Source organism: Lactuca sativa, chromosome 8 (assembly GCF_002870075.4).
Source record: "Lactuca sativa cultivar Salinas chromosome 8, Lsat_Salinas_v11, whole genome shotgun sequence".
Taxonomy (NCBI): domain Eukaryota; kingdom Viridiplantae; phylum Streptophyta; class Magnoliopsida; order Asterales; family Asteraceae; genus Lactuca; species Lactuca sativa.
The window spans coordinates 138,282,337-138,354,425 of record NC_056630.2 but is presented as its reverse complement, the minus strand read 5'-3'; the positions used below and the strand labels follow the sequence as shown (position 1 = coordinate 138,354,425).

At 37.0% G+C, this 72,089-nt stretch overlaps 3 protein-coding genes across 6 annotated transcripts; 2 read left to right on the top strand and 1 right to left on the bottom strand.

Moving 5' to 3' along the window:
• Window positions 1-14,234: 14,234 nt before the first annotated feature.
• Window positions 14,235-18,114, top strand: LOC111907684 (uncharacterized). 4 transcript variants are annotated; one of them, XM_023903499.3, is made up of 17 exons: window positions 14,235-14,363; window positions 14,507-14,584; window positions 14,865-14,967; window positions 15,169-15,237; window positions 15,325-15,477; window positions 15,583-15,656; window positions 15,733-15,832; window positions 15,907-15,949; window positions 16,025-16,087; window positions 16,171-16,400; window positions 16,518-16,638; window positions 16,714-16,817; window positions 16,907-17,020; window positions 17,120-17,290; window positions 17,370-17,510; window positions 17,603-17,748; window positions 17,837-18,114. In XM_023903499.3, exons 2-17 carry the CDS (start codon window positions 14,521-14,523, stop codon window positions 17,983-17,985), a joined length of 1,845 nt encoding a protein of 614 aa, XP_023759267.1. In that variant the 5' UTR covers window positions 14,235-14,363; window positions 14,507-14,520; the 3' UTR covers window positions 17,986-18,114. The 4 variants fall into 4 exon arrangements, with proteins under 4 accessions (XP_023759267.1, XP_023759266.1, XP_023759269.1 ...); XM_023903498.2 differs by having other exon boundaries at window positions 14,251-14,584; XM_023903501.2 differs by lacking the exon at window positions 14,865-14,967 and having other exon boundaries at window positions 14,251-14,584; window positions 15,597-15,656.
• An 18,385-nt stretch (window positions 18,115-36,499) lies between these two features.
• LOC111907683 (CLIP-associated protein) lies at window positions 36,500-44,142 on the top strand. The gene is made up of 20 exons (XM_023903497.3): window positions 36,500-37,084; window positions 38,455-38,610; window positions 38,723-38,854; window positions 38,938-39,100; window positions 39,193-39,354; window positions 39,461-39,558; window positions 39,648-39,722; window positions 39,811-39,879; window positions 39,949-40,034; window positions 40,124-40,241; window positions 40,321-40,419; window positions 40,490-40,829; window positions 40,948-42,644; window positions 42,721-42,822; window positions 42,903-43,007; window positions 43,106-43,180; window positions 43,261-43,329; window positions 43,420-43,488; window positions 43,576-43,677; window positions 43,763-44,142. Exons 1-20 carry the CDS (start codon window positions 36,752-36,754, stop codon window positions 43,913-43,915), a joined length of 4,203 nt encoding a protein of 1,400 aa, XP_023759265.1. The 5' UTR covers window positions 36,500-36,751; the 3' UTR covers window positions 43,916-44,142.
• A 24,870-nt stretch (window positions 44,143-69,012) lies between these two features.
• Window positions 69,013-69,689, bottom strand: LOC111907682 (glycine-rich protein 5-like). The gene has a single exon (XM_023903496.3). It carries the CDS (start codon window positions 69,618-69,620, stop codon window positions 69,195-69,197), a length of 426 nt encoding a protein of 141 aa, XP_023759264.1. The 5' UTR covers window positions 69,621-69,689; the 3' UTR covers window positions 69,013-69,194.
• Window positions 69,690-72,089: the final 2,400 nt, after the last annotated feature.

Here is a 72,089-nt window from a genome sequence, read left to right as displayed (position 1 = left end):
GAGTAAGCCGTAGCATTCCCTAGCAGCTTAGTTAGCGGAGAGTGGGTGGAGGCCCGTATCTCCTAGATAGCGGAGTTTGGGCAAGGCCCTTACCTCCTAGTGATCAAGGTAGGGATCAGGAATGGGTAGTTGATGAGAATAGTATGGAGCTAGCCTGCATGGCTCTAGAAAGGTGAGACCTTGGGAGAGGCCTCTCCAGGATGTAGTTGGGTGAGACCCGTGGGCGAGGCCCGTAGGTGAGTAGCAGTATAGGTGAGACCTGAGAGCAGGGTTGCTCGGTAGTATAGTCGAGTGAGACCCGTGGGCGAGGCCCGTGAGTTTTCGTAGCACAGGTGGGACCTGGTAAGGACCTTAGGGTCAAGTTAGGGGATCGAGGATCCCAGGACTTGTAGCGCCAGAGTGGCAGGGTAGATGGAGCAGTATTAGGTGGCCGAAGTTTCTTCGGAAGTCGCTGGGAGCGACTGAGAGATTATGATGGGACTAGCGACTGGTAGGAGACCGGTAATATAGATATTGATAGATTAGTAGGGACCAGGGTGGTCTCGGTTCGTCCGGGAGGCGGATAAGGGGCAGCACAAATTTTCAGTCAGTGGCAGTGATGGTAAGAAGGCTATGGTGCAAGACAACTATTTGATCGGGGAGTGCTATGCATCTCATAGCAGGGTTGGATAATCTCATAGGGAAGGGTTTGACCCTATTGCGCAGCTCTCGTTTGATTCTAACCGTTGCAGGGATGAATCTTTTACTCGAAGGATTATCTGAACCATTCGTTGTGATGGGTGCTCAGCGCTAAGCTATAGTAGTAAGAAGTATCCGGTGGGTACTGGCAGTAATGACCGCACTGGAAGTTGTAGGAGTAATGGATTCGGTGAAGGATGAGTCCTTCACATCAATAAGGGAGGTAGTTGGTTATGGAACGTTGCCTTGGGGAGGTCGGAAAACGCGCAAGGAAAAGGGGGTGAACCCCTAGGATGTCCAGCATAAGTACTCGGGGAGTACCAGAAGGATTGTCAGTTGAGTAAGTGTGTTTCCAGGATGGTCAGGGTTAGGGTTAACCAAAGAATATTATCCGCAAGGATTAATGTTAGTCAGAATGATCGAGCGAAAGGCCAGCGAAGGTAGTCAGCGGGTGTTAGGTCTATCAAGCAGAGTGTTGAAAGTAGATTGCAGGGCAATTGCCCGTAGAGAAACTTCAAGGACGAAGTTTAGTTTAAGTGGGGGAGAGTTGTAACACCCAGAATCAGAAAGACTAAGAAAGGAAAGGAAAACCCTAAGTCAAGGGGTCAACTCGTCGAGTCCATAGGTGAACTCGACGAGTCAGAGCGGGATCCGGGTTATGGAATAAGTGACCGACTCAGCGAGTCGGCAAGTGGACTCGGCGACTCTGGTCTGAACGAGGAAATCCCTAATCCGAGGGTTTTCACCCTATTTAAAGGACCGTATGTCCTCTCCTTAGTCCCCCTTGTCGGCCAGAAGCTACTATACACGATTCTAAACCCTAAGTTGAGTGAGAGAAGGAAGAAAGTGAGTTTGGGGCTTTTGCAAGAGGAAGATTTGGAGGATTTGACCACTAAGGAGTTGGAGGATCCAACCCTTTTGTTGTGAGAATCAGTTTGAAGGTCACAATCTATCATCTTGCCTTGTTGCTTCTAGATCTTCTCATGGATGATGTTTTGGGGCCATTTTGGTATGATAAGGAGCCTTTTCGAGTTAGAAGTCCAGATCTGAGGTTGCTACTTCAGTTCTAGGTGTGTCTTGGCCCAAAGACCCATAAAGTATCAGTTTTTGGTGTGTTGGTAAAGCATGTTTGCCCCAAACCCTAGCCCTAGAGTGTTTTAAGCCTATAGCTCCTTGGTTTCACATAAAGTTTGCAACGTTACGTGAGGAATAGACTTTGGAAGAGTGGATCTACAAGATGAAGCCCCTGCATGGCTCGAAAAGCCACTGTATGGATTAAGAACTGAAGCTACTCGGCGAGCCACATGGGTGGACTCGATGAGTTGTATGAAGATAGGCAGGAACTCGACGAGTTGGAAGAACAACTCGGCGAGTCTATTGAAGATTGACATGGACTCGGCGAGTCTGTTCTTGGAATCGACGAGTTGGATCGCAGAACCTCAACCGCTTTCTGGTTAAGACTTAGATCGGTGAGTTGAGTGGTGATTCAGTGAGTTGGGCAGGATGGGACTCATAGATTGTTGAACTCGATGAGCCGGCGGAGTGACTCGGCGAGTTGAGGTGTATTATGAGAGTTTCAGAGCATAAGGACTCGAAGAATCAACGGGTTGACTCGGCTAGTGGAGTCAGTCAAGAAGTTTGACTTTGACCAGGACTTTGACTTTGACAAGAGTAGACTTAGTTGGCTTTTAGAGTTCTGTTTTGATCTAATTGATATGTATATTGATATTTGTAGCTCGGGGAGCTAGTGGAGCAGCGGTTCAGAGAATTGTCGGATAGCAGACAGAGGGTTATCAGCAAAAGTTCACCAGTGCAGGTGAGTTTCCCTTTGTGTGAATGGGTCTACGGCCACAATGTCGGCCCATGTAGTCATGAGTAGGAATACCCGGGGGTTAGCCCTAGGCACTATTTTCTTGTATGATATTCAGGACCAAGGTCCAATGTCGGGCGAGTGCCCAAGGAATGGTTTGCATGATAGAGTATACTTGTTGTCTGTGTGATGCATGTATGTGCCTGGTAGGGAGGTGAGTGTGGGCGAGGTCCTGTATCTCACCAATAGCAGAGTATGGACGGTGTTCCATATCTCATTAGTAGCAGAGCAAGGGCAAGGCCCGAGATAGGTACGGAGTGAGTATGGGCGGGGGCCCGTATCTCACTTACAGTAGGAGCTTGGACGGGGTTCCATGACTCGCTAGTAATAGGTTAGGGGCGAGGCCCAAGACAGGCGAGGCCTTAGGACAGGAATACAACAGGGTATGTTCAATTATGTGTTATATGCTATTTTGTATTATGTGGTTAGTGGGCGGGGCCCAGAGACAGGTGGGGCCTAAAAGAAACAGATTTGTATCCGAGCGGGGCTCAAAGCCAGGCGGGGCCTGGAGCGGCAGGGCCGTTGTAGCGGGCGAGGCTTGAAGTAGCGGGCGAGGCCCGGAATAGCGGGCGTGGCCCAGTATGTGCAGTATGTGTTTATGCAGGGTATGTGGTAGGTTGGGGGAACTCACTAAGCTTCGTGCTTATGGTTTTTAGTTTTGGTTTCAGGTACTTCCGATAGCGGAGGGAAGAGCTCGGGGTGATCGCATGGCACACACCATTGATTAGACAGCCTGGGATGTTTTACTCTGATAATGAAAATATGCTTTGGAAATGATACTCTGAATTTATGTTATGAATTGTGATATGGTTTTTGTAAATATGGTTTTAGTAATGTTTTAAAGGAAATTTTTAGTCGCGATTTTTGGGTCGTTACAAGAGAAGTGAGACTTATGAGCCTCCTCCATAACCATCTGCCTAACCCCACCAGATATTGGAACCCAAACCCGACCACATCGGGTCAGTAATCCCCGACTATCCTACACGAACCTGGTGTTTTCACCCTTGATCCTCTCCATCTTCAAGTTCTCTGGTCGTATGCCCTCTATCTAGGCATCTCTGATCAAACTCACAAGTGGGGAATCCACTGCTATCCTCATACATATCGCGGGGGTGGAAGACCCAGCCGACTTGCGGCTCAAAGCATCCGCAACCACATTTGCTTTACCAGGGTGGTAAAGGATCTTGCAATCGTAGTCCTTGACTACATCCAACCACCTACGCTGCCTCATGTTCAGGTTCGGCTGATCCATGATGTGTTACAAGCTCTTGTGATCCGTGTAAATGGTACAACGTACCCCATAAAGGTAATGTCTCCATATCTTGAGAGCGAACACCACCGCCCCTAGCTCCAGGTCATGCGTAGGGTATCGTGCCTCATGCGGATTCAGTTGTCATGATGCGTAGGCTATCACTCGTCCTCTCTGCATGAGGACCGCCCCTAACCCTGTGATGGATGCATCACATAACACCACAAAATCCTCAACTCCCTGTGGGAGTGTCAAGACTGGCGCCTCACACAAACGTTGATGGAGGGTCTCAAACGCCCTCTGCTGCTCGGGACCCCACCGAAAATCCACCCTTTTCCTCGTCAGACGAGTGAGGGGTACTGCAATCTTGGAGAAATCCCGTATGAATCTTCGGTAGTATCCTGCCAGTCCCAGAAAGCTCATAATATATGAGGGAGATTTCAGGACCTCCCACTGCATAACCACCTCGATTTTGGCCGGATCGACCAAAATCCCCTTTTGGTTGACGAGATGTCCGAGGAATTGGACCTCTCGTAACCAAAACTCACACTTCGAGAACTTTGCGTACAACCGTTCTCGTGTCAGGACTCCTAACAGATCTCGCAGATGCTCCCCATGCTGCTCCTGGGTCTTGGAATACACCAAGATATCATCTATAAACACTATAACTGAGCAGTCAAGCATCGGTCTGCAGACCCGATTCATCAGGTCCATAAATATTGTTGGCACGTTGGTGAGCCCAAACAGCATCACCACGAACTCGTAATGTCCATAACGAGTCCGAAACGCGGTCTTCTCCACGTCCTCCGCTATAAACCTGACCTGATGATACCCAGGCCTTAAATCTATCTTGGAAAACCAAGATATGCCCTGCAACTGATCGAAAAGGTCGTCTATCCTCGGGAGTGGGTAACGGTTCTTCACCGTCAGCTTGTTCAACTCCCAGTAATCAATGCACATCCGGTGCGAACCGTCCTTCTTTCAGACAAAAAGGATCGGGGCTCCCCATAGAGAACTTCTAGGCCAATGAACTGCTTGCCCAACAGTTCCTGTAGCTGCGACGACAGCTCCTGCATCTGAGGTGACGCCAATCAGTACGAAACCTTAGTGATAAGGGTCGCACCTGGTACTAGGTCGATCATGAACTCGACCTACCTCTCCGGAGGTATCCCTAGCAACTCCTCTGGAAACACATCTGCAAATTCCCTGACCACTGGTACATTGGAAACTGAAATCTGGTCCCTGACTCGCATATCTACCACGTACGCTAGATAACCAATGCACCCATGCTGAATGTACTGTCGACGCCGGCTGCGACTGTGTCGGGGCCGACCGCTGCTCCCTCAGTTGCAGCTCAATCTCTAACTCCCGCCGCCTGGCGGCCTCCTGCAACTCCAGTATAGTATCACATCGTTGGGTAGATACAAACTGTCGGGTATCAGTCTTGAGCATACTCAGATAACGGGTCATCTGAGACTGCTTGGAAGCAAACTCTAGGCAGAAAATCGCCCGCTCAGTGAACATACGGGTGATCTCCGTCACCGACTCTCCATCCTGTCTCAAACTCAGAAACTCATGTGCCAAACGCTCCCGCTCAACCCGCGGAATGTAACGAGCGCGGAATATATCCCTGAACTGCTCCCAAGTAACGGCAGCTCCCTGATCATCAGTGTATGCCCCAGTCGCAAGTCTCCACCAATCCTTGGCCTCGGACCTAAGCAGGTTCAGAGCACACCTGAACTTCTGGTCAGCAGGACACGAGCACGTGAAGAAACACCCCTCCACATCTGAAATCCATCTCATAGCCTTGATGGGTTCCTGTGTCCCATCAAAAGTAGGGGGCTTCGTGTTATCGAAGTCCCGGTACTGAAAACCCCTACCAACTCCTCCTCCTGCCACAGATACAGTTGATGCAGCTGTTGCGACGACTGTCTCTGCAAGGGATGCGTAGCGCTCATCAAAATACTCCACCATGGCGGTCTTAATCGACCCGAACATCTCCGTCAACTCGGCCCGGAACAACGCAGCAACCTCATCGTACATGATCGCTCAGATCCTGTCATCCATCTCATCTGGACTCATCTGGCCGATCGTCTCGGGTGCTGTCAGCTCCCCTTGTCCGCCCTCTCCTGATCCTGATCCTGATCCCGAACCAGATCCAGTCACAAAGCGCCTGGTCATCACCATTCTGAAACATAACCCAAGGTATCAGATAAATCATACAAATAACTGGGGACCAACCCCCGATAAAACCCTAGGGGTTGTGACTTCCTTGTTACATGTATGGGTCTTGTGCTTTCAGTAGTACGGGCCCATACTACCTTCCACACCTACCCATATTTGTCCCAAGTATCATCACAAGGCCCTAACAATACACCTAATCATATCGAGCACTCAAGCCTCACTCCTAAAGGAAGGCTAAATGCCTCGAAGTCGGCGGACTCCTCCCAAACAACCTATCCACCCACAAAACTTCCACCAACCCTGCAGCACTAGAGTATACTAGCCATACATAACTATGGACCCTATATACTTTCGAATAGTCAATCCTACCCTAAGCTCCCAATCAAACAAGAACAGAACATAAGGCTAAATCAAACATTCTCAGGCTATAAGATCTTAATTATGTATAACCATGATGCCTACACTAGATAACTACAGTAATGATGTCAATTTCATATAAGGGAAACCCTAGGCTAGCAGGCATCATGTATCAGGCAATCCTATCATGCAATTCCCGAAGATCCCTAGCCTAGTACTAGCATGTTGTTCTTAACATATCACATATTCAAACAACTGTATGGTCTTTTGGGGTCTACTTACTGGCTCTGGCTGATCGTACACCCTGCATCCTGCGTTACTTATTTTGAAAACCATTTAAAGTTATTTTGAAATCTCTCCTTGATTTGAGACTGGATTCACACGTATGTTCCTCCAATCCACTCAAACCAAGGCTCTAATACAAACTTGTAACATCCAAAATTTCAAACCAACTTAAACTTTTTAAAACATGTCAAGTTCATCAAAACATTACAAATTTGTTTTCAAAATATTAATTATCAGAGTATTTCCCAGAAACATAACATAACATAACAGGAGGAGCTGTGTGATCATGCCTTTGCCTTGTCGCGATCCCCTGGTGTACCTGAAACAATAAACTAAAACTGTAAGCCCGAAAGCTTTGTGAGTTACCCCTAAAATACCGATACACATATAGTCCACATAATCATGTCAACAATAACATATCATCACAACTGAACAGAACAACACATAACGAGTCCACAGCCCTACAAATTGTAATGCCCACGAGCCCGCAGTACGAGTCTCCCTCAGCCCGTAACTGGAATGCTCCCGATCCCACAGTACGAGTCTCCCTTAGCCCGTAACTGGAATGCTCCTAGGGTTTGTTGGCTACCGCACGAAGCAGTACAACCTCAACCCATCCCATATAACAAACACATAACATACCATTGAGCATGCAATAATCATATAACATCACAGGTAGTCCTACATGTCTACCTAACTAGAATAACCACTATCATGAAACACTAACTCATACTCAACATCTAACACTGCTAGGATAACATATCCAATGGGCCGGCCTTGGTGCCTTAGACCCCTTAGTATAGTGAGGATAACTCACCTCGTAGATGTCAGCTCGGTAAATAAATCACAGCTCTCCAATCACTCGTCAAAGACTCCACCACCTATTACCATAATACAAACATGCTCATAAGTCTTCATCCTCACATAGTACTTCATAACCCAACTAGTTAACCCTGGTCAGAGTCAAAGTCCTTAGTCAAGGTCAACAGTCCATGTTGACCTTAACTCGTCGAGTACCCTCGGCTACTCGCCGAGTTCCTTGAAATCCTTACCCACTCGCCAAGTCACCGAGGTAACTCGTCGAGTTCCCACGATTCTCGATTGAGGCCCTAAGGCCACTTGTTGAGTTTCCTTCTAGTAACACGTCGATACACATGCATTCTTAACTTGGGGAAAACTCATCTGACTCGCCAAGTTGTTCATGCAACTCGTCGAGTCCATGGCAATCTTCATCGGACTCGCCGAGTTGTTCATCCAACTCGTCGAGTTCATGGCTATCTTCATATGACTCGCCGAGTCGCCCTTGCGACTTGCCGAGTTCCTTCAGTCCTTAAGCCATACATACCCATTTTAAGCCATGCAATGGCTCCAAATTACAGATCCAAGCTCCCAGGGCATGACTTTCACGTAAAGTTGCAAACTTTACGTGCATGCATGGCTAAAAAGGTTCTTAATGCCAAAACTAAGCTCCTAATGGGTTTCATGCACAAGGGGGGCCTCATTCACGACCAAGACAGGAACTTTATGAATCTAGAACTTGGGAAAGGTCCAGATCTGAAGTTACAACTTCAGATCTAGCCCATGTCTTGCAATATCACCTTACTCAAACCATAAAAACCCTAGATTTCCACCATATGAGATCTAGAAGAGAAAAGAGATAAAGATGTCAACTTGATACCTTCAATGGGTGCTAACTGAGGTGGATTCCACTCCTTCCTTGCTCCTATCCCCTTGTTCTCCAAGTTCTTCCTCCCACAAAGCCCTCCTTCCAAGCTTATAATGCATAAGAATGATACAATACACGGTTAGAGTTTTCTATGAGCTCTTATTGACTGCAAGGAGGCCAAATGAGGCTTATGCCTACTTAAAAAGAGTACAGAACCTGGGACTTAGGGTTTCTTCTGCCAGCTCCTACTCGTCGAGTCCCTTCATGGACTCGGCGAGTATATCACTAATTTCGCGATCCCACATCGACGCTACTCGACGAGTAGGGCATCCTTTACTCGTCGAGTAGGGCTTAAAAACTAAAGAAATTCTTAATTAATTTAGTACCTAGGAATCGGGGCGTTACAGAGATGTAAATAGTGAATTTACAATAGATGACTTTTTAGCCTTAGTAATCTAAACAAAAGTCGTAGAATATGTTAAACTGAGAGCTTCCATAAAAAGAATGCCCAAATCTGACTTCGTATGAGGAAGTTATGATTTTTCTAAGATTTAGCACAACAGTGCACAGCCCGGAAATTCAAATTTTAGATCGGTCGACTTTAGCCAAAATAATCTAAACGAGAAATGAAGATATCATTAATAGGAGTTAAACATAAAAAGACTGTTGAAAATGGAGCTCGTATGCGAAATATATGGACGAAGCTTAGTCCCTACTCTTCGAGCGCGACGAATTCAATACAGTTTTGTAAATCCGAGATAGAATGAGAATTAGAGGGTGTTTGGGATTTCATTTTGACGTTTAAAAGGACTTTTATGCAAAAGCACTTATTGACTTATGAATGTGGGAAAAGTAGTTTTTAAAAAAGTGTTTGGAATAGTTTTTTAGTGGCAAAAGTCAATAAGTCAATAAGTTAAAAAGTGTTTGGCTAACTTATTGACTTTTGCTTGTTTTTATTCTAATAAGTCATAAGTCATTTCAAGAAGTCACAAATTGTAACTTCTTCAAAACTCCTTTTCAAAGGCTAAAAGAAAAGTCATTTTAAAAAGTCCTTATTAATTATCCAAACACTTTTTTTAGCTTATTAACTTTTCAAAAAGTCAATAAGTTAAAAAGGAGTTTTTAGATGAAATCCCAAACACCCTCTTAGCCAACGGGGTCTAAATGAAAGTTGTAGTACTCATAAATACCAACGCGTGGATATAAATAATGCCGAGAATAGAGCTCATATGAGAAAGATATGGACGAAACTTAGTCTCTACTCTTCATGCGCGGCGAATTCGATACATATTTGTAAATCTGAGATAGAATAAGAATTGGTCGACGAGGTCTAAATGAAAGTTGTAGTACTCGTAAATACCAACGCATGGATATAGAGAACGTAGAAAATGGAGCTCGTACGTGGAAGATACGGACAAAGCTTAGAGACTACTATACGATAAAACCCATATAAATAAAGGGTGAATCCTTCATATTTCTCACACCTTTCACCCTCTCTTTCTCTCTCTAACTTCTCTCTAGCCTCCTTAAACCCCTCCCAAATCTAGGGAACCTCCCTAGCACGAGAAGGAAGCCCCGGAGCGCCCGAAGGCTCCGAGAAGAAAAGCTTTCGGCTCGGAAACGCTGCTCCAGCGAATCCCAAATTTTTAATAAAAACTCGTTGTAACTTCGCTACGCCTACACTATTTCTAATATAACTTTTATTAAAATATAGTAATGTTATTAGGACCTTATAACAATTATTTGGGTTATTATTATGTGTTATATAAATGTCGTTATAATATCTTTTTAACCACTCACGGTATGAGGAATCTGGTTTAAAGGGTCGCATAGGGTTGTTGGATTTCAGAAGTGCTATATGCCAGAATGGTCATGCCCTCCGGTGTTTTATGTCTATCCCCTGTCTATACATAGTGGGTGAATAGTATTGGTTAACGCTTATATAATAGTAATAATAGCTAGACTATTAATTAGTCTCGATGAATATTATACTAAAATCTAGTGGTAATAATACTAGGTTTCGTCGAAGGAAATTATATTTTTAAGAAGCGAAGCGTTGTCCGAGTTTGGAATCATCACTTTAACAAGTGAGTGCATAGTTACTTTCATCTTACACATAGATATGAAGTATTTTATATAAATTACGTGCTATGTGTGTATACTGTCTGAATACTTGTTGTTTATGTTGGATAAACTTTTTATACATGTTTTAAATGATCTAAACTGTATATGTATTTTATATCTACAAAATGTGTTGGGTAAAACATGGTTAGATTAGAGGTGAGATAAATTATGAGCGATGAAAGATGAGATAAATGACGAGCGATGAAAGATGAGATAAACAATGAGCGATGATATATGAGTGATAAAACATGGTGCGAAGCGATGACCTAAGCGATGAGACAAAGCGATGAGCCAAAACGATGATCCAAAACGATGAGCCAAACGATGACCCAAGCGATGGCCCCATCATCTGGCAGAGTATGGATGACAACCACGGACTATTCTAGACAGTCTAGTGGAACACTAGCAGGCTCACAACCTGTAGGTGTTGTGAACGATGTGTTCACTCGGTGCACTCTAAAAACCAATTGATAGGTATTACGAGTGGACTCTCGAAAACGATACTGTCAATAAACGAGATAAACCCTGGCGACTATGCAAACTTAGTGCCGATTCCTTAGGATACTCCTTAGGAATGAATGAACGAGGAATAACTGAATCTTAGGGTAGATCCTTAAGAGTAAAGAAGATAATGGGGATGGGTAATCGGGTTGATTGTTTGATGTTTAACATAATAATTATATTATTGTGGGTTGAAAACCCTATGTACTCACCAAGTTTCCCAACCTGACCCACTCAGTTTATTTATATCACAAGTGTTGATATGAAGTCACATTACACCGAGAGATTAAGGAGATATAAATCACTAGTAATAATGAATGTAAGTTATGTTTATGCTTATGTTTTTGTATTGACGATGACACCCCAAATGTTTTAAAATGAATAAAAATATTTTTCTTCATAAATGCTTTGATAACGTATTTATCATGTTTTTCTTGGAACAAATTCCACAATATTTTTATTAAAAGAGGTATTCTGATTTTTTTATAAAGCATAAACAAAATCGGTATTTTTTTGCCGTAAAAAATGGGGATGTCACAATTTATCACTTTATCTATTCACAAAATATTCATTGGGGTTTTTAAGTGGAACTGAAATTTATATTTAAGTTAACACTATAACGTTATATTTAAATAAAAAATTTAAGTATTTTGTCCAAACTGTTCCAAAGTTGTAGGTTTACATTGATAATGGTTTACATACAACAACATATTAAATCTAATAAATGAAGTATAATATATTAAAGGTTAAAGACATAACTTTATAAGTTGAAGTAAATTTATTATTTTAATATTGAAATTTATTTTATTTATGATTACACTTTAGCTTTGATATTTATTTAACCTTATTAACCAAATTATAACCATTATTAGAAACACACTACAATTCATCAATTTTAACTATTTACAAAATATTATTTGGGTTGTTTAAGTTAAAACTAAAATTTATATTTAAGTTGGTCATGTAATGTTATATTTAAGTTTATAATTTAAATATTTTATACAAATTGTTCAAAAGTTGTAACTTTAAAATGATAATGGTTTACATCCAACAATATATTAAAACTAATAAATTAAGTATAATATGTAAAAATTAATATAAAAAAACATAACTTTATAAGTAAAAGTAAATATATTCTTTTAATATTGAAATTTAGTTTATATATGATTACACTTTAGGTTTGATATTTATTTAATCTTATTAACCAACTTATAATTATTATTAGAAAGAAACTGAAAAGTCATGGGAGTTTCAAATGAATGTGGTGAAAGAAAAATTGTTTCCTTTATAATATAGTATGATATATATATATATATATATATATATATATATATATATATATATATATATATATAGAGAGAGAGAGAGAGAGAGTGAGTGAGAGAGAGTGAGAGTTAGGTTCATATATAAACCTTAATTATTGTGTGAATGTGTGAACCAATGAGAATTTAGAAAAATAATAAATGATTACTAAAACAAATAACAGTTAATTTTGGAAGTTTACATATGATTATTTTACTAACCAAAAAATGAAGTCGTGTATTTTCCTTAAATAATGGTTTTGGTTACAAACTTTGTATCTTGATCCGCTTTTTGAATTTGACGATTTTGATTCCAAAAGTCCAACACAGACCAAAATTTTCCAGAGCAAAGTTACAGGTCAAAAAAGAAAGACTATGTGAGAACAATTATTCTTCAAAATGAAAATTTAGAAAACGGGTAAATCAATCTCCAAGAAAAGTGACCTGAAAAGTTAAATTTCAAAACAATTAATTTGTATTCTTAAAGAATGCACACATTTAATATACAAAATCAACCAAAAAACATAAAAGTGTTCTTAGAGAATTTTCAATATGCAGAATTTATTATATCATATTCTTAAAGAATGCACATACAATACTTTAAGAGGGTTGTTTTATTGTATTTTTCTTTACGAATGTATTCTATTATTTTTCAAAATCTTATATTATTCTTCAAGAATTTGTCCAATTGTATTTAATTTTTTAGTCTTCACGAAAGACTTTTTTTTTAATAATGTAACTATTATTCTTAAAGAATAAGATATATCAACTTATAATGTATTACTTATTCTTCCAGAATGAGAATGATAAGAATAAAGTTGAATTACATCATTCGAGACGTTTAAATCGATCTTTAATAAAAACGTATTTTTTCATAATGATAATGATAAGAATAAAAACTGAATTTTCAAAGCATTTAAAAATATTAATTTGTATTTTTTTTTAAATTGAGTTTTTTAGTAATTAATGTGACTTAGTTGCCTAAAATATATGTAATTTTCATTTATTTCTCTTAATTAAATATCTTAGTTTTCTCTACAATTAATTAAGAGTAATTATAGAATAATTGTTAGTCCATGTTAATACCATCTTCCTTACAATCACATCTCTTCATTATTTTTAATCTAATGGTTATAATTTTGTCATACATTCACACAATAATTGTGATTCATATATATATATATATATATATATATATATATATATATATATATATATATATATATATATATATATATTGTTAATCATGTTAAATAAATAGTTTGTAACCTTTTATTTTTGGTTCTTTTTCTAATTTTTAATACTCGTATATCATTACTTTGTTATTTTTTATTAATAAATAAATGGAAAAATAATATCAAGTACTTGAAAAGATTTACATTAGTTTGTAGGAGGTAATGAATAAAATTTTAAATTAATACGATAAAAAATAATTATTTATTTTGAACCAAATTTTTTGGCTAGATATACATCACTAGTTTGAACGGCCAGGTTGTTTAGGATCATATCCAAGCTGGTTTTTGTTTGTCTGAGTTTTGTTATGTATCGCCTAAGTCGAGGCCAGTATAAAGTTCAAATGTGTGCACTTAACTACTTAAATGATCCGTATGAACGGGTTGTAGTAGTAGTAGTATCATGAGCTGAAGAAGGATGGTTTTGGTTAAAAGTTAAAACATAATCATGATTTCAAAATTCACTATAATTCTCCATCAACTTAATAAATTATAAGAATGCTTTGGTCTTTTTTCTTAAAATATATAACTGAGTTTCGTAGTATTACAATAGAGAATCTACATAGAGAATTTATGTATATAAAAGAAATTAATGACTAAAATAGACATGTATACATGCCGATTTCATACATCCTGAATGGACCAGCTCATCGGGTTGGAAGGGTTTGTTTTTTAATCCATTTGTGGAAAAATGATGGGCTTTTCATACATCCTTGGACCTTGGCCTACAATAAACTATAAGTTTTTTTATCTGCTCTCAATAAATATCAATCGGATCATAAAACGGGTCGGAATCAGGCATACCGATTACCGCATACTCGCATAGTACCCAAATTTTATTTCCTTCTTGCTTCTGATCAACTGTTCCACTACACCATCACAGATTACTTGAATTCAGCTGGAAATCTGCAATTAGGTTAGTTTTTTCAGAATCTGATGCTCTTCTGTTATCGTTGATTGAAATCTTGGCGCATTCGATTACTAGTCTGCTTTGATCGAGCCGGAAATTATGTAGTGGTGGTCAGTTGTTACTTTCTTGCTATCTTATGCTACGTATAGGAAATCGTTGAAGAATGTCTGAAGTTCCTTCGTTGATCAATTTATGCATAGGCGCAATTAAAGATGCAATCCTTGAAGGTGAGTTCTTAGGATGAAGTTGTTTGTGGTTATGGTAGTCGTAAACATTTTCTTTGAGGATTCGATTGGATGCCACTTAGTTAGGGTTAATTAAGGTTGCATGTTTTGTTTTACATTTCTGCTTGCATGGGTGTTTCCATCTGCAAATTAAGATAGAACAGTGGTAGTATTTGGGAATAATTAGAAGTTAAGGTTTGATTTTGGTTCAAAATTGAATTGCTTGATTGTAGGTGTGAAACATCTAATTGATCAATTTTGCTTCTTTTTTTTGTTTGTGAAGAAAATGGCAATTTACCTTTTGTTTACAAACTTCCTGCGGAATTGTTTGATCAGCTCTTACCGAACTTACCTCCTCTTGCACTGCAGAATCTACAGGAAGCCATGTTTGTTCCTCTATCTTTGATCTCTCTCTAAGTCTTTTTTTGTTGTTGTTGATATGTTGTGTGTGTGGACATAGATATGTTCTTATACACAATTTCCATGAGCATTACTCGCAACCACTTATTGTTTTCATCTTTACAAACACTGATATTTCATGTCATGATATCAACCTGATGCACATAGGCTTTTTGCTATCTTTGCAGACCATCGGTTAGCTCTACTGATCAGGGTTTTGTTGATGATTCCTTAAAACCTTCAAGAAAACGGAAAAGGTTTTATAACAAGTCCTTTGGTTGAAAACATATAATTTGAATTTTGAACAGCAAAGCAGCATATGAGCTGTAAACATTTCTTTGCAGATTTGATAACTTTGATATAGCATGGAAAGCCCTATATGAATCAAGATGGTCAGATGTTCAGAAGTTCACACTGGATTCCTTACCAGAAGATGTTGAACAGAATGAATCAACCACCAACTGGCAGCAGATTTACTGGGAAAGACATCTGCAAAAGTATGCAACCTGTTTGAATACACAATCTTCACATAGTGGAGATATATATATATTTTTTTTTTGATATTCAATCATATCCTCTGAGTTTAACTGACATCTTAACAGTTGCCTTGATGCAGTAGCTGAGATGGTTTCCATCACTTTGTTTGATGGCTTTCTTGGTGAAGTTGAAATTTCAGGTGAATTTCTACTGGCTTTTGTTTACTTCTGTAAAGAACATCACATCACATCACACACAATTTTTTGTTTCTGTAGATGCATTGTTAAAGTCTATTACATACGAGAGGCATCTGAGCATGCCAAAAAGCTATCTAAAATTAGAATATCATTGTGAAAGATTTGGTCTATATGCCAGGTAAAAGAAAACCTTGTCCTCTCTTCTTTCTGCAATTTAATGTGAGATTTTGACCTTTACTTGTTCAAATGCAGATGTTTGAGACTTCGTAATGTCCATTGTGTTGCAGAAATTGGTGTAAGTTACACAGCTACAATCTACAAGTCACATTTTTTTCTTGTATTATTTATTGATTTTGCTTTTGTGTAACAGCATTTATTAAGGAAAAGTCGGTTGGAATATTTGGAAACACACTGGATCAAGTCAAAGGAGCAGGTAATAAGTATTTCTTGATGGTTTTACTTTTACAGCTACTTTAGTTTCTTCCATTAATAAAAGATTAAGTTTTTGTTTTTCAGGTTGCTGGACTCTGTAAACTTCTGGAGCAAAACAATGACACTCTGTCAACAGTTGAATTTCTCAATTGCAAGCTTCCTGCATCTCTTGTCACTGCAATTTGTGATTCACTATGCGTGAAGGGATTTGAATCAAATGTGATTAAAAATTTCTCAATTAAAAGATCAAGCTTTCTTGACAGCTCATATTTTCCATTACCTCTTGGTTTGGAATCATTATTATCAGCAGCAAGGTGTGTTTGTGTGTTATCCATGATTTAACTCCATTTTGGTAGTTATTTAGTTATACTGATATCATAAATAATTAAATATCATCTCTGACTTGTTAAAAAAAATGTTTTTTTGAACAGTGGTTTGACTAAATTGAGCCTCTCTGATAGTCACATATGGTGGAAAACTGCAAAAATGTTGTTTGATACCCTTCTTGACACTGAATCCGGTTTGCAAGTTTTGGATCTCTCAGAAAACTGTGTGAGTAATTTTAGTGTAAAACTTTTTATTTTTATAATATATGAATAAATTTAAATTACATTCTCAACATTTCAGATTGCGGGTTGGCTTTCCCATTTCAAATGGGGATCACCTAACTGTATCAAACCACATATAAAAATCAACAAATCCCTCCCCTCATTACGTGTACTCAATCTCAGGTTTTTTCTTTTAACCTTTCTGGAGTATTTATTATTTAATTTAATATTTATATTTTTTTTGCATGATTTTGACATTTGCCTATTTGCAGAAGCTGCAATTTACAAAAATCCGATGTAGATTGCCTTAAAAATGTGATGACTTATATGCCAAACCTAGAGGTTTTAAATCTAAGCGAAAATCAATTACAAGATGAAGGGATCAAGTCAGTAGCTTTTTCATTCCCTATATAAATATAAGTAACTTTTAGGATCAAATCAGGTAATATATTTATAACATTTTTCATCTTTTGTATATATTTTAGAGTCTTGATTCCATGTTTGGTTGAAAAATCCAAGTGTCCTACTCCCCTTGCTGAGCTGTACTTGGAACACTGTGAGCTTTCGTGTATGGGAGCAAGTCAACTTATAAAATTTCTTGAATCATTAAAAACCCCTCTAAAATCTCTATCGCTTGGATATAATTATCTTAGCAGGTTTGCTTCTCTCTCTTTCTTTTTTTATATATTTTTATTTTTAAATATTTCTGTTGTTGAACAAACTTTTTCCTCACAGCAACTTCGGCCCATTTTTGGGGAAATTCTTGCTTTCGGGTATCCGAGAGATTGATATTAAAGGAATCGGATTAGGTTCTGGTTTTTCAGACGCACAACAAGAAATTACAAAAGAGATAAGTCTTGTTCGCATCAATATAAGGTTTTTACTTTTCTTTTATATATATATAACTACATTATATACATATTGTTATTATAATGTATTAAAAAAAATTGTTTATTATTTTTTCATAGCGATAATTCGGGTGGAGTGGGAACAGCGAATCTTTTGTCAAAGTTGATTTCAGAGGCTCCAAATCTTGTTTCAATCAATGCAAGTGATAATTGGATACCAATTGAGTCATTTCCAGCTATATGCTCATGCTTGAAAGCCTCAAAAGGTGAACTACTCTTTTTTTTTTCTTTTTAAAAAAGTAGGTTGCTATTTTTGGAAATAATGTGTGGTATATGTTTGTTTATGATGTTTAGGGAAACTTGAGCATTTAGACTTGAGGCAGAATCCATTGTGCAACAAACCAAATATTGCTTCTCTGCTAGCTGAATTTCAAGTAAATGGAAAACCGGATATTTTAGTTTCACCACCCTTTTCAAATGTGCTTTATGACAACGATCCATAACTCTGCGGAAAATCAACATATGTATAATAATATAATATAATATGTAACTACTAAGTAATGAATTTATTTAATATATAGACTAATAGTATGATGTATAAAGCCTTTATATAATAATAACTTATTACCACAGTTTTAATTTGCTTTTGAGGGTAGTTTTTGCTGTTGTTTTCATTTCATGTGGGTGGGCCCTGGTTTTAAGCTTTTGATAAAAGTGTTTTTTTTTTTTTTTTTTTGAGTTGAACTAACTAACTAGCCAGGCTGTAAAGATTACCTCGTTTTTATGTAATTATTATTATACAAATAAAGGAGTGTACATCCAAAAGAGGAACTTCTCTTATTTGTCACTTTCTTGAAGAAACATTTGTTACAGTTGTCATGTAAAATCAATTAAATATTTTTGTTTTTAACAAAAAGAGAAGGAAGTAATTATTTTGTGTAGATGTGATTGATTTGTTAGGGGGGTATTTTGCATAGGAATGTATGGGTTTTTGTAGGTCGGATTGATTTGTTATAGGATTTGATGACAAGGACATGATAAAATAATCTTTTTTTTTTAAATAAAGATGGGTTGGTGGTTTGGCTTTGTCATCAAGTTATACCTTATCTTTTTATTTTTGTCTATCATCTTTTTGGAACATTTGTTATGATTTATTTCACAAATGATATTATTCTTTCACAGAAAAGGGAAAACTAACAAATGATTTTGAAATTGTATCCTATATGTATCTTTTCTAATTGTTGGTTGATAATTCGTGGAGTTTTAAGCTTTTGTAAGCTCAATGAAGTATTACTAGAAAAGTGATAAGGTATGTATATATGTATTCTTATCAAATTTGCCAAAAAAAAAAATTCAATAGCATAATTATTTTCATTAGCATATATTTAACAAAAGTTTTACTACATAATTTTAACAAAAGATATTGGTTTGTAGGGGTGAGCATAGTGCGGTTCGGTGCGGTTTTTGGCTAAAACCGAACCAAAAACCGCAACTTCAGGTTTTTGAAGTTTAGAAAATGCACCGTTCGGTTTTTATGCGGTTTTTTCTTTCGGTTTTTTGCGGTTCGGTTTTTTCTTTGCAGTTTTTTGTCAGGTTTTTTTTTATTTGGTTTTTGTTTTGTCTTTTTACTAAAACTCAGGTAACTCAACGAGTTACTTTGACTAGGATGAGAAGTCTTAATCATTTTTTGAGAAACTTTATGTAGAGATGAGGAGCGCCAAATTTTTCATCCCCAGCAATCTGCAACTCCTCAAATATTATATTTGAGTTAAAACCCGTAGACTTTTGACTCTCTTATATGACTGTGAGAATGGTGAAAGTTTTATCTCAAATGCGATGAATGATACTCTTATAAAGCTGGAAAATTAAAGCCCAAATGATATCTTGGAGATGAACCAATACCATCACTTCTTGGTTTGAAATCAAATAATATAACCACTCATCTAATATGTTTCTAATACTTAAATATAATACAAATTAAATATAATATTTGTTTCACAGGTAAATATGATAATAACAATTAATTTATTCATAAAAATAATACTATCATCACTAGTACTCTTAATATTAAAATGTTAAAAAATATAATAACATTATTTGTTCTTGTAAATATCACTATATGTATGTTTAAAAATATACAATCACTCTGATAAGATAGATATTTATATTTATAGAAATTTTAATTGTCATAAGTTCTTCGTTCTTACAAATATCAACACTTAATATATATATATATATATATATATATATATATATATATATATATATATATATATATATATATATATTCGGTGTGGTTCGGTTTTTTGCAGTATTTGCAAGACTAAAAACCGCACCGCACCGAACATTTTCGACTTTTACAAAACTAAAAACCGCACCCTCGGTTTTTATTTCGGTTTCGGTTTATGCGGTTTTTTCGGTTTTTTGGATTTGCGGTTCGGTTTTTGCTCACCCTAATGGTCTGGTTTCTCCATAAAAATGGAAAAAGAAAAATCAAGGTGCTAATGCTACATCGTTTAGGCCATTTTTGATCACTTAACTTTTGGTTTTGTGCTTATTTTGTCACTTAACTCTTTTTAAGTTTTAAAAGGTCATCAAACTTTTGACTTTGCATTTATTTAGTCACTTAACTTTTGGTTTGATCATTTAACTTTTAGATTTGTGCTCATTTAGTCACCTAACTTTTAAAATTGTGTTCATTTAGCCACTAAACTTTTGAAAAAATTTAAAAGTTTAGTGACTAAATAAGCATAATTTTAACAATTTTAAAAGTTAGGTGACTAAATGTGACCAAACTAAAAGTTAAGTGACTAAATGAGTACAAAAACAAAAGTTTGATGACCTTTTAAAACTTTAAAAGAGTTAAGTGACCAAATAAACACAAAACCAAAAATTAAATGACCTAAACCCAATCTTATAATATAAGTTTTTCAATTTCTGTTAGAAGAAAATGATAAAGTTAGGAAAAAGTTACCAAAAGTTTAACTACTTAAATTATAATTTAAGTTTTTCAATATCGGTTAGAAGAAAATGATAAAATGATAAAGTTAGAAAAAGTTTAACTGCTTAAATTATAATTTAAGTTTTTCGATCTTAGAAAAAAGTAATATATATTTTATTTTTCTCACTTAAACTGTTCTTGTTGTAATTTTTTTGTTGTACAACTTGGTTTTTTTTTAGAAAAATACATTTATTTATCATATGTAATATAGTAAAAAGGAAATGATATTTAGTGTCATGTCATCAATATTTTAATTATACAAAAATGAACTTTCTTACAAAATATATATTAGTTAAAAATTGATAAATATGATCATGTTAAAGTTAAACCATGTATGAAATAAATGACTTAAAAGTTAATAAATTATATTTGCGGATGTATATAGTATATGGTTATTAATATAGCATTTTATATTTTTAATTAATATATTTTGTAAAGAGTTAATCAGTAAAATGGCAAAAAGAAAATGTATATGTGATATTATCATATTAGAAGATAACTACGTTCACAACATGACTATAGTTTGAAGAAAAATATCGTATTCTCAGTTTCTCACGTGAATATAATTTAACTTATTTTTCACCAAATTTATCAAATTAACAGAATAGTTTAGTTAACGTTTTTTTTTCTTTCGAACAATGAATTGCATCACTATCAAATAAAATAAGCTCTTCAACATATTTCATCTACATTGATACCAAAAAAAACAAAAAAAACAAATAAAAACTGTAAGTGTTATATAGTTTTCTTCACAAATCAATGTCATGTTTATATGACAACTACAGATTATTGTATTTTGTCAATACTTTGACGGTTTATACAACCAAAGCATACAATTAACTGCAATTTTGATTTTAATCTTTTTACGGTCTTGCTTTTTACTTATACAATTACTTAATAAATATATACATGTTTCACACAATTATGTTTAGCAAATTTTACAAGTTAAGTAATTGTTAAACTTATAAAATAGAGTTTCGCAGACCAAATGGATTTGGCCAAACATTAACACATGACTTTGTTTATTGTTTATTAGTGATGAGAGATGGCCAACAAGCACTTAAAATTTATAACGTATGTGTAAGATCTTAAGGGGGAAAAAAAGAGGAAACCAAAGACCTTGAATAGCTTAATCAATCCTTAACAATGCAAGAGAAAGGCCATCAACCAACTCTTATCTTATTGCTTTAACTTAATTCACCATGTAGATGTGCCTTTGTTAAATATTACTCGAAACCAGTGGCAAATTTAGGGGTTCCCGAGATGGTTGGTGCAACCTTTTAAATTTTGCAGCATAGTGATTTTTTGGAAAATTTTCCGACTTAATGTAAATTTTCCACTGTACAACCCCTGAGATTTTTTTTTCATGCATCGGCCACTGCTTGAAACCAATACCAAATCAATATCAAGCCAACATGAAAACGAATAACAAATAACATTGTTAGATGCATTTTATGCACCTATTTAGTATGTTTATTTCATAACTTTGTATTGTATTTAGGCTTAGAATCATGTATTTTACATGTTTTCGAGACATTTCATGGTACTATTTTCACCCGTACACGTTTATGATTTTTCATGGATTTTTGGAGGTGGAATCTTGATGGGGATGATGATCGGTAGTTAGGGGCAAATTTTCATGATTTTTGGAGCAAGGATGCATGAGTTGCGGAAATTAAAGAAACCAATCACAGACTGTTACATGGACGTGTTTTTTAACACATGGAATAATCACGGTCGTGTTTTTAGAAGATTGGAACACGAAGAAGCCGTTTACGTGTCCGTGTTTTTTATGCCTGAAAATAAACACGGTCGTGTTTTCCCTAACATAGGCCATTTTTAGCAACGAACTTTCAAGACTCTCCCCAACATAGCAATGTAATTTAGGAATAAACACAGTTGTGTTTTATCACTATGTTAATTTACACAGTCATGTAATTGAGAACATGGGTTATTTGGTCGTTTCTAATTTTCGCTAAAAAGAGGAGTTGAACTCATTTTCTGGGATGTCGAGTTTTAAAGTTTTGATGGGCGATTTCTGGAGGATTCTCATGCTTGATTAACACTTAGAAACTATTTTAATTCATTTTTTTAAGTTTGATTCGTACTTTCATTACATGTTAGACTTTGTTCATGAGTTAGTCATGTATCAAGTGACCAGAACCAAGCATAACCTAATCAGGTCATCCTATCACTGACCGATCAGTACTAGCATGTAAGTCTATAGGCTCATATAATAGGCATAAAAAGGCATCTTTCCTACCATTCTATCATGTAAATTGAGCAGATCCTTATCCCTAACTAGCATGTGATTCACAAATTCACAGATCAAATCATAACATATAACATGTATGGGTATTTTGGGAAAACTTATTTGAGCTCGGTTGATTGCATGCACCGCACCCTGTATGTAACGCCCGCAGATCCGGGCTAGTCAATTTAGAGGCAATAAGGGTCGAAAACGACTTTTCGACAAAAAGATTATTTAGAATAAACAATCTTAACCAAGTTGTAGAAGATGTCACATGGTTTCCGTACATATACAGAACGCCGAAATCCGAGTTATAACGAAGAAGTTATGACCCGTCGAAGTTTCGCGTCGGAACCGGCACGGCGCTGGGAAGCGTAAATAGTAAATTTATGATAGAGCGAGATTTAGATTTAGCGCTCTAAACGAAAGTCGTAGAATATGTTAAACTAAGAACTTCGATAAAAAGAACGCCCAAATCTGACTTTGTATGAAGAAGTTACGATTTTTCGAAGTTTCGGATTAGCAGTGTACAGTCCGAAATTCGAATATTAGATCGAGCGATTTTTAGCCGACACAACCTAAACGAGAATTGAAGATCTCATTATTAGTAGCGTAACAATAAAAAGACAGACGAAAATGGACATCGGATGAAGAAGTTATGAGATTATAACGGACCAATCCTGTCCCGGCCTGTTAAAAATATAACTTTAAAAATAAATTCAAAATTAGCCGAAGGAGTCTAAACAAAAGTTGTAGAGTGCGTCTCCACCTACGCATGGATATAAAGAACGTCAAAAACGGAGTTCGTATGAACGAGTTACAAATTATAATAGCATATTTACGTATTAAAATAAAGTATAAATCATATATACGTACACGTATATATACATATGTATATATCATTAGAAAGGTATCGACGATGCGGTCATTATAAGACTAATGTTGAGTTCTTTCGACATTAGTTTAGTACAAATATCTTTAAATTTATTTAAAATAGTATTATAAAGGGGTGTTTAGTTGTTTATACAACTATAAGGTCATTAAGTAATTATGGGGGTAGTTTTTGTAAATTCAATTACTATAAATAAGAGGCTTGGGCTCTCATATTTCTTTCACCATTCTCTTGATTCAAGAGTCTTTCTCTCCTTATCCCCCGAGCATTTCGGTCCCTCGTGATTCGACTTCTCTTTCTGTAGTTTTAGTATAGTAAGGTGAGCGCTGAAGCGCTGCACGAATCTTTCTTAGAAAGATTCAGCGACGAAGTTCTGCCCCTACAGAGCCCGACTCCTAGCTAAAATCCCCTTGTAAGTAAGTTATGCTTACCCTATTTTAAATATAGTTTATATTTAAAATTAGTATTGTTATTATAAATTTATAATAAATATTTGAGCTATTATTATGACTTATATAAGTGTCGTTATAATATCTTTTTAACTACTCGCGGTACGGGGAATCTGGTTTAAAGGGCTGCATAGGGTTGTTGGATTTCAGAAGTGCTATATGCCAAAATGGTCCTGCCCTCCGGTGTTTTATGTCTGACCCCTGTCTGTACATAGTGGTTGGAAAGTATTGTTTAAACGCTTATATAATAATAATAATAAGACTAATAATTAGTCACGGTAAATATTAGACTAAAATCTAGTGGTAATAATACTAGGTTTCGTCGAAGGAAATTATTTTAAAGTAAACGAAGCGTTTTCCGAGTACCGAGTCACCACCTTCTCAAGTGAGTGCATAGTTACTTTCATCTTACACATAGATATGAAGTATTTTATATAAACTACGTGCTATGTGTGCATATTATCTGAATACTTGCTGTCTATGCTGGTTGAACGTTTTATACATGTTTTAAAGGACTTAAACTGTATACGTATTTTATATATACGAAAATGTTGGGTATGAGATGGGTAGATGAATGATGAGAGATAGAAGATGACGTGAGTATACATTGGCAGCTACAGACTTAGTGCCTACGGGACAAACACCGGTAGCTATGGACTTAGTACCTTTTAGACGTTGGTAGCTATGGATTTAGTACATGTAGGAATTGGTAGCTATGGACTTAGTACCTGTTGAACATTGGTAGCTATGGACTTAGTACCTATTAGATAAAGACTGGTAGCTATGGATTTAGTACCCGATGAATAGACTATAGCAGCTATGGAATTAGTGCTTTATGAACGAACATTGGCAGCTATGGATTTAGTGCCAGTCCCATAACCCTGGAAGTAAGGGACTTCGGAATAAACGAATGCAGGATAGATGACTCTTAGGTTAAATCCTTAAAGAGTAAAAAAGATAATGGGGATGGGTAATTGGGTTGATTGTTTGATTGAACATAATAATTATATTATTGTGGGTTGAAAACCCTATGTACTCACCAGGTTTCCCAACCTGACCCACTCAGTTTATGTATATCACAGGTGACGAAGTGAAGTGACATTACACTGAGAGATTTAAAAGAGATGTAGATCACTAGTGTAAATCATTGTAAGTCTGTTTATGTTTATGTTTCGGTATTAACGATGACATCCCAAACATTTTAAAATGAAATAAATACGTTTCTTCGAAAATGTTTTAATAACGTATTTACCATGTTTTTCTGGGAACAAATTCCGCAACCTTTTTATAAAATGAAGTACTCTGATTTTTATAAAGCATAAACAAAAATCGGTCTTTTCGGGCCGTGATTTTGGGGATGTCACAGTTGGTATCAGAGCATTAGTTTAAGCGAACCAGGAATATGGATTTATTTCTAGACTTAAACTTAGAATGCTAAGCGATGATTGTGAGGTGTGAGCACTAGCTTATTTTAGGAATCGTGCCTAAAATGCTTTTATGTGCTAAATGCTTTGTGCATGATATGTTGTTAATTGTTCGGATCTATGGTCTGTTGTCGACCGGATCTGGAAACCTTATGTGTTTAGGATTCTAAACGTACGACTACGGTATTAGAACTAGCATGTAAATGTTTCGGAGTGATAAGGATGATTTAAACGTCAAGTAAAGGTCTAAATTCACCTTATTCGGTGTATAGATCGAGATGGTAAGGACCCGTAGCGGAAACGTAAATGCAAATGGGAACAGGAACCAACCCCCAGTGGTTCAGCAAATACCTGTTGTAGAAGAAGTTGCGCCTGAGCCAGTCACCATGGCTGGAGTTCAAGCCATGATTCGGGCTATGTTGGCTGAACAAAGGGAAGAAATGAGACGGATGTTGAATAGGGACGAACCTACTATGCCCATTGAGCAACCCGAACTGATTCCCGAGCAATCTGAGGAAGGGAACTACAGCCGCCAAGTGAGTCAAGTTGGGACTCAAGGTGAGCAAAGGGATGGCCCAGAAGGGAGAAACAACAAGGATGGGCGGATGTACAAGAACTTCTTGGGTGCGAAACCACCAAGCCTCTCAGGAAGCCCAAAGCCGGTTGAGGTTATGGATTGGATCTCTGAGATGGAGATGGTGTTTGAGAGCTGCAGCTGTAATGAGAAACAGAAGACTGTCTTTGCAGTAAGACAGCTGAAAACTGGAGTCTTGAGCTGGTGGAAGCTATTGGCAGATACGATGCCACGAGGAGAAGCCTTAACGATGTCGTGGGAAGAGTTTTTGGAACAGTTGAAAATGCAGTACTGCTCGGAGGTAGATCTGATAGACCTAAACAACGAGTTTCAGAACCTGAAGAAAGGGAAGATGAGTGTTGATGAGTATGCCACCGCATTTACCGAGAGGATGAAGCTATTTCCCTACTTGGTGCCTACTGAATTCTCCAAGATTGATAGGTTTGCTAACGGACTGCCCACTGACTTTGGTCCAATGGTCAAAATGGCAACTACCTTAAAAGCAGCTATTAGGGCAGCTAAAAACGTAGAGGCCCAGATAAGAGAAAAGGGTCTAGAAAAAGATAAGGCAGGAGAGAAGCGAAAGTTTGAGGGATCTTCGAGGTCGAACAAGGAAAGCAAATTCTCAAAACTCGGAGGAGCAGATGGAGGTGAAACAAGATGGTGTGATAAATGCAAGAAGAAGCATGGTGGGAAGTGCAACGAAGAAGTGACTTGTTACAAGTGTGGGAGGACGGGTCACTATTCCAAAGACTGCACACATAATGACAAAGTATGCTACGGATGTGGAGGCAAGGGGCACATGTCCAGAGACTGCCCAAGGAAAAATAAAGCACCAAGATCAGAAACGCCACCAAGGCCAAGGGCATTTCACATGATCCTCGACGAAGCAGAGAACCATGCGAGGAATCAAGAATGAGGACTTCTTACCCGAAGATCGGATTATGCAGTAGCCATAGTTTCGTATGATGTAGCCTAGTAGAGGCATAGTCTAGGGTGAACTTGAACACCTATGTAATCGTTTCAAGAATTAATATAAAACCTTCGTTTTGTTATCTAATGTGTTGAATGATTGTATGATTTGCTGCATGGTGACTTGAGAAAACTGCGAGACAATACTTGGGACGAGTATGAGTAGGTGTGAATGGTAGTAGAGGCCTATACTACCGGAAGCACAGGACTCACACTTGGATCAGGGAAAGTCACAAGGTTACCAAGAAGCTAGTAATTGATTTCGTTTTATTCAAGCGTGTTGTTACCATCGTTTCGGTAATGACTAAGAAGATTGTTGATATTCCGACCCTAGTGGTCATATCGAATCGAGTCCGACTACGATGAGTATGTTGTGTGGCTCAGAGGACCAAGTTTGATGTAGCGTTCGACTTAAACCAAACGGTTGAAATCAAAGCGATCAATAGAAGTATCGCACTCGTTGTTAAAGAAGTTGGTGGCTAGAAATGCCTAATGTTAAAGTGTGATTATATCACATTAGAACATGAAGGAAGGCATAGTCTGTTTTAGAATTTAACTCTAAGAGACTTAAGTATAAGTGTTGCAACATACGATGATAGGTCATTAGAATATGACACATCGATCTATAGTAGTAATAAAAGAACTTATCTCAAGTCCGTATCCAACAAGGATCGAGATTGTGACTTGAAGGTCATAATTTGGAGTCTAACCTGAGGTAGAGAGCAGGTGCACGATCGAGTACTCTTACAGTCAATGAGTTTAAGAGATAGAATTGAAGGAATGTAGAAGTTATAATTATTACCTAGGATGAAGAGATGACGTATGGAGTCATTATATGACCCTGTTTCGTTGATGATTCCGGGACGTAATCATCCAAAGAGGGAGATAATTGTAACGCCCGCAGATCCGGGCTAGTCAATTTAGAGGCAATAGAGGTCGAAAACGACTTTTCGACAAAAAGATTATTTAGAATAAATAATCTTAACCAAGTTGTAGAAGATGTCACAGGGTTTCCGTACATATACAGAACGCCAAAATCCGAGTTATAACGAAGAAGTTATGACCCGTCGAAGTTTCGCGTCGGAACCGGCACGACGCCGGGAAGCGTAAATAGTAAATTTATGATAGAGCGAGATTTAGATTTAGCGCTCTAAACGAAAGTCGTAGAATATGTTAAACTAAGAACTTCGATAAAAACAACGCCCAAATCTGACTTCGTATGAAGAAGTTACGATTTTTCGAAGTTTCGGATTAGCAGTGTACAGTCCGAAATTCGAATATTAGATCGAGCAATTTTTAGCCGACACAACCTAAACGAGAATTGAAGATCTCATTATTAGTAGCGTAACAATAAAAAGACAGACGAAAATGGACATCGGATGAAGAAGTTATGAGATTATAACGGACCAATCATGTCCCGGCCTGTTAAAAATATAACGTTAAAAATAAATTCAAAATTAGCCGAAGGAGTCTAAACGAAAGTTGTAGAGTGCGTCTCCACCTACGCATGGATATAAAGAACGTCAAAAACGGAGTTCGTATGAACGAGTTACAAATTATAATAGCATATTTACGTATTAAAATAAAGTATAAATCATATATACGTATACATATATATACATATGTATATATCATTAGAAAGCTATCGACGATACGGTCATTATAAGACCAATGTTGAGTTCTTTCGACATTAGTTTAGTACAAATATCTTTAAATCTATTTAAAATAGTATTATAAAGGGGTGTTTAGTTGTTTATACAACTATAAGGTCATTAAGTAATTATGGGGGTAGTTTTTGTAAATTCAATTACTATAAATAAGAGGCTTGGGCTCTCATATTTCTTGCACCATTCTCTTGATTCAAGAGTCTTTCTCTCCTTATCCCCCGAGCATTTCGGTCCCTCGTGATTCGACTTCTCTTTCTGTAGTTTTAGTATAGTAAGGTGAGCGTTGAAGCGTTGCACGAATCTTTCTTAGAAAGATTCAGCGACGAAGTTCTGCCCCTACAGAGCCCGACTCCTAGCTAAAATCCCCTTGTAAGTAAGTTATGCTTACCCTATTTTAAATATAGTTTATATTTAAAATTAGTATTGTTATTATAAATTTATAATAAATATTTGAGCTATTATTATGACTTATATAAGTGTCGTTATAATATCTTTTTAACTACTCGCGGTACGGGGAATCTGGTTTAAAGGGCTGCATAGGGTTGTTGGATTTCAGAAGTGCTATATGCCAAAATGGTCCTGCCCTCCGGTGTTTTATGTCTGGCCCCTGTCTGTACATAGTGGTTGGAAAGTATTGTTTAAACGCTTATATAATAATAATAATAATAATAAGACTAATAATTAGTCACGGTAAATATTAGACTAAAATCTAGTGGTAATAATACTAGGTTTCGTCGAAGGAAATTATTTTAAAGTAAACGAAGCGTTGTCCGAGTACCGAGCACCACCTTCTCAAGTGAGTGCATAGTTACTTTCATCTTACACATAGATATGAAGTATTTTATATAAACTACGTGCTATGTGTTCACATTATCTGAATACTTGCTGTCTATGCTAACAATGTTACTATAATTAAATAAAAGCTATATTAAATATAGCATACGCGTAGCTCACTTACAGCGGGTTTTTATTAAAAACCAGGCTTCGCTGGAGCAACGTTTCCGAGCCGAAAGCTTTTCTTCTCGGAGGCGTCGGGCGCTCCGGGGCTTTCTTCTCGTGCTAGAGAGGTTCCCTAGACTTGGGAGGGGTTTAGGGAGGCTAGAGAGAAGTTAGAGAGAGAAAGAGAGGCTTATGGTGTGAAGAAAATATGAGTTCACTCTTGTATTTGTAGGAGTTTTATAGTAAAGTAGTCTCTAAGCTTCGTTCGTATCTTCCGCGTACGAGCTCTGTTTTATACGTTATTTATATCCACGCGTTGGTATTTACGAGTACTACAACTTTCATTTAGACCCCGTCGGCTAATTCTCCTTCTATCTCATATTTACAAAAACTGTATCGAATTCGCCGCGCTCGAAAAGTAGAGACTAAGCTTCGTCCATAACTTTCGCATACGATCTCCGTTTTTGTCGATATTTATATCCATGCGTTGGTATTTACGAGTACTACAAGTTTCATTTAGACCTCGTTGACTAATTCTCATTCTATCTCGGATTTACAAAACTGTATCGAATTTGTCGCGCTCAAAAAGTAGAGACTAAGCTTCGTCCATAACTTTCGCATACGAGCTCCGTTTTTTAATGTATTTTTATCATTTAAATCCTATTAAAAATATCTTCATTTCTTATTTAGATTATTTTGGCTGAAAATCAACCGATCTAACATTCGAATTTTCGGGCTGTGCACCGCTATGCTAAATCTTAGAAAAATCATAACTTCCTCATACGAAGTCAGATTTGGGCGTTCTTTTTATGGACGCTCTCAGTTTATCATATTCTACAACTTTTGTTTAGATTACTAAGGCTAAAAAGTCCTTCATCGTAAATTCATTATTTACGTCTCCCGGTGCAGTGCCGGTTTTGCCGTAAAACTTCGACGGGCCATAACTTCTTCGTTATAACTCAGATTTTGGCGCTCTTTATATTTACGGAACCGTTGAGAAATATTCTAAAACTTGGTTAAGATTATTTATTCTAAATAATCTTTTGTCGAAAAGTCATTTTCGACCCTTATTATCTCTAAATCGACTAGCCCGGATCTACGGGCGTTACAGTCTGTCTAGACGTTCTTCAGGTGTTGGTTTTGTTTAAGACATTTGTCACCCTAGACTAGCCGGTCTAGCTGTAGCGAACAAAGAAGGTGCGAGGTGTCAACCCCGTATAGATCTATACACAAATTCTCGCTCTCCCTCCAAGAGACCCTGGTTATAACTCTTACAAGACTTTAAGCGTACACTATTATATAGGTACGGTGAAGATGCGTATGACTAGAATACTAACCGATTTTTACGTAATTAGTTGAATTCCGTTATTTATTTAATAAATAACAATAGTTGTACTCGTTGACTAGATATTTTGTTTCGTTTTGCTTATCGAAAATGACTGTAACGCCCCGATTCTCATGTATTGAATTATGTTTAATCTTTTTAGTCTTTGGGTCTACTCGACGAGTTGGATGCCCTACTCGTCGAGTAGCAGTGGGTTGGTCCATGTGTTTTAGTGACCTACTCGTTGAGTCCAAGAAGGGACTCGACGAGTAGGAGCTGGCAGATGAAACCCTAAATCCCGGGGTTTTGCACCCTATTTAAAGAAGCACAAGCCTCCTTTGGCCTCTTTACATTCCATTGAGAGTCCAGAAAGGCCCTAACTCGAGTGTGTGTGTATTCTTTGGAGGTTTAAGCTTGGAGGGAGGTTTTGGTGAAGGAATCACTTGGGAAGCAAGCTAGTTGAAGCAAGAGTTTGAGGGTTTCAAATTCTGCATCAGAAAGGGCTCTCTTGAAGGTATTAATTCGTTTTTCCCTTGGCTCATTTTGTCTTAAACCCTTTTGTGCATGAGTTTATGAAAGGGTTCTTGTGTTTAAGCCAATATCTGAAGTTGTAACTTTAGATCTAGACTCCCCTTGGCTTCTAGATTCATAAAGCCATCAGCCTTGTCTACTATGAGCCTTCCCCCAAGGATGTGACTTCATTGCAAGCTTAGTTGTACCATTTTAGGGTCTTAAAGCCTTGCATGCACGTAAATTTTGTAACTTTACGTGATAAGCATGCCTAAGGAAGTTGGATCTGCAATTTGGGGCCTTGGTATGGCTTAAAAGTGTCTAAATGGTTAAAGGGCTGAAGGGACTCGGCGAGTCGCATAGTCAACTCGACGAGTTATATGAAGATATGCATTGAACTCGAGAGAGCAGAGAGTTTTATTTCAAAACTAGATTTTAACATGAGTGCCTTGTTCAATCTCTACAATTCTTCCATGCCTCAAAAATAAAAGGATGAAGAGTGTAACATCCCGAGTTTAGGAGTGCAAGTTCAGGGTTCAAAATGAAAATGTGGATGGTCAACTCGGCGAGTCCATGGGTGGACTCGGTGAGTAGGGTCGCGATTCTGGTCGCGTGTTAAATGGCCAACTCGGCGAGTCGGTGGTTGGACTCGGCGAGTTGGTGCTGTGTGGAGAAAACCCTAATTCCAAGGGTTGAGCCCTATATAAAGAACATAATACCCTCTCCCTAACCTCTTACTCTCCCTTTAAGTCCAGAAACCCTAATATTCGTTTGTGAGAGAATTAGAGAGCAATTGGATCTTGAAGGAGTGTTGTTGAAGAGATCTTTGAAGATTAAGAGGCTTGGAGCAAGGGGCTTTGCAAGGCTTTGGCTTGTTCTTCTGTTGGAGTCTTCTCTTGAGGTAATGATTCGTTGTTTGAGTTGTTATCCATCTAGATCTATCATTGTGGGATTTTTGGGAGTATATCTAGTGCTATCTTGAGTTTGGAGGTTGTTACCTCATATCTAGTGTAGTGATGATCCAAAAGAGCATAAAGTCCCTGTTCAAGAGTTGTTGATGAAGCCTTTTAGTCCCAATCCCTAGCCCTAGAGTGTATTATGCTTAGATCTCCTTGGATTCACGTAAAGTTTGCCGCTTTACATGATGGATGGCTTGTAGAAGAGTAGATCTATGGATTGGAGACCCTGCATGGCTTGGAAAGCCTCTATATGGGTTAAGAGTTAGTGGTACTCGGCGAGTCACATGGGTGTAGTCGGCGAGTTGCATGAAGATAGGCAGCAACTCGACGAGTTGGAAGAACAACTCGGCGAGTTGGTTGAAGATAGACTTGGACTCGGCGAGTCTGTTCTTGGGCTCGACGAGTCTGGTCGTGAGGTCCTAACCTTTCCTGGTTGAGCTGTGAATCGGTGAGTCAAGGAATGACTCAGTAAGTTGAGTGCCAATAGACTCATAGTTGTGGGACTCGACAAGTCAGCGGGGGACTCGGCGAGTGGAGTCAATCTTGTGATTGACCAGTTGTCTTCCAGGGGTATTTTGGTATTTATTGAGTTCAGTGTTTTGGTTATTGATCAGTGGTGAAGTTCGTGTCAGAGGTTGGAGTAACGTGATCTTATCTTTTCAGTCAGCAATTGCGAGGTGAGTTATCCTCACTATATCAACAAGGTCTAAGGCACCAAGGTCGGCCCTTTATCGGATTGTAATCTGGGTATCGTTGTTATGTTATTGCTTTACTTTGTTTTCATCTTGGTAGTTAGGATGGTATATGTTAGAGACCTGGTTAAGGTCGGTATCCTGGTACATAGGATGATGCTATGCTAGGGACCGGTTAGGTCGGTATCCTGGTTAGGATGATGTTATGTTATGTGATCTGCCAGATCGGTTTGATTGGATGCGAATTGTTATATGATTGTATGTTTATTTGCACATGGCTGTTGGACTGGGGATGGGTTTAGGCGGGTCCTGCTTTGTGATGTAGGCCAACATACCTAGGGCGGACCGGTTATCCCGAAGGCCCAGCGAGCGGTCCGGATAGGCTGTAGGCCCCACGAGGGCGGACCAGACGTGCCGAGGCTCGGAGAGTGGACCAGGCCGACTGAAGGTCCGGTGCGGGCGAACCAGTTATACTGTAGACTCAGAGAGTGGACCAGGTGGATTGAAGGCCCGGTGCGTGCAGACCAATCACACTGTAGACTCAATGTATATGGCTAGACTCGGGGGGTGGACCAGGTGGACTGAAGGCCCGGTATATGTGGTTGGTATTTTGGGGGTATCTCACTAAGCTTTCGGGCTTACAGTTGTGGTTTAAATGTTTCAGGTACTTCAGGAGACCGTGGCAAGGCAAAGGCGTGATCGTACCGTTCCTCATGATTATGTTTTATGATATGGTTCTGGGAAGACTCTGATAATAATTGTACTGAAAACCTTTTTGTAATAACTTAATGAAATTGGGTTGTTTTTGAAAAGTTTAAATTGGCTTGAATTTTTAGAGTGTTACAAAGAGGTGTCATCTTTTACTTCTAATGCTAGTCCTAGTTCAATGTGAAGGCACGATGTAGTCATGGATATTGAGGAACTTATGACCAAAAGGTTTGAAATGACAATGGGGAGTTCTGAAACAATTGTGAAAAAAACAGAATTAGATAAATATCTAAGTGAAGATCGTCAACCTACGGACGTCAATTTTGACATATTGACATGGTGGAAGGTTTAACAATGTAGATATCCTGCTCTTGCAAAGATGGCCCGTGGTATGCTTGCTATTCCGATTTCTATGGTTGTCTCCGAGTCGACTTTTAGCACCGGAGGACGAGTGCTTGATGCTTTTCGAACATGTTTAACTTCTAAAATGGTGGAATCATTAGCTTGCACACAAGATTAGGTACGAGAGTCTCATTATCCCATTAATATTGATGACATATTACTTGAAGTAGAGAAAATGGAAGAAGAATGCTAGTCTTAAATTCCAATCATATATTTGCTTGTATCTTTTCTTTTTAATTTCATTCACATGTTTGAAAGATTTGACCATGGAGCAACCTGCCATCATAATTGATGAAACAGTTGATAAACTAACCGAAAGATTGGGTATGAATTGATTAATGTTTATCGCCTTTCATATTTTGTTTTAATTATGTTTATGTCCGGGTTATGTTTGTACTTATGTTTAACTTCTAGTTTTTGGTTTTATGTTTCTGCCATGATCAAATTAATGGGGACTTTCAGATTTATAATTGAAGAAGGTAACTATTCTTTCATGTTTGAAGAAGGTAACTAACCAAATTTTTTTATTTATATATGTCCAAATTATATATGTTCTTGCCCCTTACTTTATTGGTTTTTAAATGTTAAAAGAGTGCAAAAATGTGCACAATTAATCCAAACAATGCATTGTTTACTTGTACATACCTGATTGTTTTTTGGACAATGAATGCTAGAATGAAGGTGAATAGAATGTTTATGGAAATATGCTTTATTAGCTGAAGTGCTTTTTGCTTTTTGGTTCCTTGGTGGAAGTGTGGAAAAGTTGATGTTTTAGGAATTGTTAATTTGTGGTTTAAAACTTAAACTTTAAATTTGTAATTTGTGGTTTAAACTTTAAACTTTAGATTTATAATTTGTGGTTTAAACTTTAAACTTTATATCTGTATTGTAACCGTGTATTTTTTATTTCATGGGAATGGATGCTTTAGGAAGCTTTATTCAGACAATTATTAATACATAAGTTTTCTTATAATGGTTTACTTTATTTTTCAAATGGTTTACATTTTTACAATAACAAAAAATAAGGATGTGTTTTTGGATATCCGAATTGGTATCCGTATCTGTATCCGAAAATTCGGATATCTGGTTATGAATACTCCTAGGTGCAACACCTTAGAATTAGGGTTTCATTAACCTCTCGTAAGCACAACGAAATCCGCGTAAGCCTAACGTACGAGGCCTCGGTCCCGCGATCAACCCCACTTAGTATGCTAAGCGTACCATGTGGTACGCCCCTCGTACTAGCTTCTCAGCCGGTACGCTAAGCGTACCCAATGGTACGCCCCACGTACTACTCCAAAGACCAAAATGCAATAATTAAATACAAAGGGCTAAAAAGGAACATACCCAAATCCAAGTGTTACACACACACACACACACAGAGAGAGAGAGAGAGAGAGAGAGAGAGAGAGAGAGAGAGAGAGAGAGAGAGAGAGAGAGAGAGAGAGAGAGAGAGAGAGAGAGAGAGAGAGAGTATTGCATACTTGGTTGGTAGCTAAATGATGATCAAGCCTCAAAATGGAAAATTGTTAGATATGAAGACTTATCATGAAATTTGAAATTTTTTTGGGGGGAACAATTTTTTTTTAATTGTGTGTGTGTGAGTTTCCTCACTTGGCCTCAACCTTTTAGATATTTAGGTCAAATCTTGATGGTCGTATCTGTGACATTGTAGCATAAAAAGCATGTGTGAAATATTTTTTTCTCTCTCTAGTTCGACAGTGGATGTAGCTTATCGCAAGACAGTGTGGACCACTTAAATCTTTATGTTTTGTGTGCTTTGATTTTGATTTTCGATTATGTTTTTTTCTTCGTATTACTCAAATCTGTTTTCTTTATCGTTTCTTCTTAACCTAACATTACTTTTGTTCAACACCAAAGAGAGGTGGTATACTCGTCGGTAGCGAATGAACACATTGGGTCGTCAATATCCGGTGACCATTATGCAAGTATGTGTGCTTTTATAATGATACAGTTAGCAAAAAAACCCGATAATTACCAGATAAAAATATAATTTACTAACTTATAACTTATTATAAAAAATGGCTAAAGACCAAATACATCTGAATATATAGTTTGTTACTATTTTCTTATTGCACGGACTTAAGTTAAAAATGCTTGACCCTACACTTTCTACTATTTTTCACATAAGTCGTTAACGATTTTGTATTGTTGTTATTATGTATAGTATAAAAAAATATTATTTTGTCCGGAATAAACTGGGAGAAGAAAGAAAACCCAGCAGGAAGTTATTGGAAACTGTACATAAATAAATAACATCACTCTCTTTCTCTCTCACACATACACACTGACACACACTCTCTATATAGTATCTGGTCCGTCGATCCAGCTACGCTTTTCACAGTTCTCTCTCCCCGCTGTCTCCGTCACTACCCAACTACTACCACCACCGTCTCTCGGCTCCGGTCACATAGACTCCTTATATTAATCGACAGGCGTCGTGGATCTGATTAGATCCGTGGCTCTCAATCAAGCCCCTGTGCAATGGAGGAGGCTCTCGAAATGGCACGCGCCAAGGACACGAAAGAGAGAATGGCTGGAGTAGAGAGGCTTCATGAACTTCTAGAAGCTTCGAGGAAGAGTTTATCGTCTTCGGAAGTTACTTCTCTTGTCGATTGTTGCTTAGATCTCTTGAAAGATAACAATTTTAGGGTTTCGCAAGGGGGCTTACAGGCTCTTGATTCTGCTGCGGTTCTTTCCGGTGAACACTTGAAACTTCATTTCAATGCCCTAGTTCCTGCTACTGTTGAGCGTCTCGGCGATGCTAAGCAGCCCGTTCGCGATGCGGCTCGACGCCTCTTGCTCACTCTCATGCAGGTAAGGTGTCGGTGTGTGTATTTTTACTGTCACTTTATAGTGAGATTTAATTGTTTTTCACTCATGCTTTGGGTATTTATAACAGCTCTTTTTGGTGATCGAACTTATATATCTTGAATTCTTATTTGTAATTGTGGGACTCTCGGGTAGAGTATTAGAAGAGAGATCGATTAGATGATGAACTATTGGTTCTAAGCCATCTGTGTGTTTCTTATGGATTGCTATGTCCAAGTATTTCGAGTCTGCATTTCTCATGTCTTGATGTGGATCAAAAGATAAAATTTTCTACTGAAGGTTTACAGTGGGAATTGATAATTTCAATTTCCGTAATTTGTTACAGAATCAGGTTTCTTTGGCAGTCATTTGTCATTAGATACTATTTCCGGTTAATTTTTGGTACAAGTTTGGTTTTTTCTTCACTTTGTTGCTAGCAAGGCCGATATCTGATTATTTTGAGTTGATTATATTATATTTAGTGATTGGGTCACAATGTCCTAATTTTATTACAAGCATGTGCTGATTTAAATCAGGAGTAGTATTTACATCAATCTTGTTCATGATCTACAAATTGCCCTGGGGGATCTTACATTTGAAACTGTGAAGTGCATTCGGTTCACTTGTTGCAAGTCATATGGGGTGTCATGGCCTTGCGATTACCTGTGGGCCCAAATTGAGTTTCTTATGTTGCCCAACACGACTTGCATAAGTTGTAGTCCGTTGGTAACACATTGTGCCTTTATCCATAAAAGACTGAGGATTTTAATGTAGTACTTCCTAAAAGGAGTGTACAAAGGGCAACTTGGACACACAAACTTATCGGATTTACAAGGATTTGGAGGGAAGTCTTTATGTGCTGCATTTCCCTTGCATTTTGCTAGAGAGCATTTGTGTGACTCAACCCATGGCTTTCTTTTCATGAAGGAGTTATTATATATTTATACAAACCCATTAAAATAATCGGATTGGCAGATTATCGTTAATATCTTCCCTAGGCATTCTATGATCTTATCAATTACATTAAGCATTCAAGCTCAACTATACCGATGGCAAATTACAATGCCATTATAGTCCCTGTTACCCTGTATGAGTCTTTTTACATGAAATTTCTGTCTTTACAGCCTTAGGGGTATATTCTTTAGGATGAATTGAGCTTAACTGTGATTTGTTTGCTCAGTTTGTAGATGCCTACTCAAATTGAGTTTATTTACTTTTGGCCTACCCTTAATGAATGTGTCATTGCTCAGCCTTGTATTTATATAGTTTTTATTTTCAGTGATCTCATTGTAGTTAGATTGGTTGTACAAAGTTTTTTTTTTTATGGGTGCAACTAGCTGAAAAGCTTACTAGCTTGCATGTTGGTGGTGGTGCAGGTTTCATCTCCAACTCTTATTGTGGAAAGAGCTGGATCTAATGCCTGGACTCACAAAAGCTGGAGAGTTAGAGAAGAGTTTGCAAGAACTGTGACATCTGCCATTGGTCTATTTGCATCTACAGAGCTACCCCTGCAACGTGCTATTCTTCCTCCTGTATGTTCTTTTCTATTGTTTCATAAGTGGCTTTTAGTTTCACTGTTTACAACATGCAAAAAAAAACATACTAATGCCTACACTCTCCCCTCTCTTATCTTCATGTGATCAGATATTACAGATGTTATACGACCCTAATCCAGGTGTGAGAGAAGCCGCTATTTTATGCATCGAGGAGATGTATGCTCAAATTGGGCCTCAATTCCGTGAAGAACTCCATCGCCATCAGCTTCCATCATCAATGGTGATTATGTTAGAGCTAGTATTACTGTTACAGTTCATATCTCTTTATGTTTTCTTCAACACACTGACTTGAAATGATTTCAGGTAAAAGATATCAATGCCAGATTAGAAAGAATTGAACCAAAACGTCCTTCAGAAATACGAGTCAATACTTATCCTCCTACTGGTGCCAAGTCTTCTAACCATAATCCCAAAAGAAGCAGCCCAAAAGCCAAGGCTTCCTCTCGTGAAGTTTCCCTTTTTGGAGGTTAGTTAGTCATTCTCATATATATATATATTTAGCATATGTTTATAGGTTCAATGCAAGTAATTTCCCTCTTTCGTTGTTTTCTTTTCTAGGGGATAGTGATGTCACTGAAAAGCCTGTAGACCCAATAAAAGTGTATTCAGAGAAGGAGCTGATCCGTGAGTTTGAGAAGGCTGCTTCAATCCTTGTTCCTGAGAAAGATTGGTCTGTTCGTATTGGAGCCATGCAAAGACTTGAAGGCCTTGTCATTGGAGGTATGTATTAGTTTACTCATATTTTCCTTTTAAAAATATTCAACACAACACAAACTTGTAGTAGACTCTGACTGATATTCCTTTCATTTGTCAATTGCCACACCAGGTGCAATTGATTATCCATGTTTCCGTGGCCTTCTAAAGCAACTTGTTGGTCCTCTAAGCACACAGTTAGCTGATCGAAGGTCCAGCATAGTTAAGCAGGTATAGCATGCATTGTAATATTTTACCTGAATCATCTTGATCTCCAGCTGTAAATCATTCTAACCTTTTTATTACAATGTGTGTGCTAGGCTTGCCACTTACTGAACTTTCTATCTAAAGAGCTTTTGGGAGATTTTGAGTCATGTGCAGAGATGTTCATTCCTGTGAGTAATACAGACTTATCTTTCTTCTTTGAAAGAAGCTATAGTTTTCTTTTCCCAATACCTTTCTGACACATAATTTGACATTCAGGTCCTTTTCAAACTTGTGGTGATCACTGTTCTTGTAATTGCAGAGTCAGCAGACAACTGCATAAAAACGGTATCTATTTACCTCTATTATATATTCATTTTCTGCATTCTATTTCTTCTTACACACTTCTTTTTCCAGATGTTGCGTAACTGCAAAGTTGCCCGGATACTTCCTCGTGTTGCTGACACTGCAAAACATGACCGCAGTGCGATACTTCGTGCCAGGTGTCAATTCCCTCTTTTAACCTTGATTCAGTCAAGACTCAAGACCATATATTACTATTTGCTAATATCATCACATTTCAATTTTACAGATGCTGTGAGTATGCTTTATTGATACTGGAGTATTGGGCTGATGCTCCTGAGATACAACGTTCAGCTGATCTGTATGAAGACCTTATTAAATGCTGTGTGGGAGATGCAATGAGCGAGGTCTTTTTTTTAAGTCTCTTGTTCTTGTTATTTTACTATTATTATTACAAGTAATTAACACGTGTTGGGAACTGAACAGGTGCGGGCAACTGCTAGAGCATGCTACAGAATGTTCTCCAAGACATGGCCTGATCGTTCGCGTCGATTGTTTTCATTGTTTGATCCTGTTATTCAAAGGGTATGTATGTCTTTTCCCAAATAAGACGAACCATCTTCATCATTTAATAATATATTTTTTTTATGCACAGATAATAAATGACGAGGACGGGGGTATGCACAGGCGACATGCATCACCTGTAGTTCGTGAGAGGACCCCACAAACATCATCACATAATAACAGTACTTCAACTCTATCAGGATATGGAACTTCAGCAATCGTTGCAATGGACAGAAACGCAAGCTTACCTTCTGCACCCTCACCTTCTCTCTCATCCTCCCTTTTTTCATCACAACCAAAATCCATGAGCAAGGCCCCTGAACGCAGCCTAGAAAGCGTCTTACATGCCAGCAAACAGAAGGTCACTGCCATTGAAAGCATGCTTCGAGGCTTAGATTCCGGAAGAGTTCGATCATCAAGTCTCGATCTTGGTATAAGTTTTGATTCAAATCATCATCCTTCATCATTTTAACATGCTATAATTATCATTATGTTATATTTATTTTTGGAATGGCTAATTTTGTTTTTTATCTATTGGTCCTAGTACAGGAGTGGACCCACCTTCATCTCGTGACCCACCATACCCTCTTGCAGCCCCTGCTTCCAATAGCCTCGCAACCTCTTTATCTTTAGATTCTACTTCCGGTATCTCAAAAGGCAACAACCGAAACGGTGGCTTGGGTTTATCAGACATCATCACTCAAATCCAAGCTTCACGCGATTCTTCCAAGCACCCGTATCGCAGTGGTAATAACACCACAAACACACATGAAAACTTTTCATCACTTTCATCCTACACAACAAGACGAGGCTCTGAAAGAAGCTCTTTCGAAGACAACAATGATATCAGAGAAGCCAGACGATCAGTCAACTCGCATCATACAGACACTAGACACTATTCAGAATACTCACATAATACTAGTCACGTCCCCAATTTTCAAAGACCACTTTCAAGAAAGAATATTCCCGGGAGAATGGCATCAAACAGACGAAGGAGTTTCGATGAGAGCCAATTCTCACCCGGAGAGATGTCAAGCTATACAGACGGGCCATCTTCTCTTAATGACGCGTTAAGCTCCGGTCTCAATTCCAGCTCAGACTGGAACGCCAGGGTGGCGGCTTTCAACTATTTACACTCGCTACTCCAACAAGGACCAAAAGGTGTTCAAGAAGTCACACAAAGTTTTGAGAAAGTCATGAAGCTATTCTTCCAACACTTAGACGACCCTCACCATAAAGTCGCACAAGCCGCGTTAACAACACTCGCTGACATCATCCCTGCTTGTCGAAAGCCTTTCGAAAGTTACATGGAGAGAATATTACCACACGTGTTTTCCCGGCTAATCGATCCAAAGGAGTTAGTTAGACAACCATGTTCAACAACTTTAGAAATTGTCGGGAAAAGTTACGGTGTGGATTCACTTTTACCCGCGTTACTCAGGTCATTAGACGAACAACGATCCCCGAAAGCGAAACTTGCTGTGATTGAATTTGCTATTATTGCGTTTAACAAACATGCGGGAAACTCAGAAGGTGCTGGGAATAGCGGGATTTTGAAACTATGGCTTGCTAAATTAGCTCCATTGGTTTATGACAAAAATACAAAACTCAAAGAAGCGGCTACAACGTGTATTATATCGGTTTACTCTCATTTCGATTCGACTTCTGTTTTGAATTATATCCTTAGTTTATCGGTTGAAGAACAGAATTCTTTGAGACGTGCATTGAAGCAACATACGCCTCGGATTGAAGTGGATTTGATGAATTATTTACAACAGAAGAAAGACAGATCACAACGCGCGAAATCTTATGATCCGTATGATGCTGTTGGGACCTCTTCTGAAGAAGGATATGTTCAGGTGACTAGTACTAAAAAGACTCCATTGTTTGCAAGGTATTCTGGTAGTTCTATTGATAGTAGTGATGGTGGTAAGAAATGGGGATCGGGTTCTGGTCTAGAAGCATCTACACAGATTGTAAGACATGATGGAAGTGATGATAATCTGTATCAAAGTCTTGATTCCAATAATGGCAATGCACTTTCTTCTAAGGATGCAAAGTATGTTGCTAGTTCCATGATGTCAGAAAGTTTAGACATGGAGGCTGCTTCAACACCGCGTTTCAATGGACGACAGGTTGATATTGAGGGTCCAACTGATTTGGAACTTAATGTCACAAAACTTGCAGCTTTGAAGATCAATTCTTCCCCTGATACAAGACCAAGCATCCCTCAAATCCTTCATCTTGTGAGTTGTGGTTCTCGAGTTTATTAATATTTACAAATTTAACCTTGATAACTTACATTGTTATTGGTCTGCTTAGATTTCTAATGGGACTGATGAATGCTCTACAACAACCAAGCGCACTGCCTTACAACAGTTGGTTGATGCTTCTGTTGCCAATGATTCCTCCGTATGGACAAAGGTACACATCGAATGCACATACTGATAAAAATAATTATATTTATATATTTATGTTTGTTTGATTGATGTATTTGGTTGCAGTATTTCAATCAAATTTTGATGGTGATACTTGAGGTTTTGGAGGACACCGATCCATCGATTCGGGAGCTTGCTCTGTTGTTAATATCGGAAATGTTGAAGAATCAGGTAAGCCTTTTAATCTTTCATGCTGTGTTGCTATATACTAAATATAATTCAAGTTTTTTGTGACACATTTAAAGTTTTTCTTCCAATGATATCTCCAGAAAGATGGCATGGAAGATTCTATTGAGATTGTAGCCGAAAAGTTACTACATCTTACGAAAGATACAATCCCAAAAGTAGGTTTTCATCATCAAAATTTGACTTGTCTTGATGGAGAATTGTTATTTATAATGTTTCCACTGAAATGCAATGGTAGGTATCAAATGAAGCAGAACATTGTTTAAGTGTTGTTTTTTCTCAGTATGATCCATTCAGATGTTTAAGTGTAAGTTATTGTACGGATTGCAAAAATGTTTTGTTTTCTTTTTTTTATAGGAATTTCTATGCATTAAACTTTTATGTTGTGAGGTTGTAGGTTATCGTTCCATTATTGGTTACTGAAGATGAGAAAACTCTTGTTGCGTGTATAAACTGTTTGACAAAGGTAGAAATTTCTGATGAAACCCAAAAGCAGCAATGCAGTTAAGGAAAGAGTTGCATAAAATGATTTTGTTTTGTTTTTGTGACACAGCTTGTGGGTAGGCTTTCACAGGAGGAACTAATGGGTCAATTAGATTCCTTTTTGCCTGCTCTTTTTGATGCTTTTGGTAATCAGAGTGCCGATGTCCGCAAGGTAAATATTATTATTTACAAATTACAAATTAATGTGTTTAAAATAATTAGTAATTAATTTGTTTGCTTGTTGTTGGTGGTGGCAGACTGTTGTTTTCTGTTTGGTGGATATCTACATAATGCTTGGAAAAGGGTTTTTACCATATTTGGAAGGACTCAACAGTACACAGTTACGGTTAGTAACGATATATGCAAACCGTATATCACAAGCCAGGACGGGAGCTCCTATCCAGGACTAGCAATGATGAGATGAGATGAGATGTTCATTTTGGCTGTGAATCAATCTTTTGTATATTTGTATGTCTTGTGTGATGTGATGTGTTGTGTTGTGTGCATTCCGTTAAAGGTTTTAAGAGGGGGGTTTCTTTGTATGTTATTTGTTTTTTATGGCTTCATTTTTGCCCCTTTTTGTTTATTATTACAACACTTGATTTGATTGGAGTGGAAGAGTAGTGAATTCGTTAAAGGTTTTGCTATGGTATTGTTGACTTGTTGTGTAAAAACTTATAGGATTATGATGCACGAGGACAAGTGGCTGTCATTTTTAGAGTTGGGGTGTTTGGATAGGAAAAAAAGAAAGTGTTTATTGTTTATTCTCATCATAATAAGCTAAGTTGTTTGGATAAAATCTTTAAAAATCAGTTTATTGTGTTAGGAATAAGCTAAATAAGCATCTCCCTCCTTATATATTATTTATTGCTTATTCCCACCATAAATAAGCGAAGAAGCTAATCCAAACTCCCGCTTAATATACATGGACCAATCCAATAGTTTTATTCATGACCAAACAATGTCAAAACTTTTCTCCTTGCAAGTTTTGATCCATAAAACATGGGTTACTTTTCCAAACTACAAGAAACTTTGGGGCCGACCCAAAAACAGATTCAACGACTAGCATGTCATATTTCGATGCATTTCTACAGGTATAAAAGGTAGTGGTTTTAGTTTCTTTATTCTACAAGTCATTCTTAGTTGTATTAATAGTTTGTAAAGTTTTTTTCATTATTCTATCTTTAGGTTGTTACCTACTATAAATAAGTTCACTATGTATGCTTTTTGAAACACATCAAATGGAAAACTAATTTTCCATTTAAGTTAGCATCTTTCAAAATTATTCCAACTTTATATAACTAACTATTCAAGTATTTTTATATTTCAACTAATGTACATGATATTTTGAGAAACGCGACAAAGACATTATCTGGCTCCACTGCATAATACTTTTTGTAATGAAGCTACTAAATGGACATGAAGTAATACCCCTACGAACGAGCCTGGAGGTAGATTGAAACCGAGTTTTAGCACGTATGGGTATATGAGAATTTAGATATTTTAGCCTTGATGGGAAGGAAAATGGATCCTGATTTTTTATTGTATTTGCTATAAATTTGATCTACAAACCAACTTCTTCTTTGGTAGCTTAGGAAATTAGATTGTTTGTAAACTGTGATTTTCGTGTGTTTGGATTTTAGATTAGAAATTGGTACTTGGAAATTGCAAATGGAGGTTAGATTCTGTGTAAAAATTACACCATCACATTAATTTTTCTCTCTTTATTCAACGTTGACATATGTAGTTTATTCAAACATTTGGAAAAACATTAAAAACTTCCCTCCATTTCATTTGTTTATTAGAGGTTAAAGAGCTACTTAGTGCTGCTATGGCCAATGGGCATCTATGTTCTTGAGCACCTTGCGGAGCGAGTACATACAAGAAGTTGGATAGGGTATACTTTTTTCAAGCTTCTCCAACTACATTGAACACGATCATGTGGTTTTCCTCATTCACAGCTTCAATTATGGCTTTATTGGTTTTTTTCTACCGCCCTATTTTATATGCAGATTTTCAAAGGCAATATTTTTAGTAAATATGTTCTATCTTTTTTGACCTGCTAAATTTTATAAAAAGACTAGCCAAAATAGACTCAAACATGATTCTTTTCTACGGGAAGTAGGATTTTTTTTATTACTATAGTGCAGATGGACGAGAGATCCAACAGTGACCCAATCACCATCAATCAGTTTACAAACATGAATCTTGTCAGGAGATATGACAACTATCTCATAGGGGTTGTGCCTAAAGATATCATGGAAGACATCCCCCTTCTTATTTATCTTTACATAACCCATTTGTTGGGGGTAACAACTAAACAAGTTAAGCACTTCAAGACAAATCTCAAACAAACTTCGGTGAATCTTGCGGAATAAAACTTATGAAAAACTTAAATAAAAAACTGAACCAATATTTAACGTGGTTCGGTTAAGATGACTTACGTCCATGAGAGAGAGAGAGAGAGAGAGAGAGAGAGAGAGAGAGAGGATCATATTAACTTTCAGGAACTATTACAAGCACTCAATGTTGTATCTTACTTTGAGCTCTCACTGAAAAATTAGCAATTTAGAATGATGAGGATATGGACCTATTTACAGGAAAGCATGGGAAACCCTAATTCTGATGGGCCAGTCCCATCTATAACTAGTCCATTAAGGGGATGCATTAATTTCCAACTAATCACGTAGTGACATACGGACACTTCTAGAACCTTCAACCTCATGAGCATCAACCATACACATGATGGAGCATCATAAGCCATGATGACGCATATGCCATTTGGAGCATCCTCCTTGAGCATCTTCATTCTTACGAGCAACATTGGACGATCTTGAGCATCCTAGCAAACATTTCACCTGAGTGGCGCATTAAGAGCCATGATGTCACACCATGAACCTTGATGGCACATTATGCTCCATGATGTCGCATCTTGCTCTTGAATGACACATCCTGCTTCAATAACTCATCAAAAAAACTCCTGGATCACGACATGCACAAAATGGTGGTACATCTTGCACTACGGTAGCACACCATGATCAAAGGTGGCACACCTTGGACATGAGTTGCACACCTTGATCAAAGGTGGCACACCTTGTGCCAATAGTGATGCATCTAGTGCATGACGCATCTCAGATGCTTCATTCTTCTCCATGATGCTCCAAACTGAACTCCAAGTGCTCCATGTTGATTCCTGATGCACTATGTTCCTCCAAGTGCTCCATTTGATTTCTGATGCTCCATACAACTCCAAGTCCTCCATGTTAATTCTAAGTGCTCCATGTTGGACACAAGTTCATAACCCAACAATCTCCCACTTGAAGGCTTGAACAACTTCATTTGACATTCAACTTTTGCCATTCCTTAAAGTACCTCCTTCTCTTCAAACTTCTGGAAGGCCATTTGAAGCTTCAACTTTTAATTGGTGACCAACTTGGTAAACATATTAGCTGAATTCTTCGTTCTAAGGATTTTCTTCAAGTTTAGAGTTCCTTCATTGATTAACTATCGAATCAAATTATACCTCATTTGAATGTGTTTTGTTCTACTGTGAAACACTGGATTCTGCTATGTGAACTACACTTTGGTTTTCACAATGTAACACACAATTCTCATGTTGTATTTCCATGTTTTGACAATAAACTCTTTAACCATGTGATCTCTATCGGTGCTTTTGCAAGGGCAATGTATTCTACTTTTGTGGTTGAAAGAGCAACATTCTTTTGTAAAGTTGACATCTAGCTGATTGATGTACCTTGGATCATGAGCACATTACATGTTGTGCTCTTTCCTGAATCTGTACATCCACCTAAATCTATATCGGTGAACCCTTCTAAAACTACTCTTTTTCTTCTGAAACATAAGGAACGCTCAACTATTCCTTTTAAGTAGCATAGTAGACATTTCACTCCTACATACCTAATATTGTCTTCTTGGATTTGACATGAACTTGCTTATAACTCGCATTGAATGAGCAATGTCTGGTCTGGTGCACACTATTACATACATTAAACTACCAATTGTGGATGCTTAGGGAACTTTAGCCATATATTCTTTGTCTTCTTCTGTCTTTGGGGATGGCTTCTTTGAGTTTCTTAACTGAATCCCTTATAGTGCACTTCTAGATTTCACATCCACCATGTTGAACCTTTCTAAAAATTTCTTGATGTATTTAGCTTATGAAGGTTTTAGTTTATCAGTAATTTTGTTCCTAGCTATTCTCATGCCCAATATTTGTTTAGTAGTCCCTAGGTCCTTCATCTGGAACTCACTAGCTGACTACTTCTTTAGCTTGTTGATATTATGCATGTAGGATCCAACGATCAACATGTCATAATATATAACAATATGATGATGTAAGAGGATTTGAATTTATTCAAATAATAGAAATGATCCATCTCACATCTGATGTACCCATTCATTTGCATGAAACTATCAAACTTCAAGTACCACTGCCTTGGAGCCTACTTCAAACAATATATATGTTTCTTTAGTTTGCACACCATATTTTCCTTACCAACTTTGGGAAAACCTTATGGTTGTGCCATGTAGATGTCTTCATTTAGGTTGCCATGGAGAAAAGCTGTTTTCACATGTAGCTGCTCTAGATGGAGATCTTTAGGGGACACAATACCCAAAACCATTCTAATTGTAGTCATCTTCACAACCGGAGAAAATATCTCTTTATAGCTAATTAACCTATAACGACCCAAAATTATGAGGTAAAAATTTCATTTTTAATTCAACCAAAACATTAATTATCTTTAAATCTACATTCAATATCTGTTTATCCAAATATTCAAAAGTAATTTTATAAGAAAACAGTTATCATAGTACAATCCCAAAATCATGATGATGCAGAAACATGGGTGGATGCGGTGCGATCAAACCAGACCCTTCCCTTTCTAACTGGAAGTACCTGAAACCATAACCATAAAAACCGTAAGCACAAAGCTTAGTGAGTTCCCCAAAATACCACATACCATACATAATAAACATATACTTGTCCCCCTCCCTTCATCGGGCCTCGCCCGACATCGAGTCCTACCCGGCCTCAGGCCCCGCTTAGCATCGAGCCCCGCTCGATTTACATATATGTCAATCACCAAGACCTGCATGACATTGAGCCCTGCTCGATACACATATAATCATATAAACATATAATCATACTAGCACATGCGATAATCACAAAGACAATAACATACCATACAGTCATCGGGCCTCGCTCGGCATCGGGCCTTGCCCGGTAACATAAAAACACATATTGATAACTAGCATATAATATACTCATCAGGCCTTGACCGGTAAGCATACCATTACATAACACATGAAAGAGTCACACAAACATCTAGCATCCTAACATATAAACCATGGGCCCACATTGGTGCCTTCGACCCGCTAAACTCAGTGAGGAGTCACCTCAATCCGATGATATCCAAATAAATTCCCGTACTTCTGTAGTGATCATTTAGATCTGTATGACCACCTATATGTGCTAGCTATTGATTGTATGGTATATGTTGATATGTGATGGTGTATTACGTTGAGGCACTCATGCTTTGTGCTGAAGATGAAGATACCAAGGGCGGTCCAGATAGGTTGTAGGCCCTGCGAGGCAGTCCAGTCAGGCCAAAGGCCTGAAGAGTGGTCTGGATAGGTTGTAGGCCCTGTGAGGCAGTCCAATCATGTCGAAGGCTCGGAGAGCGGTCCAGATAGGCTGTAGGCCCTGCGAGGTGGTCCAGTCAGATTGACTGCTCATTTTTGCATGTTGTGGTTTGTTATTGTTATGTGGTGGTACTTTGGAGGAATTCACTAAGCGTCAGCTTACAGTTTTAGTTTTGTTTTAGGTACTTCAGAGGACCATGACAAGGCGAAGGCGTGACTGTACACATCCTTGATTTTATGATTGATTGGATCTTAGGAGGCTCTGTTTTTTAATAATGTTTTGAAAACAATGATTATGTAAACACTTATTTTCAGTAAATGGATTGTTTTAAAAAGTTTAAATTTATTGTGATTTTTTAAATGTTACAGGTACGCCTAACATACTCCGTCTGAATCCAAATCTTCATATTAAGAACTTATTCCTTAAATACCTCACGTCCAAACTCAGATCTAGACCCATAACATCATTCTAAGTCATAAAGTTTCCACCTTTATGACTTTCTATGGCTAAACAACATCTAAAAGCTAAAACCCTAACTTAATAATCCATTAAGACATCATAAATCTTGAATGGAAGAGATATAAGAACCAAGATCACATTTTTGTGAATCGAAACACCTAAAAATGTCTGAAAGGACAACTCTTCTGGTTAGAGCAACCCATATTCATGAACACCAAGATTATGTGTAACACCCAAAGTTTTGAAGACCAAGAAAGGGAAGAAAACCCTAAGTTTAGGGGTCGACTCGGCGAGTCCAAGGAGGGACTCGGCGAGTCGGAGCGGTATCCGGGTCGAGGAGTAAGTGACCGACTCGGCGAGTCTGGTCTGTGCGAGGAAAACCCTAATTCCGGGAGTTGTATCCTATATAAAGGGTGTTATGTCCCTCCCTCAGCCCCCATATCACTCCAGAGGACCTGTAAACCCTATAATTCGTGTGAGCTTCCATTATTGAGAGAAATAGCTTTGGAGGAAGGAGACTTTGGAGAGAAAACTTGAAGATCAAGAAGGTTGCTTCAAGGGAGAAGTGTGTGCTCGAGATCTACTTCAGTTTGTGTTCATCTTGGAGGTATTAAGCTGCCATTTTCCCTTCTTTGCATCTAGATCTATTTTGTCATGAGATTTGGGGGTTTTTATGATTGTTTGTGACCCAAATCGGGTTAGGGGCTTAGATATGTTGTTGTCATTTCAGATCTATGGTTGGGTTAGTCCATTATGTCATAAAGCATCAGGAGATGAGTAGTTGGTGAAGCTCTTGTGTCCTTGAACCAAACCCTAATGTGCTTTGAGCCTAGATCTCTTTAGTTATACGTAAAGTTTGCAACTTTACGTAGGGATGGAGTTTTGGAAGTATGGATCTATGGATTGGAGTCCCTGCATGACTCAAAAGCCCTCTGCATGTTGGGAGATATGAATGGACTCGGCGAGTACCATGAAGATGAGGAGGAACTCGACGAGTGGGATGAACAACTCGTCGAGTCGGATGAAGATAGGCATGAACTCGGCGAGTTGGATGAACAAATCGACGAGTTGGATGAAGATTGCCGTGTGCTCGGCGAGTCTGTTCTTAGACTCGGCGAGTCAGGTTGCGAAGTCCCCAAACTCTTCGAGTTAAGACTCGAGTCAGCGAGTCGAGCAAGGACTCAGTGAGTTGGACAGGACAGGAATCGGGAATCAGTAGACTCGGCGAGTCAGGGGCTAACTCGGCGAGTAGAGTCGCGAGTGGAAGGACTCTGGACTTATGAACTCGGCGAGTCAGTAGGGTGAATCGACGAGTAGGGTTGACCCGGAAGGTTGACTTTGACCAGGACTTTGACTTTGACCTGAGTTGACTTGGTTGTCTTTCGGGGGTCAGTTAGACTCAGTGTTGCTTTGATATTGATAGCTCGGGAAGCAAGTAGAGCAGGAGTTCAGTCAGTGGTCGGGTAGCGGTCAAAGGGATTAGCAGCAACAGTTCAGCAGTATCAGGTGAGTCTCCTCACTGTTTGTATGGGTCTAAGGCACCAATGCCGGCCCATTTAGTATATGCATGAAAGACTAGGGGGCGGTTCCTGGCACACAGTATGTTATTATGTATGATAGGAAGACCCGGGGGTTAGCCCTAGGCAATATGCATGAAAGACCAGGGGGTGGCTCCTGGCGCACAGTATGTTATTATGTATGACAGGAAGACCCGGGGGTTAGCCCTAGGCAATATGTATGAAAGACCAGGAGGTGGCTCCTGGCGCATTGTATGCTATAGATATGAAAGACCAGGAGGTGGCTTCTGGCACATTGTATGCTGTTTAGCTAAGTAGAGTAGTATGTACGGTTGTCTTTGTGATACTTGCATAGAAGACCAGGGTGTGGCCCTTGGCACATGTCTGTAAGACCAGGGGGTGGCCCTTGGCACTTGTCTGTAAGACCAGGGGGTGGCCCTTGGCACTTGTCTGTAAGACCCAGGGAGAGGCCCAGGCTTGACCAGGAAGACCACGTGCGGCCCGTAGCATAATGGCAAGACTATGTTTGGCACATAGCACCTTACTTGGTTATGGATAAGTCGGTTATGTATGGTTCTTGGCTATGAATGGTTTGTAGGGTATGTGGTATCTGGGGAACTCACTAAGCTTCGTGCTTACGGCTTTCAGTTTTGGTTTCAGGTACTTCCGGTAGCGGATGATGGAGCTCGGGATGATCGCATGGCACACACCATAGATTAGTCAGCCTGGGAATGTTTTACTCTGATAATGAACATGTATTTTGAAAACTAATACTCTGTTTATGTTTTGAAATGATGATTTTACTTTAAGTGATACTTTATTAAAAGAAATTTTTAGTCTTGAATTTTGGGACGTTACATTATGGGACCAATATAAACACAAACTCAAAGCTAACAAGATCTATGAAATTACTTCATCAAGTTTCAGACTTTATAACTCCAAAGGATTCTTGAGGGTGAAATGCTTTTGGATCTAAAGTTCCTTAAGCTTCCAAGTTGATTTCCTTTCCTTCTTCTTCCTTCAAGAACACAAAAAATGAACTCTTAAGCACAAAAAGGCTCATACAAAGGATTAGGGTTTGTTAGGGACTAATTGAGAGATTGATGCTGATGAATGAAGGGGTCTCAATGAGATAATGATGCTTAAATAAAGCTCAAACCCTAAAAATTAGGGTTTGTGCATCATCCACGTATGTGCTGCGTACATAAGAGTACTCCCAACGTACTAGGTAAATCACACGTCCCTCTTAAAAGGGAGCCATGGGACCAAAATGCAAAAAAAAAATATTCACTTTGAGTAAAAAATAGAAATTTACCTGAATCGGGGTGTTACAATATGTTCTTTGTTTTGAGGGTACTTCCAAACCATTAAAGGTACGAGTTTTGTTTCCTATATATTGAATCATTTGGAGTGTATTGTTGGTTCTATTCAAGGAATTTCTTATTAATTGGATTTGTATTTTGTTTTTCTCGCCATGTGTTCGATGAAATGTCCGATTTGATTACCTATTTTTGTAGCTTCATAAGAATTGATGTCACCATTTCTATTACATCCACTTCAAACAGTAAGGATCAATTGATACTTTGAAAATATTTTCATTTTCCAGTAAGTTTCATCAGTGAATTACATTTGAAATTCGTTCTTATTTTATCACTTAAGTTTCTCAAGAACTCAAATCGTAGAATTATCAATTTCAATCTATGGTCAAATCCACTTTTTTTTTTTTTTTTTTTTTTGAGAAAATACCGATTTTCAGATCAAGTCCGGAGGAGAAATACACCTCTCTAAACACATTTTTATTTGTTACCTAAGTATACATATCTATTGAGTTACGAATCCTAAGTCGGATTCATAGAAACTTAATTTGTTAACGATGTTTGAAGATGACTGGGGACATGTTTCTAATTTACCATGTTTGTGTGTACTATCTAAGAAGCACACCCATGCCCGAGTCACCTTCAATAACTCAACACCATGGGTGAACCCAAACTTCTGAAAACTCTACAGGTATCGTCTCTTTCTATTTTGATTTTTCTATTTCTATTTCTTTTCTTTCCTCATTTTTTTCCGCATCAGACTGCAGATTGTATTTCATTCACTATGATTACATTCTCACTCATTAGTTTAAGTCTCGACTGTCAACAAGTAATATCTTGATATACTTTATCTCGTCTTTTTTTTTAATCATCTCTATTACTATTTGATTGCTTATTTTTGGTTTCCTCGTTGTTGTTAGACCATCCATATTGCCGATTTCACAAGTTGGTTATTATAGTTGAGAAAAACTTAATATTTGATATGAACAACATTATCATTTCAACATTAATATTTGATATTTAACACGGAATGATTGAAAGTTTACTAGAGATCGCTATGTTTATCTTTTTTTCTATTAAACCTGATTTGCTAGATAGATAATCAAATAAACTTAATATACATTGGATGAAGTACTTTCTTTAATTGAATTTGGGATGTTCCAAATTATTGTGTTTGAATATACTGGATTGGGTTAGATAGCAGAAGCAATGGAAATAAGGTTTTTATCTTTTATTGGAGCAACCACTCAGTCAGAGTCTGACTAAGGAATTTCTCAAGGTTAACAGAGTTTGATATCAACTGTTGACTTTGCTTTCCCTCATCTATTATATTTCATATATTAATTTATATTGCATTTTTTTAAACTTTTTTTATATAAACATTTTCTTATAGGAAACATTTTGCTTAGAGAGTGTGACCCCTCTCCTGTCTTTAGGTTTAGAGGTATTATGGGCTTGTCAACATTGCAAATCTAGTCTTGGCTATGTTGCAAGTTATAACGTTCATAAAATGGTAATTTTGTTCTCACTTACATATATTTGTCTTAATTAAATGCATTGTTTTGTTGGAGGTTTCCTAGGGACATTTTGCCCTTGACAATGTTTTAGAGATGAGAACATTGTATAGAGCTTTTGTTGGTTTGACAATGGTTGGAATTCAGATGAGTGAAAACAATGTGCCTTGATTTAGATGTTTCTGTCCTCGATGATGATGTCATATTTGAGGATGTTTATGGATCATGGTGATAGGCCTAATTCAGATTGTGGATCTGAGGTTAGTATCATGCCCTCAAGAAGTTAGTATGGGTTTTTTTTAGTTTTAATATTTTTGCGTAAATCTAAAAATTTGGTTATAATTGATATTAAATCACAAGGTTTCGTATCCACTTTTTGGGAAAAGATTTGGCTTAGTTTATATACGATTCTTTGTTAAACCTTAATTAGATCATGGTCTTTTCTTAAATTTTAATTTGTTTTTATAGTTATTTGACCAATTTTGTTGCCTTTATGTTGAATCATAGGTTTTAAAAGACGCTTATTGTAGGTCTACATCAATAACTACAGATGAATTCTCACTATAGGTTTTACTTTACGATAGGTTTTGGCTTTTTAATGTTGCAACATATTCATCCTTTTGTTGAGACGTGAAAAAGTATTTTACAAGAATAATTTCTGTTGCACCCGATAGCCATAATTGTATAGATTTGTGTTGTGTGCAGAAATACGCAATGACTATAATATTCTTTATGAGAATTGCAACCAATCATCTAACCTTAGTATTATGTAGGTTTTTTGATAAGCTAATGTGTCATATGTTTTTGACATACATCAGGCTATGTTGAATTTGTTTACTTTTTTTTAGCAAAAAAATATGATAAATTTTGTATTTCTATATTTGAGACGTAGAACTAAGTACCAATTAAATACCATAAGGTAAAAAAGTTTTGAGTTATAGTTGTTAGTTAGTTGAAAGTTGAAAAGTTTTAGTATTAAAATAGATTAATGTTATGATTAATTAGTAGGAAGTTGGAGAGTTAAAAGTTTGAAATGAAGGTGGTTCAAGATAGATAATTTATCTTGAATCATATTAATTTGGATATTAATTTGGTGACCTCTATGATAGGATTTATAAAGATAAAGATTATAATTATATAAAGATACTTAAGAAATACAAATAGGTTCTTTTTAGTTGTTACAATTTCATGATTGTAAGTTGTTATACATATACACCCACTATGTTATTTTGTTGTACGCTATTCTTTAAGTTTAAGATCTTGTTATTTATTTATTATTTTCTTTGTTATATGATTTTAGCATTGTAATTAGCTTGCATCTTCCCTTATTTAAATAAAAGTCACCAACAACATATTGATGTACCATACATATCCATTATTAAAAACTGCTTATAACATAACAAAAAATGGAAACTAATAAGGATGATTTTATAACTAAAATATATTTTCATTTTTTGCACTGAAATTGAACACCTCATCATGTTAACAAATTTTTTTAATGATTATGGTAGTCAGTTGTGTTGACCTTGATTGTTCATTTTTATGTATAATTTGTAGGTATAACAAAGTAACTTTATAAGTGTAAGAAAATGTTTGAAGCAAATGAAAAAAGAAGAAAAATTAGTCAAACTACCAAATCAAATTTATTTTAGCAAACCAAGGAGATACTAGAATGAAGCAAACAAAATTGCATTTATTTTTAGGGTAGCAACATCAATTCATCCCATTTAGAGGCTTAATCATTTTTAACTTCATTTAATCCCAGTGAAGGGCATAATACCGAACATCACTAAACATAATTTTGTATTTTTCATCTTACTATTAAAGATTTTCTTGTTTTTATTAAGGTGAAATATATACATTGGAGTAAAATATTCATCAATAATATAATTATATTAGTTACATATCCGATGACAAAACCCAATCAAACAGAAAATATATGATTTGCAAACTAGGAACATACTTCTTCAACTAATTGAAACAAATAAATTTAAATAAATACCAACAATCATTTTCAAGTTAACATGATTTTTACTTTTATGTATTTATAATTTAATAGAACTTTTAATTTAATGTTATTTGTTGTTATTGTTAATTAATTTGTTTTTTTTTTTTTTCGCTGAAACCTTATATATCTTCATATGAATTTACAATGATCATATCAATTTTTTTTTTATTATTATATATAAATATTTTTTTAGAACATGTCATGATCTAATGAAATATAATCAATGTAAAAAGATTTTGGATCCTAGAAAAACAAAAATAACATATTTTTTTTTGTATTGTTGGTGGATAATCTAAAGAAAAGTCAAGATGTTAACGAAGTTACATCTTTACACAAAAGTTATTAATGTACTTAGAAAAATATGACAAATTATCACTATTGTAAAAATCTTGACTAGGTCCCGATTAATCTCCGATTAATCCCTAGGCGCTAGTCGACCGATTAGAGGGCGCCTAGCGATTAGTCCTTGCATACATAATGAGTAAAACATTATAAAACGATGGAATTTTCATATTTTGAAGAAGTTTTATTTCAATGGAAACTATTTGAGGAATGATTAGTGTTTTATTAATCATATTAACCTATTTTGTTATCATATTAGTAGTATTACGAACTTTGATATGATATTAGTCATATTTAATTTTTTAAAATTCAACAAATTAGCAATTAATGGTCTCCAATAAATCTCCGCCTAGCCGATTAATCCCTTGACCTCAGTCCACCGACTAGCTAACGTCAAACGTTTTTTACAACCTTGCAAATTATGATGTATACATAAAAAATATATCACAATTCTACGTCAAATAAATTGCAATAAATTAATTAAAAATATATCATCATTTGTTTTTGCTCAAAGTGTACACTCATAAATATTTTGTGAAATTTAAAAAAATAGAAAAAATAAAGTGGCAATAATAAAGAAAAATACAATATTATATATAGATATTAGTAGTGAAAGATTACATGTAAATAAACTATACACTTACATATACACAAGTCATTGGTAGTCATCTTCTACCTCGTAATTCCCTAGCTCTATGTTTACTTTCTATACCATTTTAATGGACTCTAGATATCAAAACCAAAATAAGAATGAGAAGAAAATGTAATTAACCTAAAATGAAAATGATGTTCTTATATAGCCAAAAAAATATTACCTAATGAATTAATTAGTATATGTCGAATAGCATATGTCGAAAAGCTATAGAAGTTACGTAGTAAATATATTTCAATTAAACCATCTATTAAATACCAAAAGATGAAAAAAAAAATTATGAGTGTTTCACGTATTATTCAAGATAGATGATTTATCTTAAAAAATATTGATTTTTTCATATGATTATAAAGATAAAGCTTCCCGATTCTAAAAGAAAAAAAAAGAAATAAGTAAAGGGAAAATGGCTTATAAGCTCAATGAAGTTTCAAACTGTTCAAAAAACCTCAATTATATTTTGTTTGTTCAAGAAAACCCAAATAATTAACCTTTTGTGTAAAAAAAACCCAACTAATTTACACTTTTGTTCACTTTTTTGTAACACCGTAAATTTCAAAACAAATTTTCATTTAAAAATAATCGTTTAATTCTTAAAAACACTTTTCTTAAAATCTCATTCATAATCGAATTACAAAACATAACTCCATTTTCACTTGCATAATAAACTAGGATCCTCAAAACATGATTCTTTCTCTGGTGTGTACAATCGAGCCGGTGCTGTCCCGTGATCCTGAGAGAAACCTGAAACACATAACACAAAACACTGTAAGCACGAAACTTAGTGAATTCCCCAAAATACCACACATAACACATATTAGCCACTCGAGGCTATAACTCTGTGGGTCTGTGGACCCTACTCTGTGAACCTTCCGGTTCTAACTCTGTAAACATGCACAACATAAATCATATAGAATAATGCAGTACAACACATAACATACATAGTATACAAATATTCTGTCACATAACTCTGGTTACCTACTCAAGGTAAAGTATAGTGAGAAGACTCACCTGACAATCAGAAAGCTATTATCTGCACATGCGAACCTCGGACTCGCCACCGCCTAACACATAAGGCAAATATCTCTAATTAATGCTCGAAGTCCCAACTCTAATTAGCCGGCGATTACTCTTTCCTTCTCTAGTCAGGTAATGGGTAAAAGACCATTTTACCCCTCCCTGACCTCTATTACCTCTGTTGACCAAAACTCCCAAAGTCAACATAAGACAACTCAAGTCAACGGTCAACACTGACCAGACTCGGCGAGTACACAAGAGTGACTCGGCGAGTCCATACAGGTTCTCTAAATCTTTTTTAAACCTCTTAGACACGACGAGTTCCCTCTCCACTCGTCGAGTTACTCGGCAACGAATCGCGGGGCAACCCCGACTCGACTCGTCGAGTTTGCCTATGGACTCGGCGAGTTGCTCCCATGACAACCCTCATCTGACCTTCTGAGGTCAGATCTGCTTCACCATGATGGGTTTTAGGTAAAACAAATAAACTAGAAAAACAATTCCTAAGTTCACATGCAACCTACTTTGGATCTATGTTTTATCTATTGAATATACAACTTTGAATTGCATAACAAGAACCCTAGATGAGAGAGGCTATAATCGAAATTTACAACCTAGGGTTTAGTAATTACATACCTTTCAATTGTTATAGTAAACAATTGATAATTCCCTTGATCTTGATCTTGATCTTCTTGGAAGCTTAGCACCACAAGTGTAATGCCTCTAATGGAATCACACCCAAACTAGCAAGAAGGAAAGTAGAGGAGAGAGAGGGGAGTGGGAGTATGCAAAATTTCGGCCCTTAGGGTTTCTTCAAAAGAAAGAGTGACCAAAACATGAACCAGGAGGCTCCTTATATAGCTGAGGGATCTAGGGTTTAGGGGAAACCCTAGTTATCCTTTGCTTAGGGCCTAAGCAAACCCAAGGGCCTTATCCAAGCCCCTATGGACGAAATTATTAGGGTTTCCCCTAAAGATTTCGTCCACCCTTATCCAAGGGGGTTCTAGAGCCTTCCACTCAACTATTAGATAATTGCAAACTAGTCCCTGCACCTTATAATCAATTCTTTTAACCCCAAAATTAATTCTAATTAATTTCTGGCTAACAATAAATTAAACAAAATGATTTCTTATTAATATATTAATCTTTTAACATATTAACAAATTCATTTATATTAATTTATTAATCTTATAATAAATTAATATCTCTCCTTTCATAATTTCCTTGTCTGGTTGCTAGGTTTGAGGGCAACCCAAAAGGACTGTGCTGCTATCAATTCAAGTACATATCAATTATAGTTATGGGCTTAGACACCTAATCCAACAGTCTCCCACTTGTATAAGTCTGTAACTATAATTGCTATTATGCCTTCTAAATTTGACCAGCAAATTGTAGCTTCCAAAAAGCTGTTGCCGAACTCTGACCCAATCAGTTACGTGTCCTAAGATAAGTGATCATATAATCCTTCGTTCTGCTAGATATCCTTAGACAAAAGACATGGAATGCAATCAACCTCTTTGTCCAGAATCTATGTTTCCTGATTCCTGATTTGTGATGATGTAGGACTTCTAATTGAACACATCAATTTAGTCCTGGCTGGGCCCAGCACACAAGTCAACACCAAATCATCGAGGGGCCCACAGATATCGCTTTTCCCGTTAGGGCAAAAGGAACGAATAAACATTGACTCATATGCTTGTATCTTTTACTCATCAAACCATACATGATAATACGTTTTATAACACCAAGTTACTGATGCGTTTTCGTATCACCAATGCATAGCCGACTTGCAAATCACAACTCATATATCTCTGTTTCAAGATTATAAGATATTATCGTCTCAGTATTACTTGTGATGAATTCCATGAAGTAATACTCTGAGCGAGGGTTTATCCAATACTCAAATCTCAATTTCTGAGTACTCATGAACGTTGCAGCAAATACATTGCCATGTCTATCCTTAGACAATCTACAATCCAGTTCATGACAGTCTTGATTCACTACTTACTTCCAAAAGTACGAGCGACTGTGGAGTTTGAATAATCTTATTATTCGGGAAGTAAAACATGCAAAAATGAAACACAATAATAAACAATTGACAAAAGGTAGAATCCAAACTTATAAATAATACTTTATTATTTAATCACCAAAAGTCAATTACATTCACTTTGTTACAAGTTTCAGAAAATTAATCTAACTACTAAAACTAATATCATCTTTCAGTCCTATGCTCCGAGCATGCTGAATATGCTTAGCCCTACTCCGACCCTTTGTGAGGGGATCTGTTGGGTTATCTTCAGATGACACCCTCTTCACTATAAGATGGCCTTCTTCTACTCTATGTCTGATGAAATGGTACTTTCTGTCGATATGTCTAGTTTTACCATGATCTCTCGGTTCCTTTGTCAAGGCAACCGCTCCTTCATTATCGCAGAACAGTTCCATAGGCGCCTGGATGGTTGGAACAACTCCGAGATCCCCAATGAAGTTCCTCAACCAAGCTGCTTCTTTCGATGCTTCACTTGCTGCTATGTACTCTGATTCACAAGTAGAATCAGCCACCGTATTTTGCTTGGAACTCTTCCAAGTAACTGCTCCTCCATTTAATAAGAATACCCAGCCTGACTGAGAACGGAAGTTATCTCTATCCGTCTGAAAGCTGGCATCACTGTAACCATCTACTCTCAAAGTATCATTGCCACCAAGTACAAGGACCCAGTCCTTTGTTCTTCGCAAATACTTGAGTATATTCTTCACGGCTATCCAATGAGCTCTACCTAGGTTTCCCTGATAGCGACTGACCATGCTCAAAGCAAATGCCACATCAGGGCGAGTACATGTCATAGCGTACATGATCGATCCGACAGCGGAAGCATAAGGTACACGAATCATGTAATCTATTTCCTCATCTGTACTCGGGCATTGAGTCTTACTCAATTTGGTATTGCTCTGGATAGGTAGCTCTCCCTTCTTGGAATTTTCCATACTAAACCTCTTTAGTACCTTATCCAAGTATGTGCTCTGACTAAGTCCAATTAGTCTCTTCTTTCTATCTCTCAATATTCTAATCCCAAGAATATAGGCGGCTTCTCCCAGGTCTTTCATGGCAAAACACTTTCCAAGCCAAGACTTAACTTCATTCAAGGTTGGAACGTTGTTGCCAATGAGTAATATGTCATCGACATATAACACCAGAAAAGTTACTATACTCCCACTAGCCTTGATATACACACAAAACTCATCTTCACTTCTAGAGAAACCAAACTCTTTGACTTTCTCATGGAAGCAAAGATTCCAGCTGCGAGATGCTTGTTTCAATCCATAAATGGATTTCTCAAGCTTGCATACTCTATTGGGAAACTTTGCGTCAACAAAACCCTCTGACTGACTCATGTAAACATCCTCAGCCAACTTCCCGTTAAGGAAGGCAGTCTTGACATCCATCTGCCAGATTTCATAGTCATGAAAGGCAGCTATGGCAAGCAATATCCTAATAGATTTAATCTTAGCCACCGGCGAAAAAGTCTCATCATAGTCAACCCCTGGGGTTTGAGTGAAACCTTTTGCAACCAGTCGAGCCTTGAACGTATGCACATTCCCATCCATGTCTGTCTTCTTCTTGAAGATCCATTTGCGCCCAACTGTCTTCCGAACTGGTGCACTATCAACCAAATTCCAAACTTGGTTGTCATACATGGACTTAATCTCGCTGTCCATTGCCTCTTTCCACTTGGAAGCCTCTGGGCCTGCCATTGCTTCCTTATAAGTGACTGGTTCATCTAAGTTTACCAGTGTTCTGTCACTTATGAATGTGTCACCATCTGAAGTAATATGAAAACCATACAACTCAGGTGGCACACTCACCCTAGTGGATCTTCGAAGAGGTAATGATTTATCAACCGGTTCAATAGGAACTGTTTCCTCTGGTTGAGTGCTAGTGTCATATAAGGTTCCTTCATTGGTTGACTCTTGAATCTCTTCAAGGTCAATGGTACTCCCACTGTCCTCTTTGAATATGAGCTCTCTTTCCAGAAAGACTCCTCTTCGAGCTACAAACACCACGTTTTCACTAGGTATGTAGAACAAATATCCAAAAGACTGCTTTGGGTAACCAATGAAAACACATTTCTCACTTCTAGCTACTAGCTTGTCGTGAGTCTCTCGTCTTACGAAAGCTTCACAACCCCAGACTTTAATATGTGCTAACGAGGGAACTTTCCCTGTCCACATTTCGTGAGGTGTTTTGGCAACCTTCTTTGTAGGGACAAGATTGAGGATGTGGGCGGCTGTCTCTAAGGCATACCCCCAGAAGTGAATAGGAAGCGAGGCACGACTCATCATAGAACGAACCATGTCTAACAAGGTTCGATTACGCCTCTCAGCTACACCATTTAACTGTGGTGTCCTAGGAGGAGTCAATTGTGAGACTATCCCACATTCTTTCAGATAGTCGTTGAACTCGGTACTAAGATACTCCCCGCCTCTATCGGATCTAAGTATCTTGATCTTTCTGCCCAATTGATTTTCGACTTCATGCTTAAACTCTTTGAACTTTTCAAAGGTTTCTGACTTATGTTTGATCAAGTAGATGTAACCATATCTGCTATAATCGTCAGTGAAAGTCACATAGAATCGATTAGCATCCCTTGTGGTTGATCTGAAGGGCCCACACACATCTGTGTGTATGAGATCCAACAGACCTTCACCTCTTTCACAAGACCCTGTGAATGGTGATTTTGTCATCTTTCCCAAAAGACAAGATTCACACATATCATCTGATTTTAGGTCAAATGATTCCAACACTCCATCCTTTTGGAGTTGGGCTATGCGTTTCTTGTTAATGTGTCCAAGACGACAATGCCACAAGCATGCCTTGTCTACACTATTAGACAAGTCAATATTAAGTACACTATTTCCTAAGCTATCAACACAAGTCACTGTTTCATACACACCATCACAAGGTAAAGCTTCAAACACAAAAATACCATTCTTATAAACAGAAATTGAACCATTCAAATCATTAAAAGAATATTTAAAACCTTGTCTGAACAATGCATGAAATGAAATAATGTTTCTCGTCATCTCAGACGAATAGCAACAATTTATTAAATCTAATCTAACATCATTACTGAGCAAAAGTTGATAAACTCCGATCTTGGTAACTGGTGAAGACTTTCTGTTCCCCATGATCAAGTTTATTCTCCCATGCTCTATCTCCTCACTTTCCCTTAGCCCCTATAAATCAGAACAAATATGAAATCCACATCCTGTATCAAGGACCCATGAACGAGAAGATAATGAGTTATCAGTAGAAATAGTGTAAATACCTGCCGAGGATGGCTTCACTTTGCCATCCTTGATATCTTGCAGATATTGTGGGCAAGATCTCTTCCAATGCCCCTTTTGATTGCAGTAAAAGCAAATGGCCTCTTTTGGATCAGAAACATGGGGAGTGGAACCATTGGGCTTAGCCTTCGGGCCATTACTAGATGACACAGCTTGAGCCTTGCTCTTCCAGTTTTGCTTGGGAGGACCTTTCCTCTTCTTCCCCTTTCCCTGTCCAATGGCCAAGACAGGGGCACTTGTAGGTGTGGAGGGTATACTTTTACCCTTCATCCCTGCCTCAGCTGTCTGCAACAAGTTGTGCAATTGGGCCAAAGTCTGCTCAGTGTTGTTCAAATGGTAAGTTAAGATAAGCTGACCATAACAATCAGGCAACGAGTTCAAGACCATGTCAATGGCCAATTCCTCATCGAAGTGAATGTTGAGCTTGACCAAACGCTCTATGTAGCGTTGCATTCTTTGCACATGAGATACAACCGATTCCCCCTCATTCATCTTGCAAGCCATGAGTGACTTGACTACCTTAAACTTTTCTTGACGAGCTCGCTTATGGTACTTTTCCATAAGGTACTTGTTCATCTCAAAAGGCCAGTAGTCCTCATAGTACCTCTGCAATTCTGGGGACATGGTTGCAACCATGATGCATGCCACTTTGGTAGCATCATCATAGTGTTTCTTGTAGGCAGCATACTCTTTGGGAGTGGCTTTTGACTCATCAAGTTCTTTGAGCTCCTTTTCAAGAACATACTCTTTGTCCTCGAATCTAAGCGCCATCTTGATGTTACGCATCCAATCGTTATATCTGGAGCCATCCATAACGACTTTGGAGCAGATGTTTAGTAGAGAGAAGTTGTGGCTGGAGGATGATGAAGCAGAAGTGTTTCCAGGAGTAGACATCTGAAAAGAAAGATAGTTTTAGTTAGATTCCAAGACACCTCAATATACTAACCCAAAGATATCATATCAAGGTTAGGACCCAACTATGACGATTTACAACTTAGAAATGGGATGCCGAGATCCAAGTTCAAATCTCATAAAGGTAGGTGAATGATGATTCACCAATTCCACCATTAGACAAAATAAACGAAGTGAAATTCCTAATTTTTTTGAGATACATTAAAACTATTTAATGGCATGTTTTAATCTCGGATTATGCTCTACTATTTGTGACTGGGATACCGAGGATCACAAACTAGATGTGAATAGCCATGCAAATGTGCTTGGTAGCCTTATTGTCTTTATCATTAACTATTGATGTGCCGGTAAACCACACACGCTCCATCAAAATGATAATTATAAGATACCCATTACTACTCTTTATTAGTGCCTTTTAGTGTGCCGGTTAACCACACACGCTCCACTAACGACCAATAAAGCATAATGTGCAATTTCATGGATTAGCATACTTTTCACATTTTTCATAAAGTAACTAGAGTTGGAATTTTGAAAAATAGTGTTCTAGTACTTTCTTTAATAGCATTATACTTTTAATGGGAAGTAGTTGTCCTATCAAATCCGTTCTGCTAACGACCCTCCACTAATCAAGGAAGCGGTGGGTGAGAGTGGACACCCATTCAACTACCATTTTATAGGCAGTTTCCTTATACCCCCCTTATAGACTAGCTTCGTGAATGAGGCATACTAGCGATTTGACTGACCATATTCTTATACATATATAATATTTAACTTTTAATTATAATATATATAAGGTGTGTTTTAAAAACATTTTAAAACTTCAAGGGTTTATATAAATTTTTTCGAAATTTAAACTATTAGATTTTAAATTTAAATAAACCAATTAATTAGATTTAATATTTATCTATTAATTAACTTTTAATTAATTTATTAAATCTTGTAAGGATTATCTAATTAAATTAAACAATTAATTTAATCCTAATCCATATCCCTTCTAGATTTCGAAAATATGGGGATAGGATAATTTCCTTATTTTTCTCAATTATCCAATAAGGCAACTATTATCCAAAACAAAGAAACCCTAATCTTTATAGCATATTTCGAAATTTTCAAGGGAGGAGGCTAGGGTTTTCAAAACCCTAACCCTAATTTCGATTAGGGTTCTTTGGAGGCTAGGGTTTTCAAAAATCCTTTGATCCACAACCCTAAAAATCGAAAAAAATGGCCTTTAGGGTTTAATAGCTATAAACCCTAATTTGCAATTCAACAATTATAACAATTCAATTTAAAACAAACAATGGCTCTGATACCACTGATGGGTTTTAGGTAAAACAAATAAACTAGAAAAACAATTCCTAAGTTCACATGCAACCTACTTTGGATCTATGTTTTATCTATTGAACATACAACTTTGAATTGCATAACAAGAACCCTAGATGAGAGAGGCTATAATCGAAATTTACAACCTAGGGTTTAGTAATTACATACCTTTCAATTGTTATAGTAAACAATTGATAATTCCCTTGATCTTGATCTTGATCTTCTTGGAAGCTTAGCACCACAAGTGTAATGTCTCTAATGGAATCACACCCAAACTAGCAAGAAGGAAAGTAGAGGAGAGAGGGGAGAGGGAGTATGCAAAATTTCGGCCCTTAGGGTTTCTTCAAAAGAAAGAGTGACCAAAACATGAACCAGGAGGCTCCTTATATAGCTGAGGGATCTAGGGTTTAGGGGAAACCCTAGTTATCGTTTGCTTAGGGCCTAAGCAAACCCAAGGGCCTTATCCAAGCCCCTATGGACAAAATTATTAGGGTTTCCCCTAAAGATTTCGTCCACCCTTATCCAAGGGGGTTCTAGAGCCTTCCACTCAACTATTAGATAATTGCAAACTAGTCCTTGCACCTTATAATCAATTCTTTTAACCCCAAAATTAATTCTAATTAATTTCCGGCTAACAATAAATTAAACAAAATGATTTCTTATTAATATATTAATCTTTTAACATATTAATAAATTCATTTATATTAATTTATTAATCTTATAATAAATTAATATCTCTCATTTCATAATTTCCTTGTCTGGTTGCTAGGTTTGAGGGCAACCCAAAAGGACTGTGCTGCTATCAATTCAAGTACATACCAATTATAGTTATGGGCTTAGACACCTAATCCAACACACCAAACCATAGATCTAACTCCCTCAAAGCCAATAACCACGAGAAGGTCGAACCTTGGGCACTCATGCAAGGTTCTACAAGCTCATTTGGGTGAAACCCTTCATTACATAACAACCCTAGCTCAAAACTCTAAATAGAATGCTTAAAGCAGGATGGAAGGGACTCTCTGTACCTCTTTGGGTCCAGATCTATGGCTTCACACTCAATGGGACACTATACTCCACAAATCAGGCCATAAAAGAAGCTAGAAAACCCTAAAATCACCAATCTTACCCAAAACAGAAAAAGGAGAACGATTTGATACCTCTATGGTGAAGATGCAAGCTCAGAAGCTCTGAATCGACACCCCCCTTGACCTCCCTTTGTTGGAAATGACTACTCCATTGCACAACCACCTCAAGAATGCTCCAAAATGGCTCTTCTTCACTCTCTCAGCTCTCTGGTTCGATAGGAGTCTCTCAAAGGTGTAGGTGGCCACCACTGAAGGCCATAAGGGCCTTTAAATAGGTCCCAAACCCGGACAATTAGGGTTTTCCTTGACAGCGCCGACTCAGCGAGTCCAAATACCCGACTCGTCGAGTCCCTTCATTAAACTGGTCCCCAAAACGCGATCCTACTCGACGAGTTGAGGCGTCAACTCGCCGATTCTCCTCATTCCCCAATATAAAATACTCAAATTCCCATACCTGGATATCCGGATGTTACATTTTGATTTTGGGTCAACCAACTAATCAAAGTCAACGAATGACATGACTTGTAGCGTATAATTAAATATCGAGAAAATGACTTGTAAAACCAATGAAGTTTCGAAACCTTTAAAAAAAATCCCAATCATGTTTTGTTTGTTTAAAAAACCCAACGAAGTTATACTTTTGTTTAATTCTCATTAGAGGCAACCATATTCATTAGTAAAATTAGTTGGCAAATTACATGACATTATATTTAATGACATGGAATAAATAGATTAGAATTGCAATTTATATAGCGATTTAGGGCTTGGAGAAGAGAAAAACAAGCGACATCTATCTTCGATCTCTTGTAATAGCTACTTCTTATTCTTCTTCTCAATCGTTGGTGTCCAACTCAAGATCTACAAAGAAGATACTTGATGATGAAAACCCTTGTGGATGTGGACGCCCTTCTTGGATTTGGACATCTAGAACGGAGGATCATCCAAAGAAAAAAGTTCAGGGCTTGTTCGAACAAAGTCCAGGGCTTGTTTGAACATATGGGTAAGTGTAATTGAAAGCTTTATCATGTCCATATCCTATCTATTTGTTTGGTTCTTTCAAAAACAAAAACTTTTTAAAATGGACACGATAAAGCTTTCAATTACACTTACCCATCTGTTCGAACAAGCCCTAAACATTTTCTCTGGATGATTCTCCATTCTAGATGTCCAAATCCGAGAAGGGCATCTACATCCACAAGAGTTTGCATCATCAAATATTTTCTTTGTAGATCTTGAGTTGGAAATCAACGTTTAAGAGGAAGAAGAAGAAGTAGCTATTACAAGAGATTGAATACAGACGTCGTTCGTTTTTCTCTTCTCCAAACCCTAAATCGATATATAAAGAGCAATTCTAATCTGTTTATTCCATGTCATTAAATATAATGTCATCTCATTTGCTAACTAGTTGTATACCTAATGAATCTGGTTGCCCCTAATGAGAATTGAACAAAAGCGTAAGCTTATTGGGGTTTTTTCAACAAACAAAACATGATTGGTGTTTTTTGAAAGGTTTTGAAACTTTGTTGTCTTACAAGTCATTTTTCGATATTTAATTATACGTCATAAGTCATGTCATTTGTTGACTTTTATTAGCGGGTTGACCATAAATGAGAAGTGAACGAAGTGTAAGTTAGTTGAGTTTTTTTAGACAAAAGGTTAAGTTCGTTGAGTTTTCTTGAACAGACAAAACATAATTGAGGTTTTTTTGACGATTTGAAAACTTCATTAGGTTTATAAGTTATTTTTCCAATAAGTAAACGAAAGTTTAAGTTCATTTATTACGTTACAACTACCGATGTTTTTCTTTGCGTTGGTATATTTTACTGCCCCACGTTAATGGAGCCATCCATTTTCATCATATATGTGCAACACAAATTTTGTTGTTATATCATGAATTCATGATACATACTCCATATTGATGTAAGGATTAATGTCATGAGTAGAACTATTTTTTCTATATAGTATTATTGCAAATAAACTATTATTATAAGACGAGTGATTTGAAGGTTTTGTACATAAAATAGTATTAAAGAAGAAATATTTTATGAACGAACAATTTAAGCTTGTGATTAAAAAAGCAAATAGTCCGTTATGCATTTAAAACAGTTTCCCTATTTGTTTAAGAGTAACAACATTACAATAATTATTATAAATCTTTTATTTACATATATCAAGAATCATTTACCAACCTAAGTATTCCCGTACAAATTTGTATATACATACATTCCAACAATAGTGGAGCCGAATATTTGTTCTCAAGTTAAAACATTAATCTGACGTTTAATTATGTCAAAAGCTAATATGACATTTTCATAACAAGACATGTGTAATAATAAAAGTTGGAGATCATAACATGAAACTAAATAAAATAGACTTTAAATATTCCAAAACTACAACGTCACAAACAACAAAGATATTCTTAAAACCAAAGACATGCTAACAACACAAACACAAACTCACCTACACAACAAAACTAACTTTATAAGGCGCGAAATAGTAAGCTATCTAGGGACTTCGGAAACAAGCTTTAAGGAGATCAGGGGAGTACACCACCACCACCACCGCCACTAATAGGAACAACACCACCAACACCGCCACCAACAGGATTACCACCACCAAATCCACCACCACCAAGAGTCGGTAAACCACCAAAACCATTACCAAGACCACCAAAAGTTCCCACACCACCGCCAGGGCCACCTGGTCCACCAAATTGATACCCAACTCCGACACCTCCGATTCCATTGGCACCACCAAAATCACCACCTACTCCGACTCCGGTTCCCATTCCACCCATGGGCAAACCATTGTTTCCAATGCCACCGAATCCACCTGTTCCTCCAAAAGTATAAACGTTTTTTTGGTCTGTAAGACCAACGTTTTCTTTAGGAACGTCTCTAGCAGTAGTGGTGCAAACTGCTACGACTAGAGCTACGAGTAACATGAAACAACACCTTGTCATTTTTTTCTTCTTCTTCTTCTTCCAATTTTTTACCCTTTGAAAGACTATAACTCGATGCAAGAATTTGGAAAGTGAGGAGAGTATATTTAAAGGGAAATGCGAGAGTGAGGCGTTGGGGGTAGTAAATGTAAGTTTTAATATTGGCAGAAAGCAACTGACCAATTGGCAGTCAAAAAAGCAAACATTTCTCAAAAAGAAATAATAACAATAACAATAATGCAAAATTATTTTAGGATTCGAACATGGTCCCTTTATGAAATCAACATATAAATATAACTTCATGTTGTTTTTTGTAAAATATGCATACCATACGATATGAAGATTATGATGTATGATTGTATTCGTCCTAACATAACGGCCGGTTATTGCATTTTCACACTGTACAATTCAACATACGGCGAATCTAGAACTAAAAACCACGTGGTTTCTTATGTAAATGAAACTGCAAAAATATGAAAGAGTAAAGAATACTAGTGGTGGCGGGTTGGGTTGCATTACTAAAATACTTAAACATAAATTCAATAGTTACAATAAAGTTATTTACAATCGAACCCTACGATGAAACATTTTTACAATTGTGCCATTACCAATGTCTTTTAAAACATTTTTTTCAATATACGATACTAAACTATCACTCAAAAATTGATCATTCATTTTGTTGCGTATATCAGTCTTTATCAACTTTATTGCGGAAAATGCGCGTTCCACACTTTTTGTTGCTACGGGTAAGATCAATGCAGGTTTCACAAGAATTCTGAAATTGTAATGTAAGTTGTAACACTTGTAACTTGTAAGTTACAAACCTGAGTGTTGATCGATGGATTGATGGACGATGATGGCCGATCAACAATCGACGATGGGCTGCTACTGTCGGATGAGGACGACTGGAGGGATATGATCATGGCGACCTTGCCGGACGGCCGAGCACGCAAGGAGTCAGGAACGATGTCAGTCACGATGATCGATTCCAATTACCAAACGCAGGGGACTCATAATGACGATAGTGTGCATCGTTTCCTTTTCTTTTTTCTATTTCTCTTTTTCCTTTTAAAAAAAAAAATTAATGGATCAATTGATTGGGTTATAGATTAATAGATTATAGGGCAAGAGATATGGGCTCCTGATAAAGAATTGTTTGTCAAATAAAAATTAGGTAGGTCTTTAATAAAAAATAAAATAGCTCCTTATTTTTCTTTATAAATACTTCATACATAAAAATAATAAAAAAAAAAAACAAAAAAAAAAAAAGTAGGACGGACCTACCTTCACTCTTACTACCTACTACGCCATGCATACAAGCATTTACCTAACTAAATCAAACAACTAGAAATTAACTTATAGAAAATGAAACATATTTTAAAACTCTTTTTATTTATAATTCTTACTTTGAAATTTTAGAATTTTAAAATATAATATTTCAAATGGATGAAAAACACTATTCATTTTAGTCACATTATATTTTAGGGACAAGTAACAATATTATTGTGAAGAATTAATATAAATGATCAACTTCTATCGATATTATGATGCATAGTATATATATATATATATATATATATATATATATATATATATATATATATATATATATATATATATATATATATTTTGCTAATGTATTTGTACCGAAGACTTAGGGGTCGTTTGATAGTTACTGACTGGGTTAGAAGCTGACTCGGTTAGAAGTTCTGACTGAGTTAACTTCTGACTGAAACTTGTTGTTTGATTTTTCATCTGTCTGACTATAAAAAATGACTATATTACCCTCAAAAACATTTTTTGTAATAATTAATTGGGTTAATGGCTCAAGTAAAACACAAAAAAAGGTTATTCTCTCAAAAACCCTTCCACACATAAAATTTGATTCAACATTTAGAACCAAACACACATAATATTTTTGTACCCAAAATACCCCTGCTCATCAAAATTCCTTAAATAACAAAACAAATCAACAACACACCAATTAACTTCTAGGCATTTCATATTGAAATTGTAATTGTTTAAAAAAACCAACTACAACTTCATTAATGAGCACTTTTATCAAATTAAATCCTACTAACTTCTAGACATTTGGATCATCAAAAGCCTTAAATTATTGCATCTGCTTCAAGTTATTCCAAGGCTGCACCCAAACTTTAGTTCCATATACTTTTATGTTGCTACCATCATCTGTTGCTTCAAAACATAAATAAAAGACTTTATCAAAATTTTCTTTTTATCAAGAACAGATTCCATTGATTTGATTTTGATCTCTTTCACTAACTCATTATGATGTGTATGAATATGGATCTAAAGTCATGAGATACTCAATTTTGACCAAGAGCACATCTTTGACTTTTCTTTACACCACATCTTAGTTAACCTATCAAGTATTGAACAAATTTAAAACCATCTTCATAAATTGTTCACAGCCACATTACTGCATCACGAATCTCAACACCATTTGTAATTGATCAGGTTCGCAAGACA

What these genes read in the sequence shown, in the direction of transcription:
- LOC111907684 (XM_023903499.3), top strand. Translation starts at nt 14,521, where the DNA reads ATGTCTGAAGTTCCTTCGTTGATCAATTTATGCATAGGCGCAATTAAA. An exon ending in GGATCAAGTCAAAGGAGCAG is followed by an intron (nt 16,088 to 16,170) that starts GTAATAAGTATT and finishes TTTGTTTTTCAG; the next exon opens with GTTGCTGGACTCTGTAAACT. An exon ending in TCATTATTATCAGCAGCAAG is followed by an intron (nt 16,401 to 16,517) that starts GTGTGTTTGTGT and finishes TTTTTTGAACAG; the next exon opens with TGGTTTGACTAAATTGAGCC.
- LOC111907683 (XM_023903497.3), top strand. Translation starts at nt 36,752, where the DNA reads ATGGAGGAGGCTCTCGAAATGGCACGCGCCAAGGACACGAAAGAGAGA. An exon ending in TGGGAGATGCAATGAGCGAG is followed by an intron (nt 40,242 to 40,320) that starts GTCTTTTTTTTA and finishes GGAACTGAACAG; the next exon opens with GTGCGGGCAACTGCTAGAGC. An exon ending in GTATAAACTGTTTGACAAAG is followed by an intron (nt 43,489 to 43,575) that starts GTAGAAATTTCT and finishes TTTGTGACACAG; the next exon opens with CTTGTGGGTAGGCTTTCACA.
- LOC111907682 (XM_023903496.3), bottom strand. Translation starts at nt 69,620, where the DNA reads ATGACAAGGTGTTGTTTCATGTTACTCGTAGCTCTAGTCGTAGCAGTT.